General features: G+C 38.0%; 2 protein-coding genes across 2 annotated transcripts; one reads left to right on the top strand and one right to left on the bottom strand.

The window, feature by feature from the left end:
- Positions 1–31389: 31389 nt before the first annotated feature.
- On the bottom strand, positions 31390–35046 carry LOC137739480 (cytochrome c oxidase subunit 5b-2, mitochondrial-like). Its single transcript, XM_068479057.1, has 6 exons — positions 34667–35046; positions 34492–34574; positions 34041–34091; positions 32300–32366; positions 32078–32157; positions 31390–31710 (listed from the first exon to the last, which is right to left on the bottom strand). The coding sequence occupies exons 1-6, from the start codon at positions 34827–34829 to the stop codon at positions 31657–31659; spliced, it is 498 nt and encodes a 165-aa protein (XP_068335158.1). The 5' UTR covers positions 34830–35046; the 3' UTR covers positions 31390–31656.
- A 915-nt stretch (positions 35047–35961) lies between these two features.
- Positions 35962–41467, top strand: LOC137740637 (uncharacterized). The gene is made up of 3 exons (XM_068480471.1): positions 35962–36280; positions 37092–37719; positions 41283–41467. The coding sequence occupies exons 1-3, from the start codon at positions 35999–36001 to the stop codon at positions 41465–41467; spliced, it is 1095 nt and encodes a 364-aa protein (XP_068336572.1). The 5' UTR covers positions 35962–35998.
- The last annotated feature ends 20653 nt before the right edge of the window (positions 41468–62120 follow it).

Raw genomic sequence — 62120 nt, 5'->3', positions numbered from 1 at the left:
CCTTACCACAATCCTAATCAATACAAGAGTATTATTGGGGCACCCTAGTACCTCACATTTACAAGGCCATACATAACTTTCTTAGTGAATCAAGCTCGTCAGTTCATGCATAATCCCATGGAATCTCATGCCATTGCAATCAACACATCATTAGATACCTTAAAGGCACTTCCACCTATGGAGTTCATTTCAAACTAGGGCCAATGTATCTGCAGTCTTATAGTGATGCCGATTAGGCTGGAGATCCAAATGATAGGAGGTTATCCTCAGGTTTTGTTGTGTTTCTTGGTTCAAATCCCATCTCTTGGGCATCAAAGAAAAAACATACAGTCTCTAGATCTTCTACAAAAGCAGAATATAGGGTTCTTCAATCACTTCTGCAGAGCTTGCTTGGATTCGACAACTTTTCTGTGATCTATATGTTCCTCTACATTTACTACCAGTGATATATTTATTGAAATTTGAAGGTGTATTTTCTATTATGGAGAAACAAAGTACAATGATAGCTCATATATATGAGCGTGGGAAGAAGGAAAAAACAAGGAACAAAACAAGGAACAAGAAACAATCTTCCTTCCTCGATTTACGCCTAATCACCTAACAACTAAAGCAAGATCAACAATCCCTTGAATTAGTGAGAATGACAGCCATACTCAAGTTGTTAGACAACACCCCATGCACACACCTATGCTACCTACCGGCTAGGGTAAATGACAGCACCCCATGCACACACCCATGCTACCTACCGGCTAGGGTAAATGACAGAAAGTAGATCTTCTTCCCAATCTTCTTCCAATACTCCTTGTCAAGCTGGATCAAACGGGTCGATTGATCCAAGCTTGGATAGGAGGTGATGAAAAATAGCAAATGGTAATCCTTTTGTAAAGATATCTGCAAGTTGATCATGACTACGAATGAAGTGTGTATCAATAACCTTGGACTGCACTTGATTTCGAACATAGTGGCAATCAACCTCAATGTGTTTAGTTCGCTCATGGAAGACATGATTTGATGCTATGTGCATGATAGGATTAAAAGCACACCACAAAGTAGCACACAAATGTCCTATTAATTTTCCTTATTAACAATAAGATTTGTCAATTGTAGCATATGAAAATAAGGGTCTTTCCCGCAGAAGATTGTTTTATCTAACTACTTAAAATGTCACAAAAACTGGGCTGTTGTCCCTGCTGGCCAGCCACCAAAAAATACTTAATAGACCGACTTCTACTTATCTAAAGTCTACGAAATTTTATATGCAAACACTAGACACACAGAGCTACACTCACACAAATTTTTGGGATTTTTGGAGTTGATTTCCTATTTAAATTAAATCAAACAAAAACAGAACAGAAACAGATTTTAAATAGTTCACAAATTAAGAAAAACGAGTTAGGGGAATTGCTATCCACCACCAAATAATCATGCAAACATGTTAGGTTTCATTCAAATTCCTTCTATTTCTGGATGAAGATGCTCAAGTTGGCTCAATGTTAGAACTCAACCTATTACTCTTTCTTATATGGTATGTTAAGAGAATGACGTTTTCAACTTAACTTAGTCCCTAACATGCAATCTAGAATGGTGTGTTCATAGATTTAACAAGTAGAAATCATTAAGAACGAAAAGAGTTTGAGTCATCACAAGGCATCGTAAGTACTAGTGTTGTCTTACTTATCCTAGAAATTGGTTCACATGTTAATCGCAATTAACAAGTACTACTCTAGAACATATGTAGGTCCTCATTCGACAAGGGCAGGCACACACATATTCATAGCATTAGAATCCTAGATATGCTTACTAAGTATGCATCCGTAGAAAACAGATAAAGAATTCATCAATGAGACAAGTAGTGAACCAATTTTCATCAGTTCATAAAAGTAATTCAAACGAAATGTCATAACAAACTTGCAATCATATTCGGGTTTCAAAACAGCCCCTAACTACTAAAAATTTAGTTACACAATCCTTAAGTTAAAACAAAAGATAGACATGAGTTTGAAAAAATAGAACTGAGAGAAATCGACTGAGGCCTCCTCTTTTCTTCCTCCCCAACACTACTTTTAAACCAATTCTTGCTGCATCGTTTTCTTCTCCTTAACTCACCCACTAATAGCCATTTAGTGATGACAATAAGTGAGAGGAAATGCTAAAACAATTGTAACTCTTTGAGCAGCCTTTATGCCAATTACTCCCTCTTAATCCTTATCTTTGATTCCATTTCCTCTGATATTTGAATAGGTGTCAGCTGGTTTGTTCTTGATTGCATCAGTTTTGGCTGCTAGTTTTATTGGATTTATTGCTTTCAATGCTTTCTTGTCAGTTATAAACCACTCAGCCTCTTGGGAACCTTTCAGTGTTAAAACGGCCATAACTTCTTCTAAAAAATGATATTAACAATCCGCGAAATACTCCAGAAAATAGACATCCGTAGCTTTCCAAGCATATAAGGCTCATTCTCTAATTCATTCTGAGTTGTCCGCAACTTGCTTCCAAAGTCAGCTGACGTGCACAGGCAGTTTTGACGAATTTGTTACTTAAAATTCCACTTGTGCTATTTTTCTTTTCTTTACTAGACAAATCCTACAAAACACAAAAACAAAGTAAATAGCTCAAAATATAAGGAACTAACTAAGAAAAGACAAGTGAATTTGATGTAAAATATATATAGATATGAGCTTATCAGTGCATCGCAGCTTGATTATCACAGTAGAGAGACATAGGTTGTTGATGGTGAAACCTTAAGTCCAATAACAGAGTTTTGAGCCAAAGAAGTTCACAAGCAGTTGAAGCCATAACACGGTATTCTGCTTTTGCACTAGAGCGTGTAACCACGCTTTGTTTCTTGCTCTTCTAGGTGACTAGGTTACCTCTTACGAAGGTGTAGAAACTAGTGATAGACTTGCGATCGAGAGCGTTCCCCGCCCAATCTGCATTAGTATATCCTGAGATATGAGTATGATTATTGTTGCACATGAGAATCCTTCTACCAATGGAGCCCTTCAGATATTGAAGCACACGATGAACAATCTTCATTTGATCCATGCTTGGAGCATGCATAAATGGGCTAACAAGACTCATGGCATATGCTATATCAGGGCGAGTGATAGTTAGATAAATGAGTTTGCCGACCAATCTCTGATAGTACTCTATATTGGGAATAAGATCACCGTGAGATTGCAGCTTCAAGTTACTATTCAAAGGTGTGCAAGCAGGTTTACAATCTGTCATGTTGGTCTCACGAAGAAGATTAATAACATACTTGCGCTGATTTAGAAAGCAACCCTTGTGAGAGTGTACCATCTCAATCCCTAGAAAATATTTAAGAATGCCGAGATCTTTGATAGCAAACTTGTGATTGAGATATTGTTTTAGAGCACTAATCTCTGACATATTATCACCTGTCATAATGAGATCATCAACGTAAATAAGCACCACAAGTTTACCCGATGTGCTTGAACACACAAATAAGGAAGAATCAGCATTACTCCGATAGAAACCAACTCTTTCTAGAACATGACTGAGCTTGGCATACCATGCACATGGACTTTGTTGGAGACCATAAATGGATTTATGAAGTTTGCACACCATTTCTGGATTGTTTGATTGAGGATGACCTAGAGGCAGTTTCATGAAAACTTTTTCTTCAAGCTCACCATGCAAAAAAGCATTTTTAACATCCATTTGAAAAAGAGGCCATGCATTGTTAATAGCAACAGATAACAGCATGCTCACAGTGTTCATCTTTGCTACATGAGCAAATGTCTCCTTGTAATCCACTCCATAGGTTTGAGTAAATCCTTGAGCAACCAAACGAGCCTTGTTCCTTTCAATCGTGCCATCTGAATGGAACTTGGTCTTGTATACCCAACGACTTCCAACAACCTTCTTTCCTCTGGGAAGTTTCACTATAGTCCAGGTGTTGTTTTCATAAAGAGCTTGAAGCTCTTCTGCCATAGCGGCTCTCCACTCACTGTGTAGATTAGCTTCTTAAAAGCTTTATGGTCCATAAGTTTCAGTAATTGCACTGAGGAATGCAACAAAAAAGGATGAAACTTTGCTGTAATCAATAGCAAAAGTCAAGGGATACCTAGCATTGTAAGTTACATAATCATGTAACTTGGATGGAAGTTTCCTCTCACGGGGAGGATTTCGACGAACTGTGGGAGATTGAGTTGTTGGCAATTGAGCAGTTTCTTGATTGGAAGGACTACTTAAGGGTTCTAATGATATAGGTTATTCAGGGACCACATGTGGAGAATTTTGCAGGTTGCGAGAATCAACCTCATTCAATACCTAGTCCCTTGAAATATCTGTTGTATCCTCTTCACTTGGATATGGTATTGGGAACAAATCAAGCAAATTCTCCCCCTTTCTAGAATAGTCCAGAGGTTGAATGAAGTAAGGCATGGTTTCTTCAAATTTCATATCTCTTGAAACAACTATTTTCCTAGTTGTTGGATTGTAACATTGTAACCCTTTTGAGTGGATGAATAGCCTAGGAAAACACATTTGGCAGCCTTTGGATCTAGTTTGTCACGATTTGGTGCTTGAATGTGAACGAAGCATGTACATCCAAACACTCTCAAATGGGATAGATTGATCTGTCTATCTTTCAATACCTCATAAGGTGATTTAAAATTCAATATCTTGCTAGGTAATCTATTGATGAGATATGCAGCAGTAAGAACACCTTGTGACCAAAATTTTTTAGGCACATTCGAGTGAAACATAAGAGCTCTAGTTTTTTCAAGTGGATCTCTATTCTTCCTTTCTGCTACCCCGTTTTGTTGAGGTGTTCCAACACAACTAGTTTGATGTAATATACCATGTATGTTTAGATAGTGAGACATATTATGGGACTTATTTGGAGCCATTATCTAATCGTAAGACATGAATATTTGAAGAAAATTGTGTGTTTACAAGTCTATGAAAATCTTGAAAAACTTCCAGCACTTCACTTTTACATTTCAAAAGATACAACCAAGTGATCCTTGTGAAATCATCCACAAAAGTTACAAAATATTTGTATCCGTCAAAGGACTCTAGGATTGATCCCTAAACATTGGAATGCACGATTTCAAAAGGATTACTAGCCCTAGACAAGGAGGAAGTGAAAGGTAATCTAGTGAACTTAGAGAAGTGGCAAACATCACAGGAACATGTAACTTTGCACAGGTTTGGAAACAAAAAATACAGAACTTTATCAGAAGGATGTGCAAGTCGTTGGTGCCAAAGTTGTTGTTCTTGAACCAAGCTTGAAGTGACTTGGACAACCTTGGGAATTTGGACATGCTTGGAAAGGTAGTAGAGGCCATTTAAGAAAAAACTTTCACCAATCGTCTTTGTGGTGGTGATATCCTGAAAAACCACAGTTTTTGGGGAGAAAATAGCAAGACAGTTTAATGAGTTTGTGATTTTTCCAACATATAAGAGTTGAAAAAGGAATGAGGGAACATAAAGAGCCTCAGACTCGACATCACTAGAAATCAAATGTGTTTTTCCTCTCCTTACAACCATAGCGCCTTTGCCATTGGCAACTGACACTTGAGATGGACATGAGAGTTTTTCAGAATTATGCAGATTTGTAGACTTGTTAGTCATATGATCAGTAGCTCCTGAATCTATAATCCAATAATCATGCACATTACCTACTTTGAGAGCAGTTGAGAAGGATTGTAAGATACCTGGAATATCTTGTTGTGTCACACCTTCTTTTTCAGCCAAAAAACCAGCAAACTGCTTGAGTAAAGCAGCTTTTTTGTTGTCACCTTGACTAGTTAATCTTTCATTGTCTCTATGACCTTGTTTCTTGTGGAGGAAGGCAACAAATTCATTGATCAGGTTGGCTAGATTGGAGGTGAACTTCTGTGCTTCCTCGGAATGAGTGGTGACAATATGATTTTCCTTGTAGGATGAGTTGTGTGAACCCCTAGGGAAACCCTTGTTGTTGTCCCTCGAAGACTTGGGCCTTAGTTCAGGATGAGAATCCAGCAATGATCTCGTGTATGTCCACCAGTATCATAGTAACTACATTTCACAATAGATTTCCTTTGTAGCCCCTATTTTCACTAGTTATGTGGCTAGAGAGATATACCCTAGCTTCTGGTATATTTGCCTTTAATTCCACAGTCATGATTTTTCTGCGAGTTTCTTCCCTTTGAATCGTGGCACACACACTTGAGAAGGAGGGAAGATCAGGATTCATAAAGACATGACTCCTGAGATCTTCGTATTCAGGACTTAAACTCGCAAGAAGTTGAAATATTTTGTCTTCCTCAGCTTTCTTGGTCAGCACGGTAGCGTTAATGGTGTGTGGCCGATAGACATTCAACTCGTTCACATGGTGGTTAACTTCCCAAGGTGTTGTATAAATGAGTTTCCTTCCTGTTGTAGACCAGCAATATCCTTTTTTAACTGGACCACTCGAGCTACATTATTTTGATTCCCATACATTTCTTTGAGATTTTTCCAAAGAATGTGGGAGGATTTAGCATAGCTGAAAATTTCTGCAATCTTTCAATCCATAGAATTTAGTAGCCATGACATGACCAACTGGTCATTGCACAACTAGTCATTATAATCTAATGAGGACACATCAGGCGCTGGAATAACACCATTAACATAACCAAGTTTCGATTGTCCTCCCAAGGCAAGAGTGACTGCTCTCTCCCAGGGAAGATAATTGAACTCATTTAGTAAGACAGAACTGAGACGTTGATTTGGGTTGACTTTAACATCTAAATGAAATGAAGATGGCGCAGCATGCGAGCTAACTTCTTCGCCATGCATTGAACTCTCTTCAGCTATGATAGAGAATCAGGAAAAACTCACAGATCTCTCAAGAAACTACTCAGAAGCAGGTCGATTAGGATCACTGCTCTGATACCATATTGAAATTTGAAGGTGTATTTTCTATTATGGAGAAACAAAGTACAAAGATAGCTCATATATATGAGCGTGGGAAGAAGAGAAAAACAAGGAACAAAACAAGGAACAAGAAACAATCTTCTTTCCTTGATTTATGCCTAATCACCTACTACTAAAGCAAGATCAGCAATCCCTAGAATTAGTGAGAATGACATCCATACTCAAGTTGTTAGACAACACCCCATGCACACACCCATGCTACCTATTGGCTAGGGTAAATGACAGCACCCCATGCACACACCTATGCTACCTACCGGCTAGGGTAAATGACAGAAAGTAGATCTTCTTCCTGATCTTCCCGATCTTCTTCCAATAATATTGTGATATCATCTCAGCTATTGCCTTATCCACAAATCCTGTATTTCATGCTAAATCAAAAGCATATTGAGATTGACTACCATTTTTTGGGGGAAAGAGTCACTCGACGAGACCTTCAAGTTCAACATGTTTTTTTTCTGCAGAACAATCAGAAGAAATAAGCTTTAACCTGCAGATGACGATGGTAATCCCTATAAGCTTTGTTGAGTAGGTCTGTATACGACTTTGGAGGGTAACATTTAATGTGATACATTAGTTCTTTGAAATCATAGCCTGAATCACTACCTCATCATCACAATAACGTAGGTCCTCATTATTGGCGCGCACCATTGTTGTGAATATTTAGTCTGTTAATAGATAACAAAACTAAACATAAATTTAAATCTCGCAAGTATACAAATCGGATAAGATAGTATAGTGACAAGTAAGGATTGATCTGAAAGAAACGAGATTAATTTAAGCAAACATAGTAACTCACAACTGAAAAGTACAAACAATGACTTTTTATTTTATTTTCTTTTTATGACTCAATTGAACACTAAAACAATGAAATCAAAATCATGATTCTTAATTAATTATAAGAGCATCTCTACCTATTGGTGAAGGGTAACGGCAATTGGAGGGCAAGGGCAATGAATTTGCCCTCACTATTTACTCTAAACAATAATTGTCCTTGTGTTTTAATTTGAAAGGACTTTAGTACCTCTACAAAAAGGTTTAAAATCATGTAAAATACTAGCAAGAGTACAAGAAAATCGTAATATAATCGCTCATGCAAGGTCGTTCTCCCCAAGGATTGTTTGACTAATTTGTAAGTAAACTAATTCTTAATTAATTATTTAAAACAGATTTTATCAAAAATTGGAGATTTTAAATTTTAAAATATTAAAGTAACAATAAAAAAATCTGAAAGTTTGCCGAAAACATTAACAAAGCAAGAAAAACGTTTTTTAGAAGAAAACAATTATGGGAAAGACAAGGGTTTAGCCGTCACCATTAACCATTCTATGCAATTTTACCGATTACTTGTGAATTTCCACATACATGCTTTGAAGGTTAGGTCTTCTTAATGCATATTTTTCTCATGATATTCAAGTGAAAACGTATATCAAACATACAACTTGTTTGTGATATTCAAATCAAATATAAACATACAAGACTCATTAAGTTTCGTGAAAACCCTTTGAAAAACCATTCAACCCTTAAGAGTGATTTTCGCCTTAAGTGAACTTACAATTACTAATCACAAGAAGCCCTCCTCAATTTCAGGGTGATATTCCAACATAAATTGTATCAAATTACTTGTCTAATTACCCTAATGGTGGCCAATCACTAAGTCAGTTAGATAGTTTAAACTCGATGATTAATAATTCAAAGCAAGCATGCATCCCTTCACAAGAAAATTAATAAAATCACTTATTCATGCTAAGGCTCATGGTCTTGCCCTAGCAAGAGAAATTAGTTACGCATACCATATTAATACGCATACCATATTAAAAACCAAAGAAAATATCATTAAGTAGAAAAATGATTGAAAACACCTTGTAGGTAAAAAGTTTGAAATTCTCCAAAGCTTTGCTTAGTTCTCTCAATGTCGCGTAGAGAACCTTAATGGCTAAATAGCTTTATTTATACTACTACAAATTAAAATCCTTCCTAGAAAAGGTATTCTAAAAACTAGGAAATAAAATGGTAAAAGGATAACTTAAAATCACAATCCAATTCTGACTGGAAAATTTGCCTAGTAGAGAAATAACCATGTTTCTGGACCTTCATGGCTCCAAAACACGAATCAAATGAAAGATTAGGACCTCCTCTTCAAGTTCCAAGAAGAGCCCAAGCCTAAAATCTATCATCTTCTAGCCCAAAAGTCATAAACATGCTCTGCAACCCAATTTGCCAGCACTGCACATTGGGCATAAATTAATCCACCACGATCAGATGCTATAGGATAAAATTTTGAAATTTTGATAGAACCTTCTTGACAGACTCATAAACCCGCTTGAAATCACTAAAAAATTCCACCATTTGATTTATGCTCAAAACAAATTCGCACATCCTACATTGAAAATACATAACAAAACATCAAAATCTCACCAAAATATACCAAGAATAGGAAAAAATATATAGTATAAAATCGATTCATCATGCAAGTCCACCTATTTGGAAGGAGGAAGGGCAAGGGCAAGGGTGATTATTATTCACAAACATATTTTTGTATATTTTTAATGTTTTCTTCGTCTTATCCCCACATGTCATTATCGCAATAGATTTTTGTTTATTTTGTAAGTGTTTTGAAGTTTGTAAGATTTTTTAAGTGTGAACTTTCTAAGTTTTTCTTAATTTCTCAAATAATTGCTTTAATATTTTTGATTATTTTTATGATTTTTTTGATAATTTGCAAGTGTGTTAACTGTGCAAACAGGTGGGAAAGTGGGAAAGCTGTAAATCGGTTGGGACAATGACATGCAAGAGCTGTTAGGCTTCACGTGGGGCCTCCTTGTCTATTGGGCTTCACTCAAGCACAAGTCCTTGCAATTTTAGAAGGGGCAGCTGCCTTGAATCCAATTGCCTCCCATTTTTCCTACTAGTAGAGCAACATTTTTTGGGTAGATGGCAGTTGAACCCAAATTAGCCTTGCAATTTGGTTCCCGCTGGAGATGCACTAATGATTGTAATCTATGAATGGTTTGCTTAAGGTTTCAAAATCCACACTCAATCATATCCTTCTCAAAGCAATGCTCCATTCATATAATTCCAATCTTTATTTTGGAAGTTACATAAAGGTCTTGGTCTAACTTAATTTGTAACTGTTTCCCTTAAATATAATTTCTTTTAATGCTGCCACTTGGTCTCCCCTGATCTCTTTGACTTCCCTGGGTGTTGGGTAATGAAGTAGCTAATGGTAGGATAAAAGGACTGCTCTCATCTTGTGGAACTAGTTCCTGTCGTTTATGGTGTTGTGAGGAGTGGGGTATTCCATGACGTGGAAAGACACATGTAATTATAAGGCTTTGCCTCAACCGCAAGCCTCATTGTTCAAAGAGATCTAACGGGAGTCCCATTGAAGGTGTAGATGGTGGTTGTACTTTTGTTGATGTTGTCCAGGATCCTCATGTTCTCGGTTGCGTCCTTGAGAAGGATGTTCATCGCAGACCCGTTATCCACAAAATGCGACTAACCATCGCGTTGGAGATTTAGACCTTGATAATGAAAGCATCGTTATAAGGGGAATGGACGTCTTCTAAATCCCGTTCGGAAAACATTAGGAAGTTGAAGTCGATTGGGAGGGGTTTGTTAACGGTTGCCACCAGTCGAGGCTTCTTATACACTGCCTTTCTTTCATTCTTAGTCTTGCCCAGGTACTTTTACCTGTAAATGCAGTTGACATTGTGCACAGAGTTTGAGCACAGGGCTTTCTGGACTTCTTGTAAGAAGTTTTAGGAGGGTGGTGTTAGTGCTTCGCTCGTAAGTTCATATCAGTGGTTATTGCTGGAGTTTGCACATCCATTGTCTCTGTTATTGGCTCCCTAAAATTGGAGACGACCTCCTTTACGGCCTTCACACACCTTTTGAGGTTGGCGAGCTTGGTCTGTTCCCAGACTTCTGAATCCTTCATGGCTTGTCGACGGTCGCGTAGATCTGCATTAGACTTTCTCAAATTTGTTATATAGGATGAGTATCCTCGTTGACAGAGACAATACTACATTTGGAGGCGGTATCGCACCTGGAGGCGGTGCAATTGCAATGTTGTCGCGTAGAAGTAGCCATAATAGTGGTAAAGTGATTGGTCATATAATGAGTATAAGTTTAGTTTTAATAAGGGCACCAAGTTTGGAGCAAATATGCACACTGCCATAAGAGGTGGAGATGCTCAACTCGTTTACCTGTAAAAGAACACACAACCCTGAGTGAACCAATGATCGGGGGTGCCGATCAAAGGCTCTTGACAATCAAGTTAGTTAGCAATATAAAGACTTAAGCAGTGGGCAAGAGAATAAGTATGCATGAATTATGTCACCAGAGATAAACCCTAAAAGGGTTCATTCATACCAGTCGAGGAGATGAACTTTTGGGATAGTAGAATCCTTATTAAATCGAAAAAATCTCAGAAGTTATCTAAGAAGTAGATATTGCATCCCCTTAGAAGTTTGATTACTTGCGGTGCACGCTAATCCTTAGATTGTAAGGACTCCAAGATTATAGAAAACCTGCTGATTCCTTGCTATATTAGGTTTCCATATCTTGCAAAACAAGCATGATCAACCTCAGCGAAGTCATTATACCTCACCCACTGATTCCGAAGTAGGAAGATGGTGGCATCGCTACTCCATTTAGACAGTTTGGTAGGCAAAGACTGTTTGAGTCCATGATCGGACTTCTGAAGTATTGATATTTCTATTTGCCTTACTCCAGCCTTGGAAAATCATGGTCTCACATTGGTCTTGGTTTACTCACAACTATTTTTTCTTTTACAGGTTACTCGGATTTATGTATCTCCACCTCCTACGATGATGCATGAATTCGGTTCTAACAACATGGTTACAACTTATTTATCCGAGACCTTTCTACATCACCTTTAAACATATATCCAGTGTGAAGAACAATGGTACCAATGAACTCACCTAGATAGCCTTCGACACGTAACTTATGAGGAGGGGAAATGAGCCAAGTAATCATGGTCGAAAAAATATTACTTCTGGCTCTGGTTAATGAGCAAGCATGCAACCATCACATCCTGATCAAAATTAGAGTTATGTTTTACCACCATCAATGGAACATGGTGTTGGAAATATGCCCTGAAGCCTATAATGAGATGATACTCTACGAACATTTCACATATCAAACTAATCTATTTTAATGTAAGGACATATATTATTGTTTAAAATTGTCTCCTTAAATGTTTAGGGTTAAACAATGTCTATGGAATGTGTAACTATGAAAATGTAATCTAAATAAGTTAGATTCATGAGACCTTAATCTAAATAAGTTAGATTTATGAGACCTTCTGTAATAACCCTCACCCAAAATAACCTAGATTTCATTGGGCCAAGCCCAGCCCCCTTTGTGTTAACTTAAGGCCCAAGGTTAGGTCCAATGACCCAACCCGTGAGTCCTATCCTCTTCCTTCCTCATTTTCTGAAAAGCTTAGTTTTCTCTCTCTCTCTCTAACTCTCGGAAGCTTCCACTCTCCCCAGAGCTTCGAGAGCTCTTGTCCCCCTCATTTTTCAAAATCTAAACAAATCCAACAAAATAACCACATATCTAGAATCCTTAGGGCTTGAGGAACTCAACTGTAAACCTGCATGCGTCATTAGAACACCTCTGTGTGTTCTGCCATTGAAGCCGTGAGCTTCAAATCTCTGAAACTCGAACACAGGTAAGGCTCGCTGCCCTATTCTGTTTTATTGAGTTGTTCTCAGTCCAAATGGAAGGTTCTAATCTGTGCATGCACTCTATTTTCGTTATTCCAGAACCCAGCATGAAAATCTGGCGAGCTCTAGGATCAAACTCGGCCAATCTCGACCCCATTTGATTCTATTTGTGGTAAAATCTTGCTTCCCTTCTTTTTCAGCATCATTTTTATGATTTAACTTCCTAGTTTTATTTAGTTTTAGGTCCAAATCGGAATCGGGACGAATCTCGATCAAATTTCTGGTTTTCTTCTCCGTTCAGCACACAGGCCTTCAGGCCGTTTAGGACACCCACGGGCTTTGGGCCCATAGACCAAACCCAGCCCGTTCTAATTTTTTTTAATTGATTTTTTTGTTATTTATTTCAATGACCCAAAGGGTCTTGGGCCATTTTTATTTAGAAAGGGCTTAAAGCCCGGCCTCGTGTGTGAGGCCTTTGGGCTATGCAGTGCGTGAGTGTGTGCGTGTGTATGTGGACTCTGTGTGTGTGTGTGTGTGTGTGTGTGTGTGTGTGTGTGTGTGTGTGTGTGTGTGTGTGCATGCCGTGCATGTGTATGCATGATGTGCATGTGTGTGTATGTTTGTGTAGTATGTGTATGTGTGTTCGTGTGAGTGTATGTGTCTGTGTGAGTGTGTGTGGTGCACGTGTGTGTGTGTGTGTGTGTGTGTGTGTGTGTGTGTGTGTTGTGTCGTGCGTGTGTATGCGTTGGTTTGGGCTTAAGCTTAAACCACCCCCTTTCACCCTAACCCTTTTTAACCAAAAACCTTAGGACCCGAAAACCCAAAATCTCTCCTAGGCCAATTTCGATGTTCCGAATCCGTTTTTGGCGTCCATTTCCTGGAATTCTACCATTTGGGCATAGTTTGATAAATTGTACATTTTTGTGCTTAGGTGAGCTTGCTAGTGGGGATTTCCTTAATCCTATTCCGCACAACTCTGCTGCTACGAGTGGACCCCTTCTAAAATTTCATTATTTCATAGTTTAATTGCATAAATGAAAAGCATGCCTTACGAGTTTATGGATTGATTTTACGTTAAGCATGTTTATTGGAATATGTTTTTTATCGTCTCGTTTTTGGTGAGGAATTAATTATTAGCCTACATTGAGCTATAGTTTGATTATCGTATTTTCTATAAAAATCATGAACTGGTAGACTATCTGATGGATAACGATAGGATGCTAGAACATGTTTTAGAAACCCCTCTTTATAGTATAGATGATGGATGACTTTATACTATGAAGTGGTTATTTATGAAAGGCGTAACTATTTGTGCGTACCTAGTGGACACTATGCCGCCTGGGGCGAGGATCTGGTGTTAGCAGTTAGGCCGAGAGAAATAATCCCTAGCTACGGGCTGAGGGACACGGAGCAGGCATTGGGCCGGGAGTTGGTAATCTCTGGCTACGGACGCAGACACCACGATGCTAGCATAGGGGCAGGAGTTATATTTATTCAGTGAACTTACTAGCAGCACACCGCGCTTACGAAACGATCTGCGAGACGATTGATATTTTGATTTCTGCGATGTTTTTCCGCGATATGTCTTTCGAGATGTTTTTGGCATGCTAGGGTTTTCAATAAACCTATCACTTATTATGCTAGTAGTTTTCTTTATATAAACTGTGGGGGTTAGTATCTTGATAACTGGTTGATTATTATTGTATATATGAACCTGGTCCACTCACCTTTGTTTTGCGCCCTCATTCAGGTCTTAGAAACGAGGACTATGACACAACGTACGAGGCATTTCCCTACCAGTAGTGGTCTATCATTCACTTGTGTGATATCTTGTAATGATCTTTTCTTTGTGATCTTGTTTTAGAGCATGTTCTGTGCACTCTAGCTATTTTCTTAAACTCTGTTTAATTCACTTAATTTCCTCTATGATTATTTATTCATGTATATTTCCTCCTAATCATTACTCTTGTATTCAATAAATGGCTTTCGTCACCTTCGGGTGTCGGCTAGCATATGCCTATCCGGGTATTCGGGGAATATCGGGGTCAGGACGTGTCACCTTTCTTTTTCATTCACATATCCTAAACGCCCGATGTGAGACATCATAGTTGTCTTGTGGGTAGGCCTTTTGTCTTTGACTATGTTAAAGGCATTCCATTTGAGGGTGTCTAGGGCATAGTTAAGGTTAAGCTACTTAATCATGTAGGAATGTGAATGTACAACAAGAGATCTCTAACCATCAAACCGTTTAGGGAGAATATTCTATGATATGATTAAGAATCTCTAGCTAGAGTTGGAATGAGATTTAAGAAGTCATTCCAAATCACATTCTAGGTAATTATGTAGACAAGAGAATCACATTAGATAATAAATGAATAAACTATCAACCAAACACTATGATTAAGAGTATTGATATAGAGAATGACCATATTGCATTGTAATCCCAGCCTGAATAAGTTCTCCAACCTCTTATGCAGAGCTTGGGTAGCTATGACATAATGCTATGTGTCACTCATGGTCTGTGGAACCTGAAGATGAATAATCACTAAAGGAGAATTGAAAGTAAGTTTCAATTCATAATCGATTTGTAAGAGTTCTAATCGCCCATTGCCTTGCTAAAAAGAACCTAATGGATTGCGTACCGTGTAAGGTAATGATTAAAGGATATAACAAAGTTGAGTAAAGAATTAAATAGTATAATTGTTTATGGCTAAGATTAATTGATATGTTAATTAATCAAATGAATAAGTTCGTTTTAGACTTAAGGTTAGTGTTTGGCCTCAAGGCCCAAATAGGCATTCAATGGTCAAGCCCATGAGCTTTAAATTGTATGACAACTTAAGCACAAAAGGGCACAAACCCCAGTAACAAGGTTAGGTCGACCATAGAGAGAGGACATTTTGGTCCAATTTATTCACAAAAGTTAGTGAGTACAAAAGAGGCATTATGCCTCATCCCTGATTAAGGTTTTCAATACGCTAATAGAGAGAAACATGAGCTCTCTCATTCTTTAAGGAGTTTGGCCACATAGGAGGAAGAAAGCTAGCATTTCCTTCCATGTCAATCGTGTTCTTCCTTCATCCTTGGTGTCGAAAGTTAGAGGTCTCCAACTTTGGTGACCTTTGGATGATCCATTCAAGCATCCAAATCTAAAAATCCAAGGAGGCAAAATGATGAAGATGAAGGCTATGAAGTTCAACCTAACAAAGAAATGAAGGCCCTCACCTTGGGTGATTATCCTTTGCAAAGTAAAGAAGAACTTCAAAAGTATAAACAAATCTCAACTTTTGAGTTGAGTCATTGGTTCACCACAACAGCTAGGCTTTGAATTTCATTATTTAAGTTTTGTTTTTGAGTGCATACAAGTATGATTTTTCCATTTAATTGTTAAATGCATGTCATATGTTGCTCCATAAACTTGGTATTATCAAATTTTTCCTTTACGTGGGGTACCTAAAGACATTTGTGCTGTTGAAGTAATGCAGTCAGACTAGCATGGCCAATTATACGATATCTTGACAACCCAGGGGGGAAAACATGATTGAAAAATGAAGCATCATGTTACAAGTTGTGTATCAAAATGAACTTTACCAAAAGGGTTAAAGACGACCTTTCGTTACTTTGTGTCGGCTAGACTAAAGTTTTTTTTTTTTTTTTTTTTCAAATTATGAGAAAAGTACACGAGGGTATTTGTAATGCCCATCAATCAGGTTGGAAAAATGTGGTGGCTCATTCGAAGACATGATTATTTTTGGTTGACCATCTTAAAAGATTGTATTGAATATGCACGAGGGTGGATGCAATGTCAACTCCATGGCCCAATTCAGCGAGGTGCTGCTGAAGTGCTTCATTCGGTGGTAAAACCATAGTCATTCAGAGGATAGATTATGGATGTCATCAGGAAGATACTACCAATTTCTGGTTCGGCGAAACATGTATAGATCATAGTAGCTACTGATTACTTCAAAAAATAGGTCAAAGCAAATTCTTATGCTATGTTAAATACTCAAGAAGTCTGCCTTTGTTGAGGAACATATCATGACCCGGTTCGGTGTTTTGAAACGATTATTATGTATAATGAGATAATTTTAACGACTAAAAGATTCAAGAGTTACACTCTAGTCTTAAGATTCCGCTGGAGCAGTCCACACCATATTACCCTCAGGCTAATGGTCAAGTAAAAGCTAGTAGTAAGGTCATTGTGAATAATTTAGAAAAGACGGTGAAAGATAAGCCTGGCATATGGCATCTAACTCTTAATGAAGCATTTTGGGCTTGCCGAACATCACAACATTCTAGGATTGGTATTTCTCCTTATATCTTAACTTATGGACATGATGCTTTCCTTCCCATTGAAATAAGTGTTAATTCCTTAATAGTCGTCTAGCAACATCATTTGATAGGTGACAAATACACATAAGCAATGATACAAGAGTTAAAAGACCTAGAACAAATTAGATTCGATGCTGGAAAGTTCCTTATGGCTTAGAAGAAAATTGACGAAAAATCCTATAACAGCACAGTGAAGCAAAAATAATTCAGTGAAGAAGATTTGGTTGGTAAACAGTTTTACCTATTGAGACTAAACATCCAAAATACTGCATGTGTTCATCGAATTGGGAAGGACCTATTGCTGTGGACAAGATTCTCATAAAGGAGGCGTATCAGCTCAAAGATCGAGCTGGATCAATACATAGGCTGTGTTAGAGTTTGAGATCCTCTTGTCCCACATTGGTCAATAGTATTTTTTCACAAGCCTTTATATAGACTTATTCCTTTTTCTTAGTAATTAGAACTTGGACCATTTGGAAATGGATTGAAGGCTTGGGCCTTATGGTTGTGTGGATTAGGCTTGAATATAATATAGCCTAAATACAATTAATATTAATTAATCAAGACAAGGGCCCTGGGGCCTTGGAATCTAAAATTAATCAGATTCATTAATTTTAATTTTCGGATTAAGTTTTTTAATTAATTTATTAGGGTTGTACTTTTTGATTAAAAGATACAGCTATTAGAAAGTGTTGTGTGCTTTCAAATACACTGAACAGGTATTTGAAAGGGTGTGAAACAGCCTATATATTTGCAATCACAGTATCCAAGTGAGAATCATCTTTTCTTCCTCCTTATCTTCCGTACAAAATTTCCAGAGAGTAAACACACAAAGCAATTCGCTAGAGTTCTATAATCCAGTGCGGGTTGTAGAATTTGGTAGTTGTATCCTGGTCGAGAACCACAAGCACAAGAGTGAGACGAAAATACTGTTCGAAGGACATAGCTTTTACGCTAGCCTCTACCTTCTGTGATCAAGTTAGTATCATTGTATTTTTATATTGGTTTATGTATTTATTGTATAATTTCATTCTGCACATCAAGTATATTTGGTAAATAAAATATTAGAATTTCAAGTTCTGTTTATTTCTGTTATTTTTTGTTTATTTCTGAATTGTTCTCCAACAGGCTGCATATCAATGGAAATTTTCTTTAAAAAAAAAAATTCCAGACACTTGGGTGATGATTGAGAGCAATTAGATAAAATGTTTAACTTCATGGCCAAATCAACTTAAAATTGTTCAATAAGGAAATATTACAAGATCAACCTAGCCGCATTTCAGCGACTGTCAAATATTAAGATCATGGAAAAGACGAAACGGTATACAATTCCTCTTTTAGCTCCAACCATTTCATCTCTCCTGTTGTGATTTTAGCACGCTGGACGCCCTTGTTGTCTTTGAGAGTTTGAATTTTCTTCAATTCAGCGACATATTCAACTAGATTTGGCTGATGAGTCTCATAGTCTTCCGTGATCTGGAAATTCAATTCAGTTTTACTTCGCTCCAATAGTGATATGCGTGCTTCAAATCAGCAAGTTCTTAGTCAGTTTTGGCTACGCTATCCTTTTCGTCATTACTTTGATCTAGGATCGGCGTAAAACCATCTTGATGATTGGAGGCTTCTTCAAATTCCTTTTCGGCTTGAATGGCTTTCTAAAAAATTCAAAGAAACGATGAGTTCTCTCTAGCTGGGCTGAGAAGTGGATGATACTCTCATTATTCTATCCATTTTTCAGTTGCAATGTTGTTTAAACATTCGTCGTTGGTATCAAGATGGTTACTAGCCAGAGTTCTGATTGTCGTCGAATCGGTGAGCTTTGACAGTTTTGCCAAAGTGCTCGATCCGGAAGCTATAGCCAGTAGGGCGTCAATTTCTATTTCCAAGGAGGAATATCTTGTAAGTTTTAAAAATATGGAGTGAGGTCTTGAGTACGGCATTGATACTTTCAAAGGCAAAGATTACAACCTGTCGAGAAGGAATTTTGGCCATATTTTCAGAAGAATTTGTTGAAACTAATGAGCTTAATGGCCAAGCCCAATATTTAAGATGGTTCCTTAATTCCATCGACCAATGGAGGTTGTCTACGTTTGAATGCCATTAAGGTGGCCAAGAAAGGTAGACAACATTGTTTGGCTGATTTGATCGATGACGATCAAGCCACCTTTGCCCCTAGGAGTATTTGAAAGTTTCGGTTTAGCTTGTGGTTCGGTCAAGAAACATGTAAGGTATAGAAAGAGAGAAAGGTTGAAACTTAGTTTTTTGAAGAAGCCTCATTGTCCCATGATGCCTGTGTCAGTTTCCATTAGATAGGGCCTAGTCTCTTCAATTCTTAGACTACAGTTAGGGTGAGCGGCATGTTGATCATTCGTCGAAGGTTAAACATCATCGGCTTTGCCCTTTCCTTTGTTTTGATGCACGGGGGCATCTTTCTTTGGAACATCTTTCAACATTGAACCCTTTTTTGGTGGTGGCCCCATAGATTCAGCCTTGCTCATCTTAAATTAAAAATATAATAATTCAGTTGGTGTTTCAAAGGTACATTGTGTTTCAGCGCGCTCTTTAGCTGCCGGGTCTCTTTGGGCTGCATCATTCATCTCGACAATATTCCATTTAGGAATGGCTTGCTCAGCAGGGTTTTCTCTGATAACTAGGTTTTAGTAGCAGACTTTCGACCACGTTCTTGGTCTGTAGCCAAAACTTCGTGGCCAGGACAGTCGGTATGGTTTGAGGATTCAACACCTTCGGCGTAAAAAGGATAGTTTGTCAGAATCTAAATCTGTAGACATTAGATGAGATCAAAAGAGAAGGGCACAAGTACGTATCATTTTCTCGGCCAAACTAGCAAAAGATTTATCTTGGCTGATTTCTTTGGTAGGCAAGGTCGGCCGAGTTTCTTGTGTTGTTGAGGTGTTAGTGACCACGTTTTATCCTTGTTCCTCACATCTTTAACTTTTTTGGGATTTGCTTGGTTTGATTTAGTGCCAAGGTTTTTTTGCACCCCGGCTATATATCACGAAGCCTCTTCTACACAAATACAAGCTTAGATATTGGTGCTAACGTTTGAGCCTAGGTGATTTTCTCGGCTATTTTTGAAACTGTAGATGGTGAGCCTCTATGAAAAGGATTACTGGTTGCTGGGAGAGTGTTAGATCTCTTACCCTTCACAGGTGTGTTTTTTTATTAGATGCTAAAGTCTTCACCTCAATATTCTTCTTTTGGCAACCACCTGCCATGAGTTGGAAGGATTTGTATATTCATAATTTGACATACCTTTTTGGTTCGGTGCAAACATGTTTCTGATGAGCCAACCTTTTAGAACTTTGATCGACATTTCTTCAACATCACCGCCAAACAATTTGCTGGTATGTTTTCCCATCGTTATGTAAAATTATACAAGGTATTTGCAATGGGATAACAGGGCTGAAGTTTGAACCAGAAAGCATCTTTTGACGAATTTTTCACTAGCAGTGTCGAATTCGGCAGTGCTTTGGGGCTTTATCGCATTCGGCCAAAACAGTTGTGGGATGTGATGAATGGAACTAGTAGGCTTGGTGAAATGCAAGTTGTGTGCGAGGAAGTTCAGCATGTAGACCTCATAGCTTAATCGTCTGAGTACACAGCCAAAGGGAATGTCACGCATGAGGACAAATGAGCCCTAAATAGTTCAAAGTTCAACGTCTTCCTTTCGATCCCATTGTGTGCATGGGAGATCAAGGTAGTTGCAACAAACTGTTATTCCATTAATTCTTACTTGGTCTACGATCCATTAGGTTCCAATTAGCGAGGTAGTTAGCGATTGTAACACTTGCAATTGATTATGAGTTGAGACTAATCTCCCTTTGTTGAAGATTATTTTTTGCTAATCTTCAGGGCTTCCACAAACCATGAGTGACATCTAGCACTATATCATCACTACCTAAGTTAACTAAAAGTTGTTGGAAAACCTACTAGTTACAACTACAATGCAATAACGTTCATTCTCTAATTCAATACTCTTGACCACATTGTTTAACTAATAATTGGTCATAAACTTGTTTCATGTTTACTATCCAATATGATACTTCTCTATATGATTCTATTGAATGTGATTTGGAATGTACTTCCTAAATCTCATTCATATGCTTTGGCCAAAGACTCTTAAATTATATCTCAGGTATTTTCCTTCTACCATGGAAGGTTAGAGATCCCTTGTTGTGCATGCACATGTCTACATGACTATATGTCTTAACCTTAACAATGTCATGGACATTCTCAATGGAATGCCTTTAACATAGTCAAGGGTCAAGAACCTAACCACTAGACAACTATAATGTCTCAGGTCAAATGACTATTTTACATTATTGCAACGTACAAATTCTTGCATGACATGTATGTTAGAATTATTTGTTAATCATTGTTCAATGCACTCAATACCCTTTGCAGCACCTATCTGTTTCCCTTAATGTCTAACGCTTAGTGACTTGAGACTAGTCATACTCCCACTTGAGTTAACATAACACATACTAACCTTAGAAGATTGTCAATGTCCAATCGACAATCTTATGGTTGGGAACGTTTTAGGAATGAAAGTAAGAGAAATGTCTCATTGATCTAACTTACTTAGATCACCTTTTTATTAGGTTGAACTTATTCCTTGGATTCTGCTATTGCTTAAATACCTAATATAATAAATAGTGATTAACAATAAGCTTTGCCCTTCCATTAAACAAATAAGAGTTTAACATGATAAGTGTTTCAAAAGCTATCACATCAAAGTAGTGGCTTTAAGCATTGACGGAGCCAATGAAGGTTCACTGGGGGTGGATGCCCCTACTCAAGTAATTCGTTTGTTTAGTTTTAGACTACAGTTATATAATATACATGGGTTATCTTTAAAGAAAATATATGTATTTAATATTCAACATACGTTCATACTACTTATACTCCATATCAAATACTATATGAGCAAAAGTTCTCTTGTTCTGTCATTCAAACCGAAAAGCCCTTATCCTGCCTATCATGTATTAATATTTTTCTCATCACTTTGCCACTTTCCGCTACTACATGGAAATTTTTGTAACATTGGAACTGTGATACATCATCATTTAAAATCATCCCCATTATCATATTGTGTATAAGTCATACTACAATAAGGTTTTCTTAGTTGTTTTTCGGGTTGTCCCACTAGAAGAAATTTCTAGCTCTGTCCCTGACTTTAAGGGCATGCTTCCAATAATCTCCCACTTTCCCTCAAAACCACATTCCCATATATCTAATACCCATCTTTTTCATATGGTGGTTAACCTGGACTTGAGATATTGGCTTCATCAGCGGATCTCCTACATTATCTGCTGAGGACACCTTGAGGATGTTGACTTTTCCCTCGATATAATGTCTTCTAATGATATTGAAGCTTCTGTCGAAATGATTGTTCTTTTGATGAGCCTTGGGTTCCTTGGCTTAGGTTATCACCCCACTATTATCACAATACAAAGTTACTGGTGATGTAATGGTTAGAACCACTCCAAATTCAGTAATGAACTTCTTCATCCAGAATGCTGCTTTGTCAGCTTTAGCTGTAACAACACATTATGTATTCGTTATAGAATCAACAATTACATCTTGCTTCTTATTCTTCCAGCTAACAGCCCCACCATTAAGAGTGAACACATATCCAGAGGTGGAACTTTTATCACCGATGTTGGATTCAAAATCTGGTTTCGTATAGCCTTCCACTCGCAACTCTAGTACTCCTCCATAAATGAAGAACATGCCCTTAGTTTTTCTTAAGTACTTATGGATCGTCTTAACTACTGCCCAGTGTTCTGATTCTGAATAAGATTGACATCGACTAGTAATGCTCACAATATAAGCAATATCAGGCCTTATGCATATCATGGCATACATAAGACTACTTGTTACATAAGCCTAAGGAATTCTACTCATCTGCCGCATTTCTTTAGGAGTTGTAGGTCCCATGGGCTGATAAAGGTGAATTCCACGTCTTATAGGAAAAAGGCATTTCTTAGATTATGATAGGAGCATATTTATGTGACTTTGTTAGCTTGTTTCTTTGCATTTACATAGTTAGTTTCTATTTATTATAGTGGTTTAAGCTATTTTCATGTGTTTGTAGGTCCTAATGGCAAAGTTGGCAAGAAAGTGCATTTTGGAGCCATTTGGAGCAGTTTTGGGCATGGAATGGATAGCATATGCATGGAGCAAGGTGGATGGACGAATTTGAAGTCAAAAGAGGCTAGGAACATGCTACAAATCTGGAGAAAGAAGTTCAAGACAATGAAGATAAGGAAAGACCAAGGAACATGGAACATTATCCAATCTTATCTTATCTTATCAAAACATTATCCTATCTTATCCTTTCCTAATCTTTTGCTACCTCAATTCCAGCTGCAAAGAGGACTCATTTTCACATTAAATCACCTAAATATCAGGTTTTAGAAGCCCTATTTTCATGCCCTAAGTTTATGCCACATGTAACCCTTCTAGAAGTTCTAGAATCTGCCGCAATGACCATTCCTTGTCCTCTCTAGAATCTGATTGAAAGTGTCATTGTTCTTTGGTGATTTGGAGTCCTAATTCCTCTCCTTTTCAGCCCAATTTTGTGCCTTCCCTTCACCCTATAAATACATGATGCTGCAACACTCATAAACCGCCATCCTCTACCCCAAATTCACACCACACCATCCACCACACCTCAAGAGCCTAAATTCAGAAAATCCCCATTATGCCGTAACAAGGAAGGAAAGAGGAGCCACATAGAGTATTTCTAGGTGTATTTTATCTTTGTTTTTAATGTTTAAGTTTAATTATCTTTGTTTTGTGAACATGAGGAGCTAAACTTGTTTGAGCTAGAGGAGACTTTGAAACCATGATTATATTTGCAATGTGAATTGATTACTTTCAGTTGTGAGGGCCCGCTTAGTTTGCATGCATGAGTTTCACCTAATCGTTATGAACTTATATTCATAAGTAGTGGAGGTTACTAGTCACAATTGTGTTAAGTAAATTCTTGGCAGGAGTATCATGTTGTTCATAGTTACGAATGCCTTGTCAATGCTTATGATTTTCACAAAGCTTAATGATCTTTGATTGTATCTCTATTATGTTGTTCATGTAGGGAACTATTGAAGAATAATTTGGTTGCCGATGCGTATTCCATCCAATTCAATGACCTAAGGAAAATTTGAGGGTTAATTAGTGCTGTTCACGGTTAATCTGGGGTGTTGAGGTTCATGGTTTATTGGAAAAGCAACTAGAAATCAATTTGTATGCAAGTGTGTCATGTGTGGAGAAGGACCCTCTAGCTAGCTTATCACCCATAGTTTTCCCTAATTTCGTCCACAGTTGTTTAAGTCTTTAAATCTGTTGTTTTTACTTTAGTTTCATCCAAATCAATCTCCCCTTTAATTAAGTGTGTTAGATTAATTAGAAACGTGCTCAAATCTATCTAATTTAGTGTTTTGAGTCTTAATAGTCTAAAATTCGTCCAAATAACTTCTTAGAGTCTATTTCGAGTCAATTTAACTTAGTTTGTGTGTTTTGAGTGTTAGAGTTTAGTTTTCTGTTTTTGAGTCTAGTTTAGTGTTTTAGAGTTTAATTTGAGTGGATTAGCATCCCTTCTAATCCCTGGCCTAGAACGATCCCTACTTACACATACTACAATCATAGGGTTTTAATTTGAGTGTTAGAATATTTCACATCAAATTTTGGCGCCGTTGCCGGGGATTAGTAAAATTGCTAATCCCTCTGTTTGTTTGTTTATTTTTCTTTTGATATTTGATTTAGTTTTATTTCTTTGATTTCAGGTACTAGAGAAGCAAGACATGGCAATTGTTAATCTTCAAGCTCAAATAGCGAATCATACTTCTCAGTTGTCATAGTATGCCGAAGGGTCCGCAATGCAAAGTGTCCCTACATTTGGTGCTTCTTATAGGCAAGAATATCAAGCAAATCAATGTCCACAAAGAGATTAGAGTGATCATTCAAACTCTATGTGGTGGGAATCTCAACAAGTTCAACATGAAGGATATTGGCAGCCATATGAGGAGTTCTATAAAACGCCTGTGCAGCCAGCACAGCCGCCCCCACAACAATACTTACCAAATTCAAGTTCGTCACTGGATTATGATAAAATTCTTCCAATACTAACTTCTTTGGCACAGGAAGTACAAAATCAAACCAAGAAATTACAAAATCAAGCCCAAGTGATGAGCGAATTGAAGAATCAAATGGGAGAGATCGTGGAATTCATGGGGAAAATGCAAGAACAAAGTGAACTATCCGACTCAACTGTTGAAATTGTTGAAGCTATCACCTTGGAAAGTGGCATGGAGGTTGGAGATGAACCCAAGACGTCTAAACCAAGCCAAAAGATGGATAAATAGCTACTGCTCGATGAAGAGGAGGATAACAAGGCCACGGCAAGGGAAGAACCACTCTTGCTACACCCACATATGCCTTCTATGTCGTCCACTACAACAAAGGTAAGCCCAAATTCAATTCGTCTTGACCCCGTTCCACCAAATGTTCCTATTCCTTACAGAATCATGCAATCCAAGGAAAAAAAGGATGAGAAAGACATCTTCGAAACCTTCCCAAAGAATCAAGAGCAAGATATGGCTGGGGAATGTCTAGAATTCATCAAAGAGGATTTACTTGAGACAACAATTCCCAAAGAAGTTGGATTTTATGACACGGGACAAGTCATAACTCTCAAAACACTTAAAAACACAATTTGAACAAATTCTAACTAAAAGACACAACCAAGTAAAGGGGTGTTTCGAAAGTTTTAGACAACCACAATTTTACAGAAAAATGCTCTGCAATGTCATTCCCAAATAATAATATGTGATCTAGAACGTACTTCCTAAATCTCATTCATACGCTTTGGTCAAAGACTCCTGAATCATATCTTAGAGTATTCTCCTTCCACCATAGAAGGTTAGAGATCCCTTGTTGTACATTCATATGTCTACAAGACTAGGTAGCTTAACCCCAACAATATTGTGAAAATTCTCTATGGGTGCCTTTAACATAGTCAAAGATTAAGGACTTAACCACTAGACAACTATTATGTCTCATGTCAAAAGACTACTTTGCATTATTGCAACTTACGAGTACTTACATGACATGTATGTTAGAACTCTCTGTTAATCATTGTTTGTGTACTCAATACCTTTACGAGCACCTATGTGTTTTTCTTAGTGTCTAACACTTAATGACTTGAGACTAGTCATGCTCCCGCTTGAGTTAACATAACATAGACTAACCTTAGCAGAGTGTTAATGCCCAATCGAATATCCTACGGCTAGGAACGTTTAAGGAATGAATAAATCATCATATTAGTTGCTGGGCACCAGAAGTTTGGAATGATACCATGAGTTCTTGGTCTATTGTAATCATAGTGGTGGAGACTTTGATGGCATCATAGATGCCCAACTTCTTCTAGGAGTCTTCAAATTGGTCGTCCATACGGTTCACCCAAGATGCCCACGCAGTTGGGTCTGAAAGCCAAGCAATTTAGGGCTTCACAACATCCCAGTTAGGCCAATCACCTTCTTTGAAAAACGGGTCAAGAAGGTTCATTTCATGAGCGAGACAACTGAATTAGGGATGGATTCTCTGAAAAAGATCTAAGAACCCAAGATTTGGCCTCTTTCTCGTCGGGATGCCTGAAAAACTTGGTAATAAGACGGTCAATGATATCCTTAACTTTTTCCAACTCGGAGGAGAGTTCTTAACATACATCGTGCTCAGATTTTGTGCATGCCATTGCTAATACAGATAAATTGAAGGTTGAATTTAGAAAGGAAGGGTTAACTACAGAACCTCAGAAAGGCAGAATTTCAAAATTTTGTAGAATGATGAAATTTGCAAAGAATAGAATGGTGGTTTTATAGGTTAAATTGGGAAGATAAGAAGGCTTCTAAATTTTGATTTTTAAAATTTAAAGTGGAGAGAACCTCGGAAGATAGGGTAGTCATGAGTAATCTTGAAATTTGAAAAGGAAGGTTGCGGGTTTCATGCTATCCAACGCAAATAGACGTTTTGAACATAATGGTAGTGTGTGATGTTTGTTTCGAGGTCATAAATGAAGATTGAGTGGTGGAGGTTGATCAGTGGTCACTTCTTCAGAATCCTTCAACGAGTATTCGTGACCGAAGAGTTTAGGAATGAGGGGGCAATGTTTGGGCCTAAAACCTAGTTTGGGTCGAGTTGGTAAAAGTGAAAGAATTTTTTTTTAAAAAAAAAAACAAGTTCATTTGAGCAACATCTATGCATGCAATTAACAATTAAAGGCGGAATCATGCTTCTATGCACTCAAAAACAAAACTTTACCCATGAAATTCAAGGCCTAGTAGTTGTGGTGAACCAAGACTCAACTCAAATCTTAAAGAAAAGAGTTGAGAAACTTTTATACCTTTGAAGCACCTCTTTGCATAAGCAAAGGCTAATCACCTAAGAGAGAGGGCCTTCATTCCTTACTTCTTAGCTCCATGGATTTCTTGGAGGAGGATGGCTGAATGGATTCTCCAAGTTCCCAAGAAAGGGAACCTCTAAGTTTCCACGCCAATGAGGGACATGAAGAAGTGATGAGTGACCTTGAAGGAGGATGGATACTAGTAAATCCCCTCCAAGGGGGCCAGCCTCCTAAAGAGAAAAAAAAGACCTTTTGTTCTCTCCAATTTCCTCAAGAGAGAACCCTAATGAATTTTGGCTATAAAGTCCTTTATATAGTCATTTCACTTAAGTGACAAAAAGAACCAAAAAACTTTCATTCATGATAAAACCAGCCTTCTAAAGGCTTTGGGCTACTTGGGCCCATTTAAGTCTTTAATCATTAAGTTGTTATACAACTTAAGTTAATGGGCTTGACGGTTCTAAGCCCAATGGGCCTTGAGGTCCACTAATTACTCAAAAGCTAAAACAGACTTATTCGTTTGATTAATTAACATATTAATTAATCCTAGCCATAAATAATTAAACTATTTAATTATCCTTACTCATGTCCGTTGTTTCTTCAATCTCTACCTTACACAATGTACGATCCACTAGGTTCCTTTTAGCGAGGCAGTGGGCGATTAGAACTCTTCAAATCTATTATGAATTGAAACATACTTTCAATTCTCCTTTTAGTGATTATACACCTTTAGGGCTTCCACAAACCATGAGTGACACCTAGCAGTATGTCATGGCTACCCAAGCTAATCAGAAGAGGTGGAGAACCTATTCAATTTAGGATTACAATGCAATACGGTCTTTCTCTAATACAATACTCTTGACCACATTGTTTGGTTTGATAGTTTATTCATGTCTACTATCCAATGTGATTCTCTTACTTATATGATTACCTTGAACGTGATTTGGAACGACTTCCTAAATCTCATTCATACTTTAGTCAGAGATTCTTAATCATATCATAGAGAATTCTCCCTCAAATGGTTTGAAGGTTAGAGATCCCTTGTTGTGCATTCACTTGCATCCATGGTTAAGTGGCTTAACCTCAACTATGTCGTGGACACCCTCTGACGGAGTGACTTTGACATAGTCAAAGACCAAGGACCTAACCATAAGATAACTATGATGCCTCAGGTCAAATGACTACTTTATATTATCCCAACCATGAGTTCTCATGTGACATGAGCATGAGAACTCCTTGTTGATTGCGTTCAGTGAACTCATTCTCTATTGAGCACCTACATGCTTGTCTTGGTGTCAATCACACTAATGACTCGAGGCCAGTCACTCTCTCTAAGAGAAGACATAGCACATACTGATCTTAACGGACTGTCAACGCCTAATTGGCAATCCCACGATTAGGAACATTTAGGATATGTATACGAAAGAGAATGGTCTCATGAATCTAACTTCTTTAGATCACATTCTCCCAATTACATATTCCTTGGACTTATCGTTTAAGCATATAACATCTATATGAGATGGCTTTAAACAATAATATTTGCCCTTTTTTTTTTAAACTAGATTAGTTTAACATGTGAAATGTCCGTAAAGTATCATCATATGATTGGTTTTAGGGCACATTTGCAACAAAAAGTCGGCCCAAAAAATAGGGTTAAGAGTTTCGGCCTACTAGCGTAGTGATGGTGGCATGGTCGAGTTCTAGAGGATATAGGATTGATTGAGGATCAGGTTTGGATCCTGGATGAAAGGATTAGGAATGCTTCTAGATGAAGTTTAAACTAATCGCATAACAAGTCTAGGTTTAGAACCCTAGTTCAAGTCAAAGAATGTGAGGTTAGGTGGCTTTGCGAGAAAATTGAAGAGAATTCTAAGTATATCAAGATAATATTCCAAGGAGTTGCAATACTATAAGGGGCGTTTGTTTGCCCTCACTAATATTCATTGACTTAAATATTAGTGAAACCTGTGTTTGTTACCTTGTGGGATTAAGTTTAATGAGACTAAGAAGGACTAGCCTCACCTAATGACCTCACTAATTGGTCTTAGCGAGAGCCCCTGATAAGCATGGGACTAGCTAAGACCGCTTCATCCTAGTCCTCTCCTCCTTGTTGCTCTCCTCCTCTCCCTGCTTTCTGTTGCTGTCCCCTATCTCTCTCATCACCCCAAACTCAGAATCATGAAGAGCCCTTAGATTTGAACCTCAATCGGATAACCACAAGCTCTGTCATCCGATTCACCGATCAGACCAAGCTCATTGATCTCGCCCTCCATTTGGACTCTGTCCTCCTTGACCTCAATTTTTGACGGCACGGGCTTCATCTCCAACAACCTCGTCATCTTCAAAGTCGCTTGTTCATTTAAATTTTCCAATTCAAATTCTGGGTTCTCTTCTCTGCACTCGAAGTGTTCTTCCCCTCGAAGATCACTATTTTTAATGTTGGAATTGCATTTCTTAAACGTCCAATTTTGAATCTTGAAGTTTGAAAAGGGTTTCGAACAGTATGGGAAGTGAGAGAATGGCCAAGAGATTGTCTTTGGGTGGCATAATAAGGAAGAAGCTATCTGCCATCACCAATTTGCAAGCTGGGAAAACGATGAGCGAGGAGGATAGATTTGCTTAGTGGGTAAAATCTCACTTGGGTCCTCTTCCAATTTTTTTTCCAATTGTTGATTTTTTTTTTTTCCAGAATTTCTTAGTGGGTTCTGTTTGTGTTTGTGAATTTCTAAACTAGGAAAGATTGTTGAACTAGGAATTTTGAAATTTAGCATTTTAGTGCATATGTTAGTTGATTTTGGTTGGATTATGCCACCTTGGTTTTGGATTTAGGAATGGGATGTTGAAAATTTTGATGTTGGTTGAAATTGAGGTTGAAGCAAATAATGTGATTTTTTTTTGGTTATATATTATGGGTTTTTTTTCATTATCTTGCTTTTTAGTCCGACATTGTATCAAACGCTTCACTAAGTCAATCCAACTTAGTCTAGTCTAAGCCAATCCAGCTTAATCCTTGAAGTTAGTCCAGTCCGAGTTAGTCTGGTGCAACAAACGCACCTAGACTCTACAACTTGAATATCAAATCAATGCTCTACATGAAATTCTTCCACTCCCTTTTTGTGAAATTGAATACTAACCGTCAGCACAAATTCTGACTGGATTGATGGGTTTGGGTTGGTATCTAATTGATGACGACTGAATTGATAGACGGGGTGTTCAAGAAGCAACGTGTGAAGGCGATCAACTGAATAGACAAGGCTGGAGTTGTAGAGTTAGTTTCCCTTTGGAGTTTCGTCCGACCGGATAGATGGGGATTCTCATTGAATATGTGGCTGACTTTTTATCATAAGTCTTAGTTGACAAAAAGTCTTTGATTCTTTCGTCGAGAGACAACCTTCTCAATGAAGTAAGGTGTTCCATGATTGGTTACTCTCAGGTTACATTCAAATTTCAGCACACAGGCTACCCAACCACTTTTATGGTTAAGACACTCATTTCTTTTGAGTATCTTTGTACTTAACAATTTGATACCATTTCGGCGGACCTATATTTTCACCAATATATTAAAGGCTACTGTAGTGATTTGCATAACCTCATCTTCAAGTTCTAAAACTCAAAGCCAAGAGTGTTCCTTCCTCAATCGAAGTCACTATACCCAAAAGCTAGCAACCCATTCAATCACATCACCACGTTCAAATTCTTCGCCCAACCAAGCTCAACGGTGAATTTGCATACTCGCATCAACATTTAAATGACCATAGGACGTAATCAGCTCTTAGTTACTTTGCATGTGCGCCGCATATGCATTGTAACTTTTATGATCAACAATTACACATTACCAATCACTAAAATACACCAAAGCATACTAGAAAATCTCAGACCAAGGTAAATCAATTGCTCTGTCAATCTCCTAATTCAAGCCCTTCATGGTTTGACTTGCCTCTAGGATCAGCGTGTGTTTAGAATACCAACGAACAAGTAGATAGCGATGAACTAGCCGTTCAAGGAAAAGAATGAACAAGCAGTACCCATCAATTATTTTGGCAAATGCAGAGAAGGGCGTCCTTACAAGAAGATCCATAGTGTTCCGGAAGGTTGTTCCCTGTGTCTAAATTATCAGAGGTTCTATCTCAAATGTTGCAAAAGCAACCGCCACAAATTACAAAACTAAACATCAATCAACCAAACAAAAACAAAAGGCTTCCAATTTTGAAAGTTATAGCTGCAGCGTATATTGGATATCGTCTCTCCATCTCCCTCCTGAATTTTGGTCGATTCAAATCAGTGGTGGTCATCGGAATGGTCTGGAGATCCACCGGGTCCAACCACTTCAAGCTGTGGAAGCATCAAACGAAATAAATGAGAACAGTTCAGCCTAACTGGAAGCAAATAAGCAGCAGCATGTCCAATGCAAAATGATAGAGCATTATGATCCATCATTTATCAAAACCCCTAAAGGATTTGACTGGAAAATCTCACACAACCTGTGTTGCATGAAATTGATTGACGCTGCCAAGTCTCAATAATGAGTCAATGACAGTCATGGATCAAAACACTACCAGCTGTTCCAAACACATTCCGTTGGATCATCATCCAAATAATAACATAAAAGTCCATATCTGGATTTGGACTCGTTTCCATCCAGTCCAGATCAGGAAGCCCCCCAAAAAAATTAATCCATCAAGTTTAAGCCTCCACTTACCACAAAGTATTGTGCGCAGACTGGGCATTCATGTGGCTTGCCTTTCTCCAGCCAAAACCACACAACATCATGCTCATCCTCTGCAATTAAAATACAACAAAAAAACATCAAAATGATACCAATTTAAATTCAGAAGAATCATTATTTTAAAAACGAAGCAGTGAGCAAGCATAGATCTGCACATACAAGGAGAAGAGAAACAATGAACATAGAAGTACCTACCGCCTTCACCACCAGGGCACCCAACTATTCTCTTGTCGTAGTAGGACTTGACAACCGCAGGTTCTTCCTATAGGCCAAAATTTTATAAATTAGAATTTCATCTCTTTTTGTCCCCTTTTATAATAACATAAGGGACAAGTATACACATGAAATCATCATGGCCTCTTGTAAAAATCAAAAGCAAACTAATCCTCCTCCCTCCCTCAAAGGAGGTCCAGAACATATAAATTAAAACTCTAAAGATAGGGATGCGAATTGATTTAGTTCAGTTTTCCCCCGCCATAAATCAAATCCAGATTCTTTTCCATTTTTTTTCAGACTCAAGCAATTCTTATTATTCCACCGTAGGACCATATAAATGACCCCAAGGGGCCAAACCAACATAATAGCAACTGCTTTGAAAGTGCTCACACTTTATATCACAAATGGCCTTTGATGCATAGAAAATGAACATGTAGCCGACTATTTATATATGAAAAAATTAGTATTCTTTTCTCTTCTAGACCATGACAGATTCAAATTGATCATTAAAGAGCCAAACTGAGATGAATTAGGGGCATTTACAATAATTAAGAGATAGCAGTGCCAGACAGACAAACTGTGCTTACATCATATAATGATACAAATACAAGTGTTTTATAAGTGTTCATTTCACAAAAACCAAACAATTTGGTATAACATTGTGAGGATTAGAGCATCCCACACAAATTTGAAACAATCAACAACCCATTTCATAAGAAATCCTAGATTACTTATTTGCATGGTTTCCCAAAACCAGACTCAATCAGTCCAGTCCAAAGTTCCAAACCCATTACTCAGATACAGCTTGGTCTTTAGCTACAAAACCGGAAATAAAGTAAAATGACTTCTATACTTAATACTCAAAACTATGCTTTAGAAAATATGCCTCAAATTGTAGACAATTTGAACTTTGAATCGAAGACCCTATAGGTCCATTTAAGACACTTCCACATTTGATGCTTTGAGGTTACAGTTTTTAACTTTTTATATTATCTCCATAGTTCAACCTGGAACTATGTACATGAAAATAATTTATTATTTACAAAAGTAAATATCTTAATATGTGGAGACAAGTCCAATTAGGAATTATGAAATTAACACTAACAGCTATGCCTATCTCTTATTTAATAAAAGAATATGCTTAAATAGAATAAGAGAAACTATTTTATAAAAGTGAAGTACCTAGCTTTTTTTTTCTTTTTTGCAAAGGCCCTTTACCAGTGGTGGAAAGGAGTTGAGCCCTTGCATGACGGTGTAGGTTTGAACCTTGTCGGTGGCTAATCTAACTTCTCATATGATAAAATCTATCATTTGACCATAAAAATAAAAATAAAAAAAAAATAAAAAAGGTACCTAGCTTTTCAATTTTCACAAAGTATTATGCCCAATTGGGTGCAAATGTGAATGAATATACCAGATATGCTCAATTGGGTGCAAATGTTGAATTAGATAGTGCTACTTTGAAACCCAATGGTGTTTTTGGGTTCTGTCAGCATAGTGCATTTCAAATAAGTGTCAATCACAGAAAATATACAAATAACAATACAATAAACATCACAGAACCCACAAAGAAATTCCTAAAGCAATTTACAAGAACAATCAGCTTCCACATGGTATATCTCGTGCTGAAGGAACCACAAATTAAGTCACAAATAACTTTGGAAACCGCTACGCCAAGATAATAAACTAAGCAATCTAAATTTCACAAGATAGCACTTACCTTTGTGCCAAAAGGACCAACAGGATGGTTGATTTCTAGAACATCCCTTCCCTGAAGACAAAGAACAAGAAAATGCATTGAACTTCTAAAACCCAAAGAAAATAAACGCTTGCATATCGATTAATGAAAATGACACATGAATTGAGTGTGAATCGTCAATCAGAACTCAACTACTCAACGCAATGACATACGAAAATGAGCACACATCGTCAACCAGAATTCAACTGAGCAACAAAAATTAATAACCAAAGAAATAGGTAAAATTTGTCACTTCCTAACAAACTCATTTTCTCATCAGCCAAACAGTTTTCACATTACAAAACTACAATAACTTACAAATAATTGTAAACACGAAAAATTCCCGAAATTTCGATGTCCACAATAATAATTATAAAAATTATATAAAAAAAAATAAAAAAAAATAAAAAAAAAAACAAAACAAAAGTGTTACCTCAAGTTCAGCTTCAAGCTCCTCTCGCTCGTGGCCGGTGGCAATGGGCTGTACCTCCTCAACCTTCTTCACACCAGTCGTCGCTGCGACAAAACAAACAAATCAAAATCCCGCCCATCGGACAAAGATCTGAGAGGAAGATTAGGGTTTGCGACGAGTAAGTGGAAAAGATTACCAGCTTCGGCGGTGGTGCTGAAGTAGCTAGGGAGGAGAGGGAGGGGCTTGTGGAGGAGAGAGCGGGCGGGTCCAGCAGCCGATCGGCATGGAGCGGCTGCACTACCGGCGGCGGCTAGGGTTAAGGTTTTGAGCTGAGAGGAAGAGAGCAGTCTCCGCCACATGGTTCTTATTGTTGCTGTGGTGAGTGTGTGCGTGTGTGTTTTGATGTCAGGCCACCCCTTTGGTGTTGGAGGCGAAGAGATTGGATCTCTTGATCTCCTTTTGTGATATTTTCTGTTTGTTTCTCGAGAAAATGGGAATTTGATTAGGGATGGGAAAATGGTGGGAGGCTGGGTGGGAGGAGGCCAGAGGGTCTTCGGGCTTGTCCGGAAGAGAGGAGGATGGGGCCAATGGGAGTAGGGATTCCCCTCGCACGTGGGAAAGTTGGTCTGCACGTGCTGGAATTTGCCAATTTAGTGTGGCCACTTTCGGTAAATGCACTAATGGTTAGGTTTCCGATGAAGATTGCTTACGCCATTTCTTGCCCTATCCGTAGATATCAGAGCATTCCCACCGTAGCTTTTTGCTCGGGGGACAGTCTCCAGAACAAAGGCCCGAGGGCCGGTGGATGGCCTCCAGCGTGAGGCAGGCCGGGGGATGGGGGAGGCCCGAGGGCCAGGCCCGTGAGGGATTGCCAGGCCTTGAGCCCGAGCTGAGGATGACGCCATGCTGACGCCAGGGTGGCGTCAGCGTATTATTTAATTTTTTTTGTGTCAGGCGCGTGCACCCCACCCGCGCGTGGGGGCGCGTCCCGACACAATAATCAGAAAAAAAAAGCTTTTGTCAGTTACCGTTGGGAAGCCACGTGGCTTCCCACGGTACGTTAGATCCTAACGGTCACTTAATGTGGACCGTTAGATCTCAACGGTAAAAAAAAAAAAAAATGTCAGATTTAATATCCACCGTTCGATCTAAGATCAACGGTGGATATTAAAATGCTTTATAAATTAAAAAATAAATGAAAAAATAGTTTAAAAAATCTGAAAAGTTACCGTTGTGACACGTGGCACAATCTGGAGCGTTGGAATTCAAATTTTTTTATATCCAACGGCAGAGATTAATTAATTGAATAAAAATTTTAAAAAAAATGTAAAAAATTCAAAAAAATTCAAAAAAATTCAAAAAAATATCTGAAAAATCTGAAAAAAATTGTAAAAAAAATTGTTTTTACTTTTCTATAAATACCTTCTCATTATCATCTACCTTACACAACAATTTCATATTTTCTCAACTACTTTCAATCACATTCCTTTCTTTGTCTCAAAGTTTGAATCCATTTTTTTTCAACAAAATGACCACTGGTGCAGGTACGAATTGGTCGCTTATTGAAGATGTTGCGTTGTGTACTAGCTGGGTTGAAGTTACTCATAGTTCGCTTACGGGTAATGAGATGCAGTTGCGAGAAATGTGGAGTCTTATTCATACCAGTTTTCTTGAGAAAATTGGTGGGAAAAGAACCAAAGAATCGATGTCCAGTCGTTGGAAATTACTTAGCCAATCGTTTAGTACGTGGAGAGACGCTTTGGCACAAGCTAGTAATAATATTCGAAGTGGGGAAAATTACTCGGATCAGGTAACAATTTATTATTTATTGTTACTTATTTGTTACATTATAATTATGTTGTTTGTATTATTTATTTATTTGTTTGTTTGTATTATTTATTTACTAAACTTGGAACTCTAGCCCCATGTTATGATTAAAATGACATATAAATATATATATATATATTTGTTACTTATATATATATATGTATATATTTGCTAGTTAGTTATTTTCATTATAATTATTTATTTGTTACTTATTTTCATTATTTACTAAACTTGAAGCCTTCTTAGTTATTTTCATTATATTTGTTACTTATATATATATGTATATATTTGCTAGTTAGTTATTTTCATTATAATTATTTATTTGTTACTTATTTTCATTATTTACTAAACTTGAAGCCTTCTTACTTATTTTCATTATATTTGTTACTTATATATATATATATATATATATATATGTATGTATATATTTGCTAGTTACTTATTTTCATTATAATTATTTATTTGTTACTTATATATATATGTATATATTTGCTAGTTACTTATTTTCATTAAAATTATTTATTTGTTACTTATTTTCATTATTTACTAAACTTGAAGCCTTCTTACTTATTTTCATTATATTTGTTACTTATATATATATATATATATATATATATGTATGTATTTGCTAGTTACTTATTTTCATTATAATTATTTATTTGTTACTTATATATATATGTATATATTTGCTAGTTACTTATTTTCATTAAAATTATTTATTTGTTACTTATATATATATATATGTATGTATTTCCTAGTTACTTATTTATTTGTTACTTATTTTTATTGTGTAGGAACTTCAAGCACAAGCTTGGTACGCTGCCAAAACCAAAAGCAAAAATAAATCATTCAACCGGTGGGAATGTTGGAATATTGTCAAAGATTGTCCTAAATTTAGAGTTGTGCCAGTCGGTCCAGAAGTGCACATGAACAGCACCCCTCTACACTCTACACCCGATCATGTTCATGAAGATGATGCAGAAGAAGTGCCCGAAACGCCCCTCCCTGAACGCGCGTCGGGTTCGACCCGTTTTCCAATTAGGCCTCAAGGTAAGAAGGCTTCAAAGAGAAAAGGTAGTGCTTCCAAGAACGATTATGCAAAGTTCATGGAAGAACTTACTCGCCAAGGTGAATTGACTTTGGCAAGGGACCTGGCGAAAGATGAGGCTGAAAAGGCTAGAGAGGCATCAAAACAAGCAGCTGTTGAGAGAGAATTTTATGCTAATGAGAGAGAAAGAGAGCTACTTAGGCAAGAAAGGGAACATGTTAGAGAAGAAAGACGGGCTCAACAAGATCGTGAGATTATGAACATGTCTTTAGAAGGGAAGTCTCCAAATTCTAAATTTTTTTGGAAATCAGAGAAAGCGGACGTTGTGCGAAGGAGGCGTGCAAGAGAAGCAATAGCAAGCCAAGGTGGTTCTAGCACCGCAACAGAAGATCATCCTAGCACCACAAATTGGTTAAGTGATGATGAATAAAGTACTTTTTGTAATCGGAGCCCATAATTTTCCAATCACTTTGGGTTGTAATTTATTATTTATTGTTTGTATTATTTATGTTGTTTCCAATTTCTTGAATATTTATTCAAATTAATTTGGTAAGTTATTTATTAAAAGTCCATTGTTCAAATTAAAAGTCCTTGTATAAAATAATTAAAAGTCCATCGTTCTAATTAAAAGTCCTTTACATAAACATAAACATAAACATACTAAGAATTACATAAACATAAACATAACAAAATTACATAAACATAAACATAAACATAAAACATACTAAGAATTACATAAACATAAACATAACAAAATTACATAAACATAAACATACTAAGAATTACATATACTAAGAATTACATAAACATAAACATAAAAAAATTACTTAAACATACCAAATAATAAAACACACCAAATAAAATAACATAAACATACCAAATTAAAAAAAAACACACTAAATGAACTTAATTATCTTCAGCTTGTTTCAATGCCCACTGGTGCTCTATCAAGTCAATTTGTCGGGCATTGTGCATGTCTGGCATTTGAAATGCAGTATATCGTTGAATGAGCCTTTCATTGTAACGTCCATCCCTTTGTAATGGCTCATGTTGCACGGGCTCATCGGTGGCGTCATGAGCACAATATATACGTGTTCTTGAATTGTTCATCGGGTCTGGCTCATATTCATCAACGGCTTCATAATCGTACTCATCTTCCACAATCATGTTATGAAGAATGATGCACGTCATCATGATGGATCGAAGCGACTCTACATCAAACAATCTGGCAGCACCCCTGACGATCGCCCAGCGAGCTTGGAGGATACCGAAACAACGCTCTACATCCTTCCTGCACCCCTCTTGACAGCTTGCAAAGTGTTTTTCCTTTGCACTCCGTGGACGTGGCACTGTTTTGACAAAGGTTGACCAGCGCGGGTAGATGCCGTCAGCTAGGTAGTATGGCCCGTCGTACATACGTCCGTTGACCTCATACGTAACTTTTGGTGCATTTCCTTGCAAGACATCGTTGAACACTGGGGATTGGGCAAGGACGTTGATGTCATTTTGAGCTCCCGGGACCCCGAAAAAGGCGTGCCAAATCCATGTATCAAAAGATGCCACCGCCTCCAGAATGATACTTTTTGCTCCTTTTCTGTCCCCGTAAGCGCCTTGCCATGCACTTGGACAGTTTTTCCACGTCCAGTGCATACAATCAATGCTTCCAATCATCCCCGGAAAGCCACGCATCTCCGCCTTCTTCAACAGCCGCTCCAAGTCCATGTGTGTAGGTTTGCGGAGGTACTCAGCGGTGTAGATAGATTCGATTGCTCCGCAAAACCTCATCAGGGACTCAAGAATGGTTGATTGCCCCATCCTCGTTATCTCATCCACTTGGTCTGCAGATGCTCCATATGCAAGCATCCGCAAGGCAGCAGTAATTTTTTGCTCAGGCAGTAGACCCATAGCACCAAAAGCATCTTTTTTTTGCACAAAATAAGAATCATGGTTGCAAACAGCAATCATGATTTTGTTGAACAAATGTCGTTCCATTCTAAAACGACGTCTAAAGTACGTATCAGGGAATGCACTATTAGGAACAAAATAATCATCCAAGAGTTCCATACCTCGTCGTTGCCTGCTTCTATCAAGGTTTCCGGAACGGCTGGGCCTGCAGATCTGAGCCGCAGCTTGGATGACTCGACGGGAATGTGAGGCTCTGCCCCTTCTTACTTCGTCATTTCTCATTTGACGCTCCTCATCCTCTTCCCTCTCATTTCTTACCCTCTGGTGATTGAAGATTGCTTCAGATTCGTTAAACAATTCTTCCTCTTCCTGATTGTATTCCCACATCATCCTTGAGGAAGAAGAAGACGACATTGAAAGAAAGAAATAGAAACTATGAATAATGATACAAATTTTTGTGAATAAGGAAGCAGAAACTATGAATAACGATAGAGATCTTGAGAATTTTGGTGTGAGATTTGTGAGGATGGATGGTGGATTATTAGAGGATTCAGAAATGATTAGGTTCTGCATAATGCCACGTGGCATGCCGTCATTCATTACAAATCTGATGGAAATCTATCCTCAAAGATTGTGAACGGATTATGACACGTGGCATGTCGTCATTCGTTAAAAATCTGATGGAAATCTATCCTCAAAGATTGTGAACCGATTATGACACGTGGCGCGACGTGATTGGTTAATAATCTTATCAGAAATCCATCACCAATAATTGTATTCTTTTGTATTATTTAATAATACTTCGGATAATGACACGTGGCGCACCGAGAACGATTAAAAATCTTATCCGATATTACAATTAAAATTATTTTGTATTATTTTATAATAAAAAAAAATACTAATATTTTATTGCCTATTGCCAGGGCTATTGAAGTGTAACGGTGGAGATGCAAATTCTATTGCCAGGGCTACTTACTGTTCATTAAGGGCAGTTACTGTTCATTAGGTGGATTGAATAGTGTATTGCCAGGGGGAGGGCTCCAACGCTGGAGTTGCTCTCATATGATCTGATATAAGTACAATTTTCAATATACATGTTCTCATATTATGTGAAAGAAAATTTTCAAATCTCACTAATGGAACGAAATTTGGGAAGGGCACTTTGACCAGCTGTAAGGATGGGCATTTTCAAACAGAATGAGTCTTTTATATTTAGATATCATCTAATCTCACGTAGGTACAACTTTCAAATGCACACAGTCTCTCTCTTTGTGAAAGTAGCTTGACTAACTCGTTAGACAAGCTACCAAATCAAAATCTTCTCCACTAAATGGGGGGAAGTTCTAGTTTGTATCTAGATTATGTCACTTTGTCTCCCCCTCTTTCTATCTTTGGTAGAATCTTTCCTATGTGTGCATGCCCCTATCATCAGACTCAAAGTAAGTGTGAAAAATGTGGGATGGGTGAGTTATATATGTACGGTTATGCACTATGCTGGTCAAAAAAGATGGGCCAAGGGCTGATGGCAATCGTAAATCTGTTGGGCTCCATTGTAAGAGCAACACTTATCAACAATTGACTATCAACTGCCCATCAGAAAATTAAGTCATTCCAAGGTACCTACAAGAATTTTCAGTCCCCAAAGAGTTATTACATATACAGAAGAAAAACAAATACTTTGGCTGCATCATTTTCATAAAGATCGAAAATCATCTTGTTTTGTTAAGATATGTGATTAACTTTACCGTTGAAAAGTGCAACTCTTTTAATAACTAAACAGAAATTTACAAGGATTTGTCACACACATACACAAAATAAACACTGCTTCTAAAAAGAAGACTTAGGCAATGACTTGGTGAAGGGATTGGCCAGGTTGTACTGGGAACGGATTTGCTTAACTTCAATGTTCTGATGTTGTGGTTGCTGATGAGAATAAAAGAACTTGGTGGTATGTGCTTGGTGTTGTCTCCCTTGATGTATCACTTATTTAACTGTTTGATACATGCTGCATTGTCTTCAAAGATCCTCGTAGGAAGGTCAACAACAGAAGTAAAACCACTAGTGCTTCAAATATGTTCCATGACGGCTCTCAACCAAAAACACTCACACGATGCTTTATGCAAGGCGAGAATATCAGCATGGTTCGAAGAAGTCGCAACTAGCGTTTACTTGGTAGACCTCCCAGATATAGCAGTGTCTCGAACGATAAAGACATGACCTATTTGAGAACATGTCATATATGGGTCAGATAGATATCCAACATCTGCTTAACCAACAAGGAAGGAATCAATCCAAGAACCGAGAGGGGCGGCAACACTCGAAGATTCGCGGATATAGAACAAGCCAAAATCTATCGTACCCTTGAGGTAGCGGAAAATATCTTTAACTCCATTCCAGTGCTTGCATGTGGTCGCATTGCTGTATCCAGCTAAAAGATTAATAGCGAAGGAGATGTCAGGTTTAGTGCATTGAGAGAAGTACAATAAAGCCCCAATTGCACTTAGGTATGGAACTTCGAGTTCCAAAATCTCTTCCTCATCCTCATTTGGATGGAAGGGATCTCATTTAGCATCTAGAGTCCGAACGACCATATGTGTACTCGAATGCTCGCTTTATCCTCATTAAAACACTGCAACACCTTCTGGATGTAGTTCGATTGATGTACTAAGATTCCATCCGAACAATGCTCCATCTCTAGGTTGAGACAGTATTGGGTTTTCCCAAAATCTTTCATCTCAAATTCCGATTTCAAGTGCGCGGCAATTTCCTCAAGCTTTACAGGAGTTCCAATGAGGTTCATGTCGTCGACATAAACTGCAACAATTGCAAATCCGGAATGTGACTTCTTAATAAACATGCATGAGCATAATTCATTGTTCACATAATCCTAACTTGTCAAATATTCACTCAGACGGTTATACCACATCCGTTCGGATTGTTTCAATCCATAGAATGACTTCCTCAATCTAATACAAAGAGTGTTCCATGGTCTAGAACTATTTGAAGCAGTCAATGGAAGTCCTTCTAGAACTTTCATGAATATTTCCGTATCTAGATCCCCATAGAGATATGCGGTTACCACGTCCATAAGCTACATATTCAGTTTTTCAGAAACTACCAAATTGATTAGGTAGCAGAATGTTATGACATCCATTACGAGGGAATACGTCTCCTCGTAATCAATCCCAGGGCCCTGAGAGAAGCCTTGCGTTACAAGGCATGCTTTTTATCGCACTATTTCATTCTTCTCATTACGTTTCCTCACGAAAACCCACTTGTAGCCAACGAGCTTCACTCGTGGTGGTGTAGGAACAATAGGTCCAAACACCTTACGTTTCGCAAGCGAATCAAGTTCAACCTAGATTGCTTGTTTCTAGTTTGACCAATCTGTTCGACTTTGGCATTCATCAACGGAAATGCATGATGTTAGTAGTTATTGTGTACACAAGTGCATCATCGATGATCATCTCATTTCGATTCCAAACCTCATCCAATACTACGTAGTAGACCGAAATCTCGTGATTCTCGGGAGGCCATTTTGTCTCATCTAAGACATGATCGTAATCTAGAATAACCTCATGTGTTAGAACAGATGAGTGAGCGATGGTCAAATTCAAACTAGGGTCACTAGTTGGTGTAGATTTCCTCTTCCGAGGATGTGAATCTTTTGAACCAAGGGGTCTACCATGCTTTAGGGTCCGAGCAGATGATTGGCTAGCCGCCAATGTGATGGGCTACATGGAAGATACGACCTCCTTACCTTTAGGGACGGTTCATCATTCCCATGTGAGATGGTGACGCATATAGGGTACATCTATCCTTGTTGGTGTGTTTGCAGCGAGTATATGTGATATTGTCACCTTTGCTAAATCTATAAAAGCGTCTAGCATACTCTGAGCAACGTTCTGAAGATCTATCTTTCGGTGTACCTCAGTTTTAGACTTAGCAGTGCGGGGATCTAAATGAGACATAGTGGGAGCATACCATGATAATTCGCGACGTTTTCCAGGAACGTTAGCATGCTTATCTCCCCATAACGATGGGAAAACTGTCTTATCAAAGTGACAATCCGTAAAACGTGCGGTAAAGAGATCTTTTGTCAAGGGTTCTAAATAACGAACAATTGATGGCGAATCATAATCGACATAGATTCCCATTTTTCTCTGAGGACCCATTTTGGTATGTAGTGGCGACGTTATTAGCACATAGACTGCACACCGGACACACGTAAATGTGACATCAAGCTCATATCCAGTAACCAACTGTAATGGTGAATGAGGTTGGGTAGAAATGGGCCTTAGGCAGACCAGCATAGCTACGTGCAATATTATGTAACCCCAGGCAGATACCTGCAATTTTGTTCACATAACCAAAGTACAAGCTATCAATTGATGGCGCTTTATGAAAGTTTCTCTCAGGCCATTTTGGGTGTGAACATGGGGTACCAGATGTTCTACTTCAATCCTCAGTGACATGCAATAATCGTCAAAAGTCTGTGACGTAAACTCTCCAACGTTATCCAATCGAATTGACTTGATCGGATAATTAGGGTGGTGAGTCCTTACTTAATAATTTGTGTTAAGAGTTTCACAAAGGCAGCGTTGCTTGTGGACAACAGGCAAACATGTGACCATTATGTTGATGCATCAACCAACACCATAAAGTATCTAAATGGTCCGCATGTTGGTTGGATATGTCCACAAATATCCCCTTGAATCCTCTGAAGAAACTTAGGAAAGTCGTGAATAATCTTTATAATCGAGGGTTGAGTATTCAACTTCCCTAAAGAACACACCTTGCATGGCGGGAATCCAACGTAGGGAGGTAAATTCTTTTGAAACGTGGAGAATAGAGGGCCTTTTTAATGGTTAAGACGGTACCATTGAACAACATGATATGGGCTTTTTCGTATCCTTCAATCATGTTGGATGGGCCTGAGAAAGTTGTCAGAGGTGCTTTCTGAGGTAAAAAGTTAGTAAAATAGTGTCGCTTATGCAATATGGTGTGCGTGGTGGCATTATCAACCAGACAACTAACTTCCCCACTAGACATATACCTAGAAATAAATTGATAGAATTAGTCACATGCATAAATATAATTCCATTCATTCGATTAATCAATTCGAGAAATAATATCCATAATATAACAATCCATAATTCAAAACAAACCAAAACCAAACAATTTATTCAAAATACTTAGAAAAATTGTTCAAAATTAAACCATAAACCTAGAAAAATAAGGGGGGAGGGTCCAACCATTCCTAGTGGGTTTGGCTACTAAGGGTAAAACACCCTAAAACATGTCTAAAATTTATTTGTCCATAGGAGTTGATGCCTTCTGAAGATCTGATATCTCCATAAATGTAGTAGTATTTTCGAGATGATCCACATGTGCAAAGTTAAACTCACGATGGGAATGATATTTGGCAATACCCTCGGGGGTAGCTCGGCATATGCGTGACCAATGAGCCCTTGATCCACAGCGGTAGCACATGTTCATTTTAGTGAAAGCCGATTGAACGGGAGCTTTTCCCTTATTCTTGAAGTTTGGGGCCTTAGGGGTAAGGGCTTGGCGCTGCTGGGTCACATTTCCTCCCTTAGGTGGGCCTTGACTCTATGGACCTTGGGCTCGTGGTGGGGCATGCCACCCATTGCCATGGCTACGACGGTTTTTACGTCGTTTATGGCTGCTAAAATTGGTCGCATGCGCTTCAGCCACGACAATTAAGCCAGTCGGTCGAGCTTGATGATTCTTCATCAAAAGCTGTTCTGCTTTTCAACGAGAAGTAAAACAGAGATCAAATCCAAAAATTTGGTGAACTTCTATGCCTTATATTGTTGCTGCAGGACAATATTGGTGGCATGGAAAGTTAAATAGGTATTCTTTCAGAGATCTGATTCGGTTAGTTCCACTTTACAGAACTTCAACAGTGATCGGATTCTACAAACTTCATAATTGTATTCATTCACGAACTTAAAGTCTTGGAAGCGAAGGTGTTGCCAGTCGTGTCTTGCTTTAGGCAAGTAAATGTCTTTCTAGTGATCAAAACGGTCGGCCAGAGCAAGCCAGAGGGTGCGTGGGTCCTCATCAGTGAGGTACTCGATCTACAGTGCATCATGGATGTGTCTTCGAATGCAAATCATTGCATTAGCTTTCTGAGCTTTGTCAATGGGTTTGTCATCTGCAGGTGCCTTAATGGTGGCTCTAATACCCTTTGCAGTAAGATGGAGCTTCATGTCTTGAACCCACTTTAGGTAGTTTCTTCCAGATACTTCCAAAGCGGTGAAATCGAGCTTGTTTAAGTTCGACATGTCCTTAAAACAGAGGGTACAACAAAAACGTGGTTAGTCATATGGTGATCCATAGACATATATCGTAGAACATTCGGGTTCTATACACATGCATTGGTTTAATTTATGCATGAAAGCTATAGGTTTCAGGTGGTAAGTTTTGAATGAAAACTTCGGGTTTCAAAGGCACTAAATATTAAACTACAGGTTCAATTTAGTTTTATGAATGATTAATGCATTTGAGTATAGTGCAATATGCTAATTTAAGTATAGTGCATTTGAGTTTCTTCAAGAACTCAAGTGTGAGAGGTTCGGGACTACGAAAGTATGTCAACGATTCAAAGTATAAAAATAAATTATAGAATTGTTAAGTCCAAAAGTGATCTTCAGGTTAATAATTTTGGATTCATTATCAGATTAATGGAATGCATGTTACTTTTAATTAATTCAATACATCGGGAGCAAATGGGGTTGATTGTGGAAGGAAAATAATATGGGGGAAGAGCCTTGCAAGTTTGGCTGCATGCTTGTTAGGCCTCAGGCTAAGCTGGTGAGCCCAGCAGTAGCAGCTGCTGGCATTTGGGCCAGGGAATTAGACACAGGTGCAGGTCTAGCTAAAAAGCTAGCCGCGGGTTTGGTCTGGGAAACCTAGCCGAAGCTGGGAAACCTAGCTAAGCCCAGCAAACAAGTCTTTGAGAAGCGGGCTGGGGCGCATGGCATGGCCAGTGGGCTACGGGCTGCTATAGGCTAGCCAAATTATGGGGCAATGGCTTCTAATTTATTTATATGCTTTGACTCACAATTCCAAATAGCAATTTAATTGCATAATGCATGAAACATATACATATATATATATATATATTGACAAATATATGAAACATATAATATATATATATATATATATATCGGAAGGAAAATATAAACATATGTGGGTTCATGCATCATGGGGAATGTTTTCATGCTTCAAGGTCGTTTCAAATATCTTCCTTTATTTTAAGCGTACCTAATTGGTAGAAAACAAATAAGAGCCTTTGAATTTTGTAAAAGATAGCTTCCTCCTACAATCTGTCAGTTCCTTAATTTCTAGCAAGAGCGTGTTGATAACGTGTTGTAGGTCTATTTAACTGAACTAGTCTAAGGGAATAGAAAGAGGGAGGTCAACGGTAATGAGAGAGAGAAGAGAAAGATTTAATTGTGAGGTGTGTGTTATATCAAGCCATTGTGCCTTTATTTATGATAGTAAGATAGGTAAAATCCTTACCCTTTTAGGATTGCAACTCTTAATAGGTAATCAACTCCTAATAGGAATATTAGAGATATTCCTAGATTCACTACAATTTGCATGATCACATTCCTATTCTAAACATGACTGCAACAAATTAGATTTTATATGGTAAAACAGAAGGTTAGTTATGACCTTTAGTAGACCTTGTTTTGTATAAAGAGACCAAAAAAGAAATTAAGTTTTATATGGTAAAACAAAAAGCTAGTTATAACCTTTTGTAAAAAAAGAAAGAAAAAAAAAAAACAAAAGGTTGTGTTTTTGGCATAAACAAATTTCAAACTTATCCTATGATGAAATTGGAAAACTCTACTCACCCATGTTGTTTATGTTAAAAACTAGCTGACAATAAATATATGTTCATAAAATGTCAGGATGGGCCTAGGCCTAACCTGGCCTCCATATGACTTCTCCACTACAACATAATACATCATTCACTCTCATGTATAAATGTCATTTGTTTAGAATATCATCATACTGCATGGGGAAAACAATTTCTGAACAATGCAGAACCTCTTCCAGTTACCAGCACATCACTAGTTAACATCATCTTAAAGTAACCCATTTGATATTTTAGCATAAAAATTGTGCTAAAATTAAGCATCACCATTTTTGCAAAGCTTCAAGCTTTTCTACAATCAATAATATATTTTACATGGGTACCAAATTATAATTTCCAAATAAATCAAAACCTACATACCTGAACTTTTACATCTAGAGCTCGATAATATGGTTTGGTACCATAATCAAAGCAAAGCCTTTTCACATCCCACTGCTAAAAAACCAACATAAAAACGATAGCTTGATGTGTACATGTGATGTACATGACTTAAACGTATAATGTCCAGTGCTAGTTATTGTATTGTATGTAAAAAACCAACATTATAAACGATAGCGGAACTCCATTAATATACGTAGATAACATCAAGCTAATTAAACAGTAAAGTCCTTCTTATTTATGACAAACCACTCGCAGAATGTCAACCTATAACAAAATATCAAGGGCCCACAAAAAACTTCAAATTAAACTATCCCTGGCAAGTGGCCCCAACGGCAAGTGCCTTGTAGTAGTCAACATTTCCCAAAATTAAAAATTGGGCGCCAAATTTTGGCGGTGGTTAGAATTTCCCACCTGGGAAAATTGTGAAAATTTAGTATTTGTAATTTTCGTGCACATGCTATGCACATCCCATGCACAATACATACAAGTTTTACATGCATGTAGCATGCACTTAGTGTGCACATAGAAGGCACATAATATGCACATGGTATGCACACACAGTGCGCACTTGATATGTACATATTGTCTAGGTAGAATTTCGTAGAATTTCTTAAATTCTTCAGTTTTGTCAAAAATTTCTTAACTTCTTTTAAGGATAACTGAATGCATGGTACACTAAATGGCGAAAAACAGAAGTGGAAGTAGTCATTAACCTTATTTCATTACAACAAGCGGCAATGCATATTACATCAAAGTGATCAAAAGTATTATCCTGATGCGACAATATCCCATTTTAAGAAGACAGGCAGTGGCGCAGCAAGTTGAGAATGTCTCTGTAAGTTTCAACTTTGGAAGACTACACAAAAAAAGGACCTTGACAGTCTACAAAAAAAGGTGGCCAATGCCACGTCTAGAACAAACGCCTACGAAGATTAGCGTACACCCAGAAAAACTCAACTCCTCCCTTATAAACCTTCTTCTTCTTCTTCATCTCAAGCTCCTTAGAGATCTTGAGCTGGCTAACATTGTCCTCATACGAACATTGTTTCAGTTTGTGTTTCAAGAGTTTGGCCTTGAAGCGATTCCTTCGAGCTCGAAGTCTGTGGCCGTCTTCGATAGACTTCAACAGCTTAATTCTTGCCCTATATGCCTGTTTTCCTTTTCAATGTCGGTTGTAGGTGTGCAGTTAATAATGTGAAATGTTGTGGTTTAACAAGTGAACAAAGACATGATTATCTATGAAAAAGGCAAAAAATTGGCGCTAATAAATTGTTCTAGTTCCCTAGACAAAGGATGGATACATGGCATCAAAATATCTTTGTGGGATACTTTCCCGATTTTTTAACAAAAAATGTATGATAAAGAGCAATGTAATGTACGATTTGGGATTCTCCTCAACAATTGGTGACAAATAGGATAATACTTACCCCATTATTTTAAGGTTTCTTTTATTGGAAAAGGCACCATCCTCATAACTGTGTAAATCCCAAGCTAAAAAGTGGAAATTTGTTAGCAAAAGTTGGCTTCAATGGTTTGTTTGCAAATGTATAGGTTGTCTTTGATTGATAAGACAAGGTAGATGAGTTGTACATGTGTTGTACATGACCTCACCTCTATGTCTTATCCTAACCTACTTGAGGTGTGCATTCCATGTAAATGTGTAAGATGTCATTTCTTCTTATGTCAACTCATAAATGTTTAATAACAGTATGTTGTGAAAAAAGTGTTTTAATTAGGGTTTTATTTGGTCACTTAATTTGACCCAATGGGTTTTCACCCACATCATGGTAGACTTGTATAAATATCATTTTTTTTCATGCAGATCCCATCCCATTTAGTGTGGGTTATAAACATGACAATTGAATATCCTCTTATTTGTAGAGCAAATGCACAACTGAATGGATGAATAATATATGCACAACCCATGCACAAGGAGTTGCTTCTACCATTTAAAAAAAAAAAACACACCATGACATGCACATTATAGGGACACCCCATGCAAGGGAAACAATCATGTGGTGTTGTGGATATCAACAAGTTCCCTGCAAATCAGTTGGTTATGACCAAGCTTTCGGCAACACTTGCATTTTTGATAGACTATATCTTATCCTTGGGGCGGGATACACCGCTTCTGGGGTCTGCCAAGTAGTACCTTCCCGGTTGGAGGTAGGAGTAACTTGCTTTCAGCTGCACGTTTCGCGTTCCATTGCAGAGCAGGGAATACCGAGTATATGGAAATAGAATAGGCTGATTCCCACGCTATACGACTGTAGTAGGTTGAAGCCAACTCTTAAAAGTTGCAATTTGCAAATAAGCAAGCTGCAATAGCGTGTTTGCAGGGTAATTGCTCAAGATTGAATTTCTGGCAAGTGCAAGTCTTGTTACGTATATCGACCACGGCTTCACCATCCGCATGGTAAACATGAAACCCGATGTCCCTTACTTTATAGACACGCATGTGCCTTGCATCATGTACCATTTTTCTTAATTTTTTCTCATCGAGGCCAAGGCACAACGTAGTAGTGGTCATACGTGCTATATCCTGCCTTTGAAAAAACCATTTTTGCAACACCGTCCTAATGAAATCGATCAAGTAAAGTATAGGCAGCCCCCTCGAAAAGCGCAACACCACATTAATGCTCTCGACAATGTTAGTGGTCATTACATTGTGCCTCTTCCCATTCATTCGAGCCTGCGACCATTTTTTCACACCTACATCATTTAGGTGCTTTGCTACCAAGCTCTCACCTTGACGAAGTGTGTGTCAAACTCAGCACGTGAATATGATTTCATTGCCTTGTGGTAGTGGTAGAAAAAGTTGATACATGCATAAATCATGTTGAGCTTTTTTGAAAACCTTATTAACCATGTTTGAGATGCTTGGGTTGGGGTCTGAAATTATAACCAAATTCGGTACATCCTTAATCAATCCATGAAGTTGCTTGAAAAACCACTCCCAGCAATCATCGTTCTCTATGTCACTTATGTTGAAAGCCAAAGGGTAGATGTTGTGGTTGCAGTCGAACGATGTTCCGACTAAGAGGACACCTTTATACTTTGACTTCAAGTGAGATGCATCAACCGCAATAACTGGCCGCATCCTTGACAAAAAACCCTTGACTGATGAACCAATTGCAAAGAAGAAGTACCAAAAACGATGGTCTTTGTCGATTAGAATGGTTGTCTTACTACCCGAATTTAGCCCCTAAAATTTGACACAATAGGCCGGAAGATTGGCATATAAGTCCTTAGGTGAACAACATCTTGAGGCCAATGCTAGTCTTTTAGCCTCAGATGCTGACTTATAGCTAACCTTAACATTGCGTACAACATTTTTGGCACTGTACACCATATCGGGATCATTGAACTTTTCCCTCATCATGTGACTAATAAGCCGCATGTTGATTTGCAGGTGACGGTTATTCAACAAAGCCAAATCACACCAATGGTTGACTTCATCTTTGGCAATCCTAAACTCCTCACTACCTTTCTTGTATGCGAAAATTCGTTATGAACATCAGGCATCCTTACACTTGATAATGAGGCATCCTTTCAAAGATGTATCCACCTTGTACTCAAAATTCCCTTTAGTTGCTTTCAATCAAAGCCTTCTCGACAAATCCTACTTGTCGACAAAAAGGTCACCTTTTTCAAATACGGCTACCAATCTGTGTTTCCCTCAACACCATAGCTTAGGCTTTCCACGTAAGCATAAGAATTGGCGGCAGATTCATCGTGTCTTTAGCAATCATACTTCTCTTGCCCTTCCGATTTTCAACACGTACACCTCCATTTAGTTGTACTTCATTACTGTCAGCCATGGACATCACATTATGAGTTGTAAAAGTGGAACGCTAGTTAAATCAAATCTGTACTGCCACGATTCAAAGTCCACCATGGTAACCCAATCTATGTCATTGCCATCTTCAAAAAGCACCTCATAATACCCAAAACCCTTTGTTTTCCAACTAAAGTACTCTTTACTTCAAACGTTGCATCCGACCAAAGTGGGACCTTAGTGGGAGGTGGGTTCATACTGCCCGAGATGTGGAGCATGGATACATATATAGGTGTTACCCTTGTACCAATAACTGCCAAGCTATACTCCAAAAAATACCGCATGTCACTGTCGTCCCAATGAACACAACTTTGTTTGCATGGGACCCTATTGGAATTGAGTAGGCAAGAGTAACTATGTCAACACCACAATACATGATCTTCAAAATAATCTCTAAAAACTCCAACAATTTTATAGATTTAGACACAACAACTCATTTCTCTTCACCGCCTACATACTTATTTTCCTTCTTGAATGTAACCCACTTCCCACTATGATAAATCATTACAAGTACTTCCCCCATGTTTTATTCCACAAACCTGAAATTACACATACCATAGGTGCATCAGAACTAGTAAACAATTGTGATTGTGATATTAAAGTACAGACAAGCACACCATATACACAATATATGCACAACCTATGCACAGAATATACTCAACATATATACACCATATACACACCACGGAAACAATTGGTCAAATTTGTGGAATACAACACTTTAAACAAAAATTGGAACATACCCACCATATCCATAAATCATTGATGTAGAAACTTGGAAATAAACACCCCACCTTCGTACCCTCGAAAACTGAGCACAAATGTGCCTGTTGAACCTTCAGTCGCCGAAAGAGGTAGAATTTCAATCGGCAGAAGAAATTCTTGTCTTTGTCAATGGAAGAACTTCTTCTGCTAACACAAAAACAAGAGAGGAAAAAATGGCAAGAACAAGGTAAACCTTGGAACAATGAGATATGGGCCTAGGGATTATCTTAACCACCTCACTTTTGTGTCTCGTCACCTTTATTGTCAACTTGGGTTCTCTCCAAAACCAAAAAACCATGTACAAAGAAAGGGAAACCTGCAAAGATCCCTCAATAATAACAAAATATTAAAAAGGTAATGGGTTTTGTTTGGGTACTTAGTGATATGTTACCTTGTTTATAAGGTAAAGAAAGGGAAGACTTTTTTCTTCCCTCAAATTGGAAGCAACATTGAAGTTCGGACAAAAAGGCATTGTTGTGGATTCCTATAGCTTTCGATCCACATCATGCTAAAAAGGCATTCTACTTCTCAGATAGTCAAAGCAATTCACAACACATAATGTCCAAGTGGAGACATGAAACTGAGGGTTTTAACGCCAAGTTAAAACTGTGGTACAACCTCGTTTTGCTAACTATTATATGGTTATAACAATATTATGGAATGCATTTGTTAACTGTTATAGAATAATAAATAATAAGGACTACTTATTTTACACATAATCCACAAGGACACATATATGCAACCATTTCAATTTGAACATTACACAACTCACAATGTCAGATTTGTCAACCAAAATAATCATATCATATGTAATGACAGTAGTGTGTACTTTACCATTCACAAAGTCAAAGTGTATACGTGCAAACCAAAACATTGACATAAGGCTGATGTAACAACCCTAATATGTCTACCTCAACCACATAACAAAAGACAATGATGGATGGTTAGATATCGACAAACCCAAATTGAGCAAACAGCAACAACCACTTGGATAGCTTTGTTTGAATCCACTCTTGATAATGTAATATCATCCGTCCTAACAAGAAAAAAAAAGGTAAATGACAATGTGATGAGGCATCTTGTAGATAGGGAGGCATGGAAAGAGTTCAGTCGAACGTTCCCCGAGTTTGCTGCTAATCCATGGAATGTTAGATTGGGATTTTCCACTAACGAATTTGATCCATTCGAGGTTCTAAACCAACACCACAACATTTGGCCGATTTTCGTATTTCCATATAATTTTCTACCTTGGAAATGCATGAAAAAAGAATGCATGATGATGACTCTTTTGATAAATGAGGATCCTGGTAGGAAAATTGATGTTTACTTAAGGTCGTTGGTTGATGAGCTAAAGGATTTATGGACAAATGGTGTGCGCTCGTACGATAAGTGTACTTGGAAGATGTTCACTTTGCAGGCAACAGTTATGTAGACTGTGAACGATTTTCCTGCATATGCAATGGTTTATGGGTGGAGCACTAGGGGTTATATGGCATGCCCTATATGCAAGGATGATGTAACATCTAGTTGGCACATTGGGAAAGTTTGTTACCTTGGTCATCGGAGATAGTTGCCATGGGACCATAAGTGGCGGGAAAAGGATAAAGAGTTGGACGCACAAGTCTATGTTTTTCGAGCTCCAGTATTGGTCAAAACTAATATTGAGACACAACCTCAATGGTATGCATGTTGAGAAAAATGTATTTGACACATTGGTGGGCTCCATTCTAAATATCGAGGGCAAGACAAAGGACACGATCAAAGCTCATCTTGATTTGGAGAAAATGGGAATACATAAGGGTTTATGGATGAATATGGATAGTGATAAAGCCATAAGGGATCTTGCATTTTATTCTATGAAACCGAATGACAAAAAAGAGTTTTTAAAGTTTTTATCATCAGTAAAGCTTCCCGATGGTTATGCTTTTAATATCACACATTGCGTGAATGTTGACGGGGGTAAATTTGTTGGACTAAAGAGCCATGACTGCCATGTGATTATGCAACGCCTACTTCTTGTGGGTATTCGACACCTATTGCCAGAAGATGTAATGAAGCCAATCATGTTGTTGTCTAGATTTTTTTCCCAACTATCATCAAGAACGTTGTGAAAGACGGACATTAATCAGTTGCACCATGACATTTTCCAAGTCCTATGCAAGTTTAAGATGATATTTCCTCCAATTTTCTTCATAAGTATGATTCATGTGATGGTTCACTTGCTGGAAGAGGCGTTGCTTGCTAGTCTTGTCAATTATCGCTGGATGTATCCAATAGAAATGTATATAATCCTTATCATTTGTTTATTCATCATTAACTAACGCTCACTAATTTGTATCGTATCATTTCATTTTGATAGGCTTCTCGGGGAGTTGAAAAAAAGTGTATGCAACAGGGCGAAGTCCGAAAGATCAATTATAGAGGCTTGTGTTCAACATGAGTCTCATACATTTTGTGGAATGTATTTAAAAGATGTGGAGACGACTTTCAATCGCCCTCAGTGCAATAATGAAAGGGGTGTGAGAAAGGAGAAACTTTCTGTTTTTGCCCAAAGCGCACGACCCTTTAGAAATCCTATATGAGGTGAGTCGTTTTCCAAAAATGACATGGAGGTAGCGCATTGGTTCGTACTGAACAATTGTGATGAGACAATGGCATACCTAGATGAGCATGAAGAGATGAAGAAGTGAGAACATCCATCACATTTGTATGCCAAGAAACACCGTGAATTGTTTCCACTGTGGTTTCGTGAATATGTAAGTTATAAGTGTTTTGTATTTGACGTATATATTGTAGTATTTAATTTTCTCAAACTAACAGGTGTATGTTTTTGTATAATGTTAAGTGAATCAATTCAAAGCATCGAATTCCCCCACTTACAATGAAGAGTTATATAACTTGGTGTTCGGACTGATTCGCATTGAATTGTTCCCGGGTTGCCATGTTAACGACATCAAGTTTTTGGGGGTTGCATGAGATGACAAGTTGTGTACGCAAAACAATGGTGTCCATGTCCCAAGTGGAGGTGAAAGTATAGACATTGATTTCTATGGTAAACTAACAAGTGTCGTGCAATTGCTTTACAAAGTCCAATGCTAAGTGATCATGTTTAAGTGTCGATGGTTTGATACAAACCCAAATAGGAAAGGAAGTGTTAAAATCGACCATGCCTTACTATCTGTGAACACTAACAAAACTTGGTATGATGACGACCCTTACATTTTGGCAAACATGGCAAAACAGATTGTGTATCTAGATGGCCCTAAAGCTAGGAGAGGTTGGAAAGTTGTTCAGAAGATGGATCAAAGGATTGTGTATGCTATACCAAAACAAGACCCTATTGATGACTATGTCAACAACATCGCTGACCAACGTTTAGAATCTTCAATAGAAATGATGCATAAACACTTCGAGATACAAATCTTATCCAATAACTGTTTCAGATACAAGGAGTGGATTCAATCGAAATACCGATTCAGTCAATAACAATTGACCTTGGTAATCTTCCGCGATACAATGTTGCAGTGAGCCCGAACGACGACGGTGATGTACCTATCGAGGAGGAGGAATGGGAAACTAAAAATGATGATAACGACAATTGTGAAAGTTATTATAGTTCGGATGATGAATAATGCAATTTATTTGTGACTTGCTTTGTAAAACATATTAAATGATATTTTTTTAAATTATTTATCTTATGTTATAAATAAATTGTTTTTATTTGATTAAATTTAAATAAAAAAAATTGACTGGGGTAAATTAAATTTTCAGCTTATTGCGCGACGAACATAAAGGTATTTGTCGCCCAAATGTTCTTTGCACGACGACCACATTCCTTTTCGTAGCGCAAGGATGTGAAATTTTGACTTTCTGGGTGGGCACAAAAATAATTTCGGGAAAATTTGAATTTTTTGCGTGACGAATACCTTTCAATTCATCATGCAAGAACCTCGGGATTTAACTGAAATCGCAAACACTTTCCCCTTGGCTCTTCCTCTATCTAAACTCTCTCCCTCCGACAGCCCTCTCTCTCACTAAATCTCGGTCACCCTTTCACCCTTTCGGTCTCTCACCCTCTCGCCCCTTCGCGCTCTCTCTCTTTGAGGTAATTTTTCAATTTACTTAACTCTAGTAAAGTTAAGAATTGGGGTTCTAGAATATTTTAGGAATTGGGGTTCTAGGATTATTTCATGCTTTGATAATTTCTTTATAATTAGGGTTCTAATCTGCTTTGATTTTTATAATTAGTTGTTTTCTGGTTGCTCGAAATCTAATGCTTTGAATTAGGGTTCTAATTTGCTTTGATAATTGCTTTGATTTTTATAATTAATTTTTATACACATAATCTATCGACTGCAAATTCATGGTAGGAGAGAAAGGGTAGTATTACAAATTCAGTAACTTCAATTATTTGCAATGTCAAAGAGCTACACTCAGTTGTTTGTAAATTTAAATTAATGGGTTGTGCTTGTTAAAGAGCTATGCTCTATTCCTATCGAAAGAGGGTGTGACAAGTTTATGGATTGAATACCTGCAAGAATTTAATTAGTTATCAGCGGCATGCTTGATTTCAGTGCCATTGATCTGCTTTGACAAATATAAGCTAGATGTACTAAGTTTGTACGTGCCTACGTGCCTTCAGTTTCTAAATTTGCATGTTCCTTAGACAATGTGATTGATTTGTCCTGTCAATTGCTGTTGGTATTTGTCTGTTTTCCCTTTTCCACAATTGTACATAAAATACCATCCATTTCCATTTTTGTTTTTTGCCTGGAACTCTTCTTTTCTATGATGCTGCGGACAATGGCTACAGGCATTACTGTCCATTTTCAGTAGACTAGAATGGTTCTTATATAGATGGTAGTCCCATTTGACATGACAGTAGACCATGTCAAAGATTTTAACCAATAGGGAAGGAGCAGTAAGATTAGTTAAAATTAGCTGCTAGCTGTTAGTTATGGGTAGTCTGGGCTTTTACATAGGGCAGTAAGAGAATAGTGAGCTATATATAATCCAGAATCCTTCAAGTGTTTCATGGAATAAGTAACGGTGGCAGCGTCTTTCTTAGACTGCAGCTATTTAACAAGTTTTGTATTCTTCACTTCTTCCTCCTATGAACACAGAACATATATCTTTATGTATTCTTCTTCTTATTCCTAGGCTACACCAACACATGACTTTTGGTCCCCAAAGGCCTATCCACTACTTAAAGGGAATGCATGAATAATCTCAATCCTACTATTTGCTAGCTACCTTCCTAGCTTCATCCAACTGATAGAAAAGAAGTGCGTGATGACGTTCCGTAGTTGTCAATTAACTTGTGACTTAGGACCTAGGAGAGGAGAACCATTTCCACTCGACATCAGTCCACCTTTAGCAAACACAATAACATGGCAGGCCTGCCCAGGCAAACCGTGCAAATAATTATATACGCTTCATTTTGGTTTCATGTATAATTATAATTAATTAAATTCCTACTTGACGTTTTGGACGAGTATTTTCAAAACCTCAGTTCCCTACCATTAAGAGAACTTCTTATATCCCCGCTTTGAGTCTTAAGGTGATGGAAGGCAGTATATATAATTAAGCAACATGGCATGGCAAATTGGCAATGGCAGGCCACGCAAATTGGTCCCATAAATATACAGTCTTGGGTTTTAACATATAATTGTAAAACATATGACATTACACCTGTGAGCCTAAACTTGATTAAGAAGATGATCGATGTTCATGAGAGTATTATAAGTTTTATATATATTATAATCTAACGATAAGTTATTTGCTTTTCTGTATGAGCATTGACTTGTTTTGGCTGTTACTTGCAGCGTCTTTCTTAGACTGCAGCTATTTAACAAGTTTTGTAAGGGCTGGTTCCACATGGTGATGTTTGTTAGATATTATTGTCATAATGAAGATATAAAAGGAGTGAGCATAGGAATAATTTCATACCAAAAACGGAAATTTAATTGGCATATTTATATGCATGATTATTTGTGGAAGAATTGAGAACTTTTTCAGAGTGTCAAATATGTCCCTCTAGTTCCTTGTAATTATATTCATTTTTCTGTCTTTTCCATTTTAACATTATGTTATCAGATACTTAAATATTTGTATCTTCAATATCTTCTTAGCCATCTTTCAAAATGGCCGAGTTTTATGCTTTTTATTGTTACTTATCTTTCTTCCATGATAAATAATTTTTAACGTTCAAATTGGCATGCCAAATTTTCATTTTATGCTAGCAGTTTTTGTTTTTTACTTGTGATGCATCTATGCAATCTGGAGGACAGCAGCATGGAAGAAAAAAAAACAGACCATCTTTTTAGAAAGTGTGATATCAACTACCAAAAGTTGATATAAGCTTGCAAATAAATGCTTCTTCCACTAAGTTGTTTGGGCATCAGTGTTTTGCTACACGAGGGAGAGGGTAGTATTACAAATTCAGTTATGAAAATAAACTCTTGAAATAAAAACCTTTGTTCTTCTAAATAGTGTAGAGAAGATGTTACCTTAAATAATGATCTAATTAGCCTTTGTTTGCCGTTTCAGTTACAAATATGTGTGTGTATTATGGATCTTTATATGGGGCACCATGTATGAACAAAGTGAGCTGAATTTGTTATTTCAGCTTACCTAAACGAGTATATGCACTGTTTGAAGTTATATATAACATATAGTAGTTTGCATTTGTGGCAACACTAACACACCGAGTGCACTTATATTGCAACAGAGAGTTCTTCCTTCAAGCTGATTGACTTTATTTTTTTGAAAGAAAATAACCTTCTATGCATTGGTATTTTGAACAGCCCCGAAACCATATCATTTTTTAATTGGATTGAATTTCTGAAGGCTACTGTTGTCGTCTCACAACATATATATGCATTGATTTTTTTTTTTTTTTCTAATTGTGCAGATGTCGCAACTTATTAGAAGTCGTAAGGCGATGACGACTGCACTTTGTTCGATTCTCCCACCTCCTACTTCAACCGCCACTACTCCAGCAGAAATGGACCCCATGTCGGTTAATCCGGTTAGTCACTGGGTCTCCCAGGCGCCAGTGTCATCAGCATCTTCAATGGTGCTACTTGTTAGCGCCAGGCGTGGTCACCGCTGCCCCGCATGGCCGACACGACATCAGCATCCACTACTAATGCCTTAGGGTCACAACAAGGTAAAGTTAAATAACTCCCTTTATTTCCTTGTGAATTTAGTTATTCATATATTAAGTTCAATCAAAATTGTTACATACTGCAATTGTGCGTTTGGTCCAAATTGGCTTATTCAACTGTTGTGATTGTTGTTGGATATCATATATTTTTCATTACAATGTCTAGGGTTTGGGAAATGTTTTAACTTTAGAGGAGGTTCTGCCGAAATTTTGGTATAATTTGTAGTGCTTGTTTGACTTTTTTTTTTTTTTTTTTTTTTTTCAGCAAAGAAAAATACCAGAGGACCTTGTCGCCAGTTGAAGAAGGCAAAGGTCACCCGGGTGACCAACGAACGTATCATGATTGGATACAATGACCGGCATCGGGCTGCACCAACAACGAAGCAGCATAGTGCATTGGCCCACGACATTGATCACGTTGTTTGGATTTATTGCCCTATGCGATGGAAGTGTTGAAAGGCGATGCCAGACAAGGTGAGGATGAAAGTGCGAAATTTCGATGACATCAACGACAATATGTTGGCGTACGTCAATAGGCTCTTCTCTGAATGGTACAAGTAGTGGAAGAGCGACCTGCACCAATATTTTCAAACATTTGATGATCCATAGGCTGCTCTTGAAGAGGGTTTCCCGAAAGAGTTTAAGGACCAGGAAGAAAATTGGGTGTGGGTCTGCAGTCATTTTTAGGAGCCCGACTATATGATATGTTTTTTATATTAAGTCTAAAAGTATTATACGTTTCTTAGTAATGTTTATTGATTTTTTTATATTTCATTTAAATTACAACTGATACGTTTATTTTGTGTATAACAGAAGAAGGCAAAAGCCAACAAGATCAATCAGGAGAAGAAGACTCTTCTCCACCATTCAGGCTTGAGGCTCTTCTCGTATAGGATGGAGGCACGGAGGCAGGTAATAATAAAGCTTTTCATGTTCAATTTTTAATATGTCAGTAATATTAATTTTTTTTTTCGTACTAACATTTTTCTTATCTTGTTCTATTCAGGGGGGTTCAAAATTCCCGGAGATCGATATATTTGCAAACGTTTATGTTTGACCTGGGGATGAGTTGGCCGAGTCCCTTCATGTAAGTATTCTTCAATTGTAATTACTATCTTACGCATTCAAGTATCACGGTTATTATTTTAATGTTATTATTAATATTTCATGTTATATTACACAGGCAACGATGATGGAGAAGAGGTAGGTTGGTTCTTCAGGAGTCCGCCTCCCAACTTCCTCCCAAGACTCCGATCGAGTCCATGGTCCCCCTCGAGAATGCGGGGATTCAGATCCTTATAGACACCTTGGATTAAACTCTCAGTCAGAGGCTAGTGACATATTGTAAGGGGATGGACAATGCCTGGCGGTGGAAACCTAAAGCCTCTTCATCCTCGTAGTCGAAGGGCGAGGTGACAACTTTGACAGCAGAGGTGGCCAACCTTATGATTGAGCTCACCTCGTATAAGAGCCAGATCTCACTGATCGTAAAGGCCCTCAGTGAGTCCAGCATTCGTCTTTCGGATATTCGTACCCCGTTGATGTCCGAGCCCCTCCAACCCAAGCATACCTAGAACTCCGCCCCTTCGACCTTTGAGCCCGTCCTCAACCCCAAGGCCTTCTTGCCCCAAGCTTTCTAGCCACCTACGAACGACGACCCTGTAGATTATTCCACCTTCTTTTCTTAGTTTTTTACTCCCTTACTTTTTAAACTTTTTCCTTGTAGATACATTTGATTTTTATTTTAGATAAATTATTTTTTTCTTCATTACATTTTTTTATTGCAATTTAATTTTATTATTTTGTTACAATTTTTTTTTTTTTTGCGCGACGAATAACTTTGTCTGGCATAATTTTTTGCAACTAACTATTTTCGTCACGCAAAGTTTTTAGAGACAAAGGTTAGTCATCCCATGTCACATCTCGGCCCGGGGCGGATCACTTCCCGGCCCCGACTCCACTACCGTAGCACGATATTGTCCGCTTTGGGCCCCGACCACGCCCTCACGGTTTTGTTTCTGGGAACTCACACGAGAACTTCCCAGTGGGTCACCCATCATGGGAGTGCTCTCGCGCGCTACTCGCTTAACTTCGGAGTTCCCATGAAACCCGAAGCCAGTGAGCTCCCAAAAGGCCTCGTGCTAGGTAGGGATGAGAATTTACATTTAAGGATCATTCCCCTGGGCGATGTGGGATGTCACAATCCACCCCCCTTAGGGTCCGACGTCCTCATCGGCACACCAACGCCAGGGTTAGGCTCTGATACCAAATTGTCACATCCTAGCCCAGGCGGATCACTTCCCGGGCCCAACTCCACTACCGTAGCACGATATTGTTCGCTTTGGGCCCCGACCACGCCCTCACGGTTTTGTTTCTGGGAACTCACACGAGAACTTCCCAGTGGGTCACCCATCATGGGAGTGCTCTCGCGCGCTACTCGCTTAACTTCGGAGTTCCCATGAAACCCGAAGCCAGTGAGCTCCCAAAAGGCCTTGTGCTAGGTAGGGATGGGAATATACATTTAAGGATCACTCCCCTAGGCGATGTGGGATGTCACATCCCATGTATGTGTCCTAGCATTTTGTGTGACGAATATTCGTTCCTAAAAATTTGGTGCGACGAAGGCGGAACCGTCGTGCTTTCTTCTTCGTAACTAATGTGTTTATTCGTCGAGCAAAGTCTTTCTTCACAATCTTTGTGCAACCAATTTGTGTTCGTCGTGCTAAATGTTAAACGTAGTAGTGAACTATTTCACTTTATAGTTATTAGTTTTCTATTTTCAACTTTTTATTTTTTTTATAAAAAA

This window comes from Pyrus communis, chromosome 7, assembly GCF_963583255.1.
Source record: "Pyrus communis chromosome 7, drPyrComm1.1, whole genome shotgun sequence".
Lineage (NCBI taxonomy): Eukaryota > Viridiplantae > Streptophyta > Magnoliopsida > Rosales > Rosaceae > Pyrus > Pyrus communis.
This window is presented reverse-complemented; position numbering and strand designations above follow the sequence as displayed.

Excerpts from the sequence above, each read along its gene's own strand:
- LOC137739480 (XM_068479057.1), bottom strand. The coding sequence starts at position 34,829 with ATGTGGCGGAGACTGCTCTCTTCCTCTCAGCTCAAAACCTTAACCCTA. Across the intron at positions 32,367-34,040 it reads TTGGTCCTTTTGGCACAAAG|GAAGAACCTGCGGTTGTCAA; the intron begins GTAAGTGCTATC and ends TTTGGCCTATAG. Across the intron at positions 32,158-32,299 it reads GTGCCCTGGTGGTGAAGGCG|AGGATGAGCATGATGTTGTG; the intron begins GTAGGTACTTCT and ends TTTTAATTGCAG.
- LOC137740637 (XM_068480471.1), top strand. The coding sequence starts at position 35,999 with ATGACCACTGGTGCAGGTACGAATTGGTCGCTTATTGAAGATGTTGCG. Across the intron at positions 36,281-37,091 it reads GGGAAAATTACTCGGATCAG|GAACTTCAAGCACAAGCTTG; the intron begins GTAACAATTTAT and ends TTTATTGTGTAG. Across the intron at positions 37,720-41,282 it reads AGCAAGCCAAGGTGGTTCTA|GAAGGTCAACAACAGAAGTA; the intron begins GCACCGCAACAG and ends AGATCCTCGTAG.